Source organism: Nelumbo lutea, chromosome 1 (genome assembly GCF_056320005.1).
Source record: "Nelumbo lutea isolate HS-2025 chromosome 1, American lotus-T2T, whole genome shotgun sequence".
In the NCBI taxonomy this organism is placed as follows: Eukaryota; Viridiplantae; Streptophyta; class Magnoliopsida; order Proteales; family Nelumbonaceae; genus Nelumbo; species Nelumbo lutea.
Window position 1 is genome coordinate 186,137,264 of NC_142684.1, and position 56,891 is coordinate 186,194,154.

Here is a 56,891-nt window from a genome sequence, read left to right on the forward strand (position 1 = left end):
TATGGGGTCATTTATGTAATTTCAATCGGGAGTTCATGCATTATTCTAAATAGCTTAGGGGTATTTAGGTCTTTTTGTCTTCTAACTCACTGTGAATTAACGTTGAGTACTAAATTGTAAGAAAATAAAAGTTCAAGTACTAGATTGTTGCATTTTAAAGTTCGGGTACTAAATTGTCACTTGAGCCAAAGTACAGGGTACCTATCAGGAATTTTCCCTTTATTTTATAATCTTGAGTTTGAAATATTAAAAAATGAAATAATGATGTGTATCTTGCACGCTTCTATTCGACGCCCTCAATGAATCGTCCATCTATCTAGAAAACCAATAGTTAGTGATGAGTCTGGCAAGCTTCGTTGGCAATACTTGCATGGCTATCCATATTGTAAGCGAAGGCCTCCACCTCAATAGTAGCCTTCCTTTCAACATCACCAACACAACAACAATGTGAGCGTCAAAAAACGGCTTACTTGAATTGGAAATGGAGTTGCCACCCATCAGATTAGGAAATGTTGGTGATGGAACCTCCGGGAATCGCATCAAAATTCATTTTAGTTCAACAGTGACTCCAGAGCCCAAGGCACTACTTAAACCAGTTCGGGTAAGACTCGGATGGGAAGGGAATGTGTCAAGCACCCCTCTCTCAGGTCTAATATGTGGGGCCCACATGGTGATCCCAAACAAGCATGAGCATAAGAAAACAACTAATAAGGCAAAAGAATAAGAAAGCAAATCACAAGAACAAGCCAAGAAAAAAATCCTTATTTTTATTTATCTAATTTTTTTATTATTTTTTTAAATATGTTTACATTTATTAACCTTTGTTAAATTATGTTTTTTTATTTTTCTTATTTAATTTTTCCCTTATTTCTTTTTTATTTTGTTTATTATTTGTTATTACTATTTTATTATTATTATTTTTTGTTTTCATCAAGTATTTATTGTTTTTAGTTATGATCTCATGAAACCTTATTTGTATGTATTTTATGGGACTGTTTTTTTTTTTCCTTTTCTTATTTTCTATTTTTTTAATCTTTTGTATTTTTATTTTTCATTTTTTCATTTTTTCTTTCCTTTCTATTTTTTTATTTTTTATTTTTTTATTATTATTTTTTTAATTTTAGTTACTATTCCCCCTCTTAGTAGCCTATTCCCTTTTTCATAATTTTAGTTACTAGTCATTTAGAACAAACCTATAAGATAATGGCAACACCTGAAGCAAAACTATGATGGGATTGAGTGAGAATACAGAGCTTACCGAAGCCAGTTTGGTGGAACCTCATCATCGGCTCTGTCGGCTTTCCCCCTCCTTACAGAAGCTTAATGGGTGTGGTTTGATCAGTTCAAATGTGTTAAGATCAAGGGAATGTAGGTTGTGGGTGTTTTAAGATAACAAAAGGAGTCGATATGGAATCTTTGTTTGAGAGGTCTTGAGTCTGATGGTGGTGTTTGATATGAGGGTAAAAGTGTAGATAGGGGTTCATCAGGGGCCATCGAATTGGTATCGGATGTGTTTAACAGTGGATTTAGAGGCTTTCGGGCTAAAAGTTGGGGTTTCTAGGTTTTTGGATATTTTGGAGAAATCGGGAGGGTCTGATCGGGTGTTTGGGGTAAATTGGAGCAGTGGACCGAGCAAAAATCTAGTGTTGACTGATAACTCTATAGTTTAATGCCTTAAGGGCATCACTTCAAGGGTATTTTAAGCCTTAGAATAGTCAAAATGTCTCATTTTCCCAGTTAAATTCAATATTGTGACCTTTGAGGATCTTTGTGCAAATCTTGGGGAAAAGTAGAAAAGTTTCAAGGCTGAAATGCAATTTTCGGGAAGCAGGTGTGAATTCCAGCAGAGATGGGGTATTTTTGTGAAAAATTGAGTACAAGAGGGTGCCTCCTATCTGCTAAACCCATAATGGTGCCCCTCCTACTATATTAGCATACTCCCATCTCCCTAACAATCCGTAGCTACACCTAATTGCTAAATCCTTACCTTCCATCCCTTCTTAACATCTAATCTCCACCCTCCATTCTAGGGCACCCTATTTTGGGTGCATTCTAACACTAGGGCACCACCTAACTACTAATCCTCATCATTCGGCATTTAGCCACTAGATCTCAGCCCTCTATTTCACTCTCTATCTCGGCCATTCAACCTAGGATGCCACTAAATCTCCGCCATCCAATTATGGGTGCCAAAATCTCAGCCCTACATAATATTGGGCACCCTCTCCTTCTCTTCTCAGCCTTAGGATCACCTTAGAACAATCCTATACCTCCATTCTAAACCCTAGGGCACCCATATTTCTGCTAAAACCCAATTGTCGCCCCCCTCTTTCTCTCTAATTCTTGTTTTATCCACCCTTCTCTATAAAAAGGACCCAAGAGGTCCTATGAAGGAGTTGGATTCTGCCCCCAGGTAAAACAAAAGGCTATTTTTAAGAAATACAAGGGTAGAGGAAAAGGAGAACGCCCAAGCAAGAGGAGGGGTTCCTGCTTGCATTTTGCCAAGCCACTACTGCCACCTCTGGATTCGGATCCCAACCAAATTTCCATTAGTTTCAGATTTACTTTCCGCTCTTTAGTTCCCAATCCTTATTTTTATTTCTGCAATTTACATTTATCTAGTTTAATTTTTGTCTTCCTTTCTACAGATCTGAAATTCGGCCAGGTAAGACAGAAGGCCTAGCTCAAAGAGTTCGAGGGTCAAATGATTGATCTGGAGACTGCTACCTATGACCGAGTTGCAAATTTTCTATTTAGTTTTTTTATTTAATTATTTCTGTCATTTATTTATCTTTTTGCAAGTTTCACATTAAGCATTGTTAGAGTTTTATTTTAATGGATTCCAGATTAATTAATTAAATTTTGTGTTTCTACAATCTCCAACCGTGTTATTTTTGTCTCAATTGAAGTATGCAACGATTTTTCCCTCGCTTCCCAGTGGATGCGACCTTTATCACCACTAGCTAATTGTGTTTCATAGTTGTTTTGAGAATTGGTAAACTTATAAATATTGAAACAGGTGTTGTGGAGTGGTTAACAACACGCTTTCGGAGACACCAAGTTTTTTATTTGCTTTGTCCAGATCTGTTTCATTATTTTTTTTATTTTCGTTTGATTATTTGATTTGTAGTTTCATTTTAATTCTTATTTCTCTTTGATTTTGCATGACGTAATAGCAAAAGGTGGGTTAGCATTGCCAGACTGCAGAAGAAAAAGAGAAGAGAAGAGAAATTGGATTGCATTTCAGGTGTAGTCGTCCCATTTTATTTTTGTTTATATTTTTGAATTCTTTTTTTTCTTAGTAAAATAGTGATTTTCGAATTTTTAGTTAATTTTTTTTATATAGATCCGATTTATATTATTATTTTTCTTCCATTTTGTTCTTAGATCTATTTTTTTCTTTTAATTTATTGAGCGGATTTCTGTTTAGGATTATTGGGTTCTATTTTTTTTTTTCATATTAGAAACTCACTTCATTTATTTTATTTTATTCTCTTTTATTGCCACATATTCTTTTTTTTTTTCTGTCTAATCCCTTAAGTAGTGATTTTTCTTGTTAGAATTTATTTTTGTAGTTGTTAATAATTTTTAGCATAATTAATTCTTTTATTTTCTGTTTGCTATAATTTTTTGTTGCTTTATTTAATTTCCCTTTAATTAGTTAAGTAATTGAATAAAGGTTTTGGCGTAATGGGTATGCCTAAGTCATCTTGTTGGTTTGTGATGCAAGACTAGCTCGGTTAGACTAGGAGGGTGTTTGGTTCCATGGGCATTTATTCAATAAACACTGCCACATAGGCGCCATTTCAGTAGTTCCTCTCTCATTATTTTTCATATGCATCGAGAATGACAAAAGTGGACTTCTGTTTTTGTGCACGCCTACCGTTTGGGAAAGTTATTATTTAAAGCTTCCACAAACAATTAGGGGTTTTTTCACTGTTACGCTGATGCGGTGCCTAGTGGCACCTATTTGTCATAAACGGTTGTAATTATTACCTTTTTCAGTTTTACCAGTAAATAAAGTACAAACATTGATTGAAAAAAAAATGTAAAATGTACCAAACTAGTACTAGACGGGTTCTCAGCAAGAGTCCACCGCCATGAAAATGCATCTGTTGCAATTAGCTAATGATGCATGCCAAAACTTACACCTTTGTTTCATCTTATTGGGGATTGTGGTGATGAACGATGTTTTATCTTGAATGGTAGTTTTGTCATTTTTAAAAGTATTAAGCTGCATGTGATGTCACATGATACACAATGCTGACAACTAGTTAATGGTAGGTACTAACTTGGCACGTTTTGAAGTTCGGAGACCAAAGTGAAACTAGGCCTAAAGTACAAGGTACCAATCTACAATTTTCCCTATTATTTATTGCAATAAATCACTTGCAATTTCATTGATATCTATAATTAGCTGAACATGTGCTTTGGCTTCTCATAATCTGCCAAACCTTAACCGTTTCTCTTATTCTTTTTTTTTTGTAAGAAACTATAGCTTTATCTTTATTAATGAATGTGTTTATTTTATTTAAGAATAGTTGTATTAATGGTTTTTCTCTTGTTCTTTTTTTTTTGTAAGAAACTATAGCTTTATCTTTATTAATGAATATGTTTATTTTCTTAAAAAAAATAGTCATATTAATGATAAACTAGCGCGTAAGGCCCTGCTACACAAGGGGAGCATTCTATGAAAAATCACAACGAGAATAAGTAATCTTCCAAGAATAGGTAGTAGCTTGTGTGCATAAATAGTTAAGGTTGTTTTGATGAAAAATAAGAACTAGGGGTGGCAATTTTCCCCATCCCCGATGGGGACCCAAATTCTTCGACCCCATAGGGTCGAGGATGGGGATTGTTTTGGTGGGGCAAGGATGGGTTCGGGGATGGGGATTGAGGTCCCTGCCCCACCCTGACCCCGATTATATATATATATTAAATGTTATTTATATTTGATATATATTATTATATTATTTATATTATATATATATATATATATATATATATCAAAACATATTTAAAACATTATTTATAATTTAAATTTTTTATTTATTTTAAATAAATTTATTTTTCAAAAAAACACTATTATCTAAAAAAAATTGGGGATTCGGGTCCCCACAGGAAACCCATCCCATCGGGGATTAGGGATGGAGGATGGGGAATACGATCCCCGCCCCAAACCCGCCCAGTTGTCATTCCTAAGGTTGAGTTTGGAAGGAGTACAAATGCAAAATCTTTTCACCTTTCCAAACACAAACACATATGAGTGAATGAAGATTTGATGCTCACATAATTATTCTCAAACCATCTTCACGGCCTCTTGAGATGCATTGGAAACATCTCTATGCATGTGTGCTTTTATTCATGGGGAGATATTCTACACAACTACAATGCATTATCTGATGAACCACCAGGTTAGCACTCATGCTAGCCCACCTAAACACAAAAAAAAAAATTGAAAGTAGATTTGATGGTGTTAGAGTCGGCTATAGAAGGGTAGTATAGACCTTTTATATTAAGTTATATAGCTGATGTGGCTCTCACTTAAGTGAGAGCATAAGAGTAATTCTTATTTATTTGGAAAAGTATAAATAAAGACTGGCCAACTAGAGAAGATGAGTTTTTTCTCTAGTTTGACCGGAACTCATCTTCTTCTTCTTCTTCTTCTTCTTCTTCTTATCTGAAATCGTACAGACACTATATCTGAATTTTATCATGGCATCAAAGCCATGATAATTAGTTCAAATCAGTCTCCTTTTCTCTCTATTCTGTGCATTCTCTCTTAGGGCTTTGTAGAATTCTCACTACTAGCTAGGAGTTTCTCAAAAAGGAAAAAAAAAGGATTGGTCATTTTCTCCTTTTGGGGGTTTTCATGCCTCCAATGAGTGTCGTTGTTGTGGTTTTGTGTGGTTGGTAGAAAACTCTCTACTCGATAGTTCTAACAGGGCTGGTTTCATGATGGTGGCAGTGCAGATTTGGTGAAACAAGTACATGATCTCTGAATCAAATTGTGTTGTGTAGTAGAATTTTTTTTTTATATGTTGCAGAACTAAATGTCCTATTTGTGAGATGTATTGTGAGGGTTTATGGTGCTGACATTGGACGACAGCAGTGGTGTTGTTGCTAACAATGGTGAAGAATTGTGAGTGTTGTTGTTGAAACCTATGATAGTAGGAACCCTAGTAGTATTCAGTTGTTAGTGTATAGTGTGGTGACTAATTAGTGTAGTAGAGTGACAACCTAGTGGTAGAATTTCTCCCTTTTTCCTTGTGCAGTCATGGGAGACAGCAATGAATGCAAATCAAGTGTGATGGTCCCTTTTGATTATTTGAATGTGCAGATGACTTCTATAAAACTGAATGGTGAGAATTATGTGCCTTGGGTTAAATCTATTGAAGTTTTTCTGAAAGCAAAAAGAAAGTGAAGCATGTGAGGGAAGATAAACCCCCAATTGATTCTCAGGGATATGATGAGTGGGAGCAAGAGGATGCTCAAATTATGACATGGCTATGGAATAGTATGGAATTCAAAATCAGTGTGAACATCATGTTTTTAAATGCAACCAAGGAGGTCTGGGATCATGCAAGGAAGCTTTGTTTTGGACAAGATAACTCTACTAGGGTTTACCAATTGTATCAAGAGTATTTCAATTTGCAACAGGGGGATCAGAGTCTTGAGGACTATTATGCAAGTATGAGAAATCTACAAAATGAGTTGAATGTGTATCACCCTCATACTCCTGATGTCAAAATTCAGCAACAATAGAAAGAGCAGTTGGATGTGACCAGATTTTTAGTAGGGTTGAAGTCTGAATGTGAACCGATAAGGGCACAAATACTAGGTGGGTTTGCTCTTCCCTCTCTTGAGGAAGTGTTTGCTCGTCTTCGGAGGATCTCAGTTGAACCCACGGAGAATTCCATTATATTAGATAGGTCTGCATTTGCAATTACGAGAAGGGGAGGCTGTGGTGGTAGAGGGGGTCAACCTGGTCGTGGTAGTGATGGTGGACTCATGTATGGTCGTGGTGGTGGTCGTGTTGGAGGTCAAGACTCACGGGGAGCCCGTGGTAGAGGACGTGGTAATACTCAGAGGAGGTGTACACATTGTGGTATGGAGGGACAAACTATCAACTTTTGTTATGATTTCTATGGCCCACCTTCAACGTGGGCAAATCATGCAACCATAAATGGTGGTGGTTCGAGACAAGAATCTCAACATACTGATCAGATACCCTCCACATCTACAGATGCCTCCAAAAAGGAGATGTTGAGTGTTCTACTAGATGAGTATGAGCGATTCATTAAGGGTACATCTCAATAGAATACAGCTACCCTTGCACACTCAGGTACTGCTTGTCTGGCATCCAAACTTTCCCATTGGATTATAGATTATGGAGTTTCTGATCATATGACTGGGACTCCAGGTGTGTTTTCATTACATCATCCACATCACAACCTGTTACTCTTGCCAATGACTCTACATCTGCCATATGTGATGTTGGTAATGTTGACACAGACCCATTATCCCTATCCTCAGTTTTACATGTTCCCAAGTTTCCCTTTAACCTAATGTCTATTAGTAAATTGACCAAGTCTCTTAATTACTTTATAACGTTTTACCCTTCCTCTTGTTTGCTTTAGGATCTCAAGACAGGGATGAAGATTGGTTGAGTGCATGAAGCTAGTGAATTGTATTATCTTGATGGAAGTGGTTCAACAACAGCCCTTCAGACATCTCTTTCTCCTCATTAGTGGCATTGAAGTCTTGGTCTTCAGTCTCATGTACCTACACCCCTCAACAAAATGGGGTGGCTGAGAAAAGAATCGTCACCTTTTGAAAATTGCTTGGTCCCTTTTACATTATATGAATGTTCCGAAACCCTTTTGGAGTGATGTTGTACATACATCCTATTTCCTTATTGACCACATGCCCATGTCTATCCTTGAAGGTCAGTCTCCATTCTCTGTTTTGTTTCCCATGTTGTCTCATTTTCCACTTACTCCCATAGTTTTTGGATGTGTGTATTTTGTTCATAATCTTGGGCCTGGAATGGACAAGTTAGATGCTAGATCCACTAAGTGTATCTTCCTTGGATATTTCAGGACTCAAAAAGGGTATAAGTGTTATAATCCTAGTTCTCGGCGTTCTTTTGTGTGTCTTAATGTTACATTCTTTGAGTATATTTCTTTTTTCATCGGGGCGGATGTTTCTTCTCTTATGTTGCTATCATCTCCTCTTCCAGTTTCAATTGAGGACCCTGTTCCCCTAGCTCTAGTTGTGACCAAGTCTTTTCCTCTAGTGCAACTACCAGTGGAACGACCACCCATTTGGTAAGTGTATACACATCGTCAGGCACCAGCTCCTCCTCCAGCTTCATCACTGTTGATAGATCCGACAGTTGTTACCACCCCAACCCCACCCCCCATTTTCTGACCTTGATCTCCCTATTGCTTTGCAGAAAGGTAAATGCAGTTGCACTCTTCACCCCATTTCCAATTATGTTTCTGTATCTCACCTTTCGGCTTCCCATCACCAATTTGTTTCTATGTTATCCTCTGTCTCTATTCCCAAGGATGTCCAAGAAGCTCTCACTTCTCTAGGGTGACACCAAGCAATAGAAGAAAAACTCTCGGCCCTGACTCGCACTCATACATGGAACCTCACCACTCTTTTACCTGGTAAGCATGTTGTAGACTGTAAGTGGGTGTACACGATTAAATACTTACTTGATGGGGGTGTTGAATGGTTGAAAGCTCAGTTAGTTGCTAAAGGTTATTCACCGCTATATGGTATCGATTACACAAACACATTCTCTCCACTTGCCAAAATGAGTCAGTTCGTGTTCTGATTTCTCTTGTTGTTATGTTTAATTGGTCATTGTTTCGTCTTGATATTAAGAATGCTTTTTTACATGGTGATCTCTTTGAGGAAGTGTACATGGAGCAACCACCAGGGTTTGCTGCTCAGGGGGAGGGTGACAAGGTATGTAAACTTAAGAAGGCTATTTATGGACTTAAACAATCTCCCTGTGCATGGTTTGGGAGATTTAGTGAAGTGGTGAAGGAATTTGGAATGAAACAGTGTCAGGATGACCATTCCATATTCAGTTATGAATCCAATGCTGGGAAGATCCTATTGGTGGTATATGTAGATGATATTGTTATCACAGGCAGTGACAGACTAGGGATTGATAGGTTGAAGATTTACTTGCATGATCACTTCCAGACAAAGGATCTTGGCAAATTAAGATACTTCCTAGGGAAAGATGTAGCGAGGTCCAAGAATGGAATAAATCTGTGTCGGAGGAAATATGTCCTTGATCTTCTAGAAGAAATAGGGTTGTTAGGTGCTAGACCAGCTAAAACACCCATGGAACCGAATGTTAAGTTGAGTAGTGATGCAAATGAGGAGTTTGAGGATTCAGGAAGGTACAAAAGGTTGGTGGGTAAGCTAAATTACCTAACCATCACTTGACTTGATATCTCATTTGCAAGCAGTGTATGTAGAATCCTTAAATTCCACATTAGGAGGTGGTCCTAAGGATTGTGTAGTATTTGTAGGGAACTCCAGGTCGTGGTTTGTTATATAAGAGTGGAGGAAATCTTTAAAGGTATACACGGATGCTGGTTGGGCCAGTTCCATATCTGATAAAAGGTCCACTACAGAATATTGCACTTTTCTTGGTGGGAACTTAGTGACATGGAAAAGTAAGAAGCAGACAGTGGTAGTAAGAAGCAGTGCAGAGGCTGAATATAGAGCCATGGCACACAAAGCATGTGAACTAGTGTGGTTGAAGCATCTCCTAGAGGAGATGGGATACTCGATTGACACTCCTATGAAACTATATTGTGATAATCAAACTGTAGTTCAATATATGTGAACATAGGAAATCAATGGACTACATATGTAACAAAGTAGGACTATATGACATATACTCACCAACTTGAGGGGGAGCGTTAGAGTCGACTATAGAAAGGTAGTATAGACCTTTTATATTAAGTTATATGTTAATTGTTTAGCTATGTGACTCTCACTTAAGTGAGGGAATAAGAGTAATTCTTATTTATTTAGAAAAGTATAAATAAAGATTAGCCAACTAGAGAAGATGAGTTTTCTCTCTAGTTCGATTGGAACTATTCTTCTTCTCCTTCTTATCAGAAATCATACAGACACTATATCTGAATTTTATCAAATGGCATTAATAAACTCTTAAAAATCTAATTTACAATCAACAACGAGACACCACAACTTATAGCTTTGGCTACATTTCTTCTTTTTCTTTTTTTTTTTAAGGGAAAATTCCCGATAAGTACCCTGTACTTTATTACGAGTGCCAATTTAGTACCCAAACTTTAAAATGTGATAATCTAGTACCCCAACTTTTGAAATGCGACAATCGAGTACCTACCATTAATGGACCGTCAGTTATGTATATCACGTGACCTCATGTGCGATTTAAGAATTTTGAAAATGTCAAAATTACCCTTGGAAATAAAATACATTGTTCATCATCTTCTTTCTCAAGAAACTGAAATAGAGTCCAAAGGGCTCGCCGTTGGCCACCACCATGGCCAGTGGAAGGGCTGGTGTTCTCAATTTGCCATCGTAACCGCCACCATGGCCCATGCTTGACGCTCAGGCCATTTTGTGCATGGATTTGTGTGGTTGTTGAGGAAATATTGGCATTCATCGGCGAAGGTTGCCTACCGTAACCACAATCGGTGAAGGAAATACTAGCACTGTAACCATGCGCAAACACTATTTCCCAAAGGACGATAGATTGTGGTGTTTGCTAAATGGGTGGATGAATGCCAATATTTCCTTCACCAGTGAGTGGCCAAAGCAATATTCCCTCAACATCCTCAATGAAGGTTGCCCACCATAACCGCCACCATGTTAGGGTGGCCATTCATCCACCCATTTTGCACATGGATAACAAGCACTCAGTCCACTCCTTGGCTCTCACTTTCAGGCCTTTTTGCGCTTAGATTCCACCCCCAAGGCAATGGTTATGTGGTTGCAGTTTGGTTGGTTGGTAAACTGGCAAATACAGTAGTGTGGACAGCCAACATAGATGATCCACCAGTCTCCCCAAATGCTTCTTTGCAGTTAACAACAAATGTTGAGCTGCTTCTTCTAACTAGGCAAGGTAAAGAGAGACACATTTCTAATGTATCGGACTCTATTTCCTTTGCAGCCATGCTCGACTCTAGAAATTTTGTGCTCTATGCCAACTTCACTATCCTCTGGGAAAGTTTTAGGTTTCCGACATTGGGAGGACAATATCTTTCCAATGGTGAGTCACTTGTTGTCTAGTGTTTCAGACACAGATTACTCGACTGGAATGTTTCATCTTGAGATGTAGAACGATGGGAACCTTGTTCTTAAACCTAAAGACAACGACAATCCTTATTGGGCTTCCAGAACCAACGGAGAACAAGGTTCTAACAGCTCGTTCTATCCATCGGAAACTATTAGGATCACCTATTAACAAAAGGTTGATAAAGAAAATTAGATGACACTTAAAGGGTATTTATGTTTTTTCCCATGGCACTTAACAGTGAGTTAACGTCAAGTACTAAATCATCGCAAAATGAAAGCTCGAGGTACTAGATTATCACATTTTAAAGTTTCGGACTAAATAGACACTCGGCCTAAAGTACAGGGTACCTATCGAGATTTTTTCCTTTTTTTATTACTATTGTCATAATCCAACACATGAACTATAACCAATGCCTTTATTTGGTTTAAGATTATTTACTTTTGTGGGTTTTTAATATGATACTACTCTTTAAAACATTAAAGTTGCATTTGTTTGTAGTGTAAAAGCCAATTTGGTGAAGTTTTACACTCTAGCCCACTATTTGCATTCGTTTGGATGAAACGTAAAACAACAATGATAATTGATGTAAATGAGTGTCAGTACCCGATTTATGCTTGGTCCCTTCTTTGACCCATCTCCTACACTCCAGACATCCGATCGGACCACATCAATCTCTTAAAAACATGCCAAAACCATAAGAAAACAAATTTTAGCCCCAAATGCCCATAAACTCACCATTAAATCTTCATGATTCCCTTTTGATGATCTTGATTGTGCCACATCACCATACTCGGTCCCCGATCAAAGTTCATAACGTGAAACAAAATTCTTAAACAACCAATCACACAAAATTTCAGCCCTAAATTCCTTGATTTAGCCAATTGTCCATTAGAGGTTCCATTTCGATGTGTTTGATACTGCGACGCTTCTCAAGCCTAAACCCTATAATTTGTATACATACACGAAAAAATCTTTAGTGTTTTTTATAATTTTCAATTTTTTTATAATTTATGTTTTTTACATTTTTCTATTTTCTACAATCTATAAAATTTCCTATATTTTTTGTTATTTATTTGCAATTTTTGGTGTTTTATACAATTTTATTTTCTGATTTTGTTTTTAAATTTCTATAGTTTTATAATTTGAAAACAATTTTTTATTATGTTTGCATTTTCTGTAATTTTTATATTTTTTTTGTAATTTCTATGTTTTATGCATTTTATATTTGAAAATATTTTTTGAACTTTTCCTTTTTTTATGTCTAAATATTAAAATGGTAATATATTAATACCCGTTAATTTATTTTGTATATATTTTATATTTTTCTATGAAGGTTAAAATGGTAATATAATAACACCCGTTAGTCTTAAAGTCAAATTAGTGACAATGTGAGTTTTAGACATTTTGAGAAGTTGTAGTAAGTTTAAGAGAAATGCTAAAAACTCATGGTGAGTTTTAGACAATTTCCTATTATTTATTAGTTGTTGATGAATGTTTGTCATTTATGTGGAATTAGGGCCTAATTGAACGGAAAACCGAACTAAACCGAACCGAATTCGATTAAGATCATTTCGGTTCTAAACTCTAGTTTAATTCGGTTCGATTAGAAAAATGGTCAAACCGAATAGTCAGTTACGTCTTCGGATCTAAACAAACCGAACCGAACTGATCGATTTTACACCCCTATGGACGACCGTTTCGGCAGACAACTGAAACGACAAACAGTTTCCTCTTTGACCAGAAATGGCAATACCTCTCGCACAGTATGGCAGCAGACCTCCCTCCTCTCCTCTCTCTAATTTTCTCCCTCTTTGGTTCTCCCTCTCTCCTTTCTTTTTTTCTTCGAACTCACGACACCACCGTTGTAACTCAACCCAACAGTGGGATCACTCCGAACCCTCCCCTCTCTCATTCTTCTCTTCAGTATTTCTCTCCTCTCTCATCCAACCCTATCATTCTCATATCTTCCCTCCTCCCCCACAAAATCCACCCAAAATGGCACCATTCCTTTTTCCATTTCTTTATTCGATGCAGCGGCGAGAACAAAAAGCTCCTAGCGACATCTCTCTCCCATCCTCACTCGATTCCAGTGGATATCTCACTATATATATATATATATATATATATATATATTTTTTTTTTTTTTTTTTTTTTTTTTTTTTTTCAATTTATCTCTCTTTTCTCACTACTTCTCTTCCCTTCTTCAACATCTTTGGGTTTTCCCTCAAGTACATGCAAAATCCCATATTCTTAATTATTGTTCTCTGGACCTATTGTAATAATCGTCGCCTGAAAGCATATATTTCTAAGATTCCAACGAGAATCATATCAAAAAGTCGATCATCCCTCATTCGGGCGCGAAATCCTCCCCCTATATTGTAGCATCTACTTCAGATCAGAACCGTCTGGAGCTTGCCCCATTAATCTATCATCCTCATGCCCATGGATTCTTTTCTTCTGTGCTTTGTATTGAAAAAAAGTTAAAAAAATAAAGGATGAGAGAGATGAGATGAGAGAGACGGATTCGTACCGTGTATCTATTGGAACGGTCATCAGCGCTAGAGATGAGAGAATATGCAGGAACGGGGGAGGGAGAATGCATGTGGGAAGACACTTGGCAGGCTTCCATTATGTGTAACGTTTTTTGGGCACCAGGTTGTGGGGCGCATATTTGAACTTTGGTTGGAGCCTATGTAGGCCTATGTGGCACCAGGTTGTGTCAGATCCTGTAACTCGCACTGACCTGTGGGCCGTACTGTACCCACTTTATACCTTTACTCAAGTCTCAATACGATACGTTACTTCATAAGTCATGCCTTTGGCACTGTTACCGTTAAACGATGTGCGAAAGACTAGCCCTTTTGAGACAGCTGTCCAAGTGTTTAACGTATACAACTACATATTAGACTCGAATTATCACAGTTCTAATCTTTACAATCTATTTGGTTAATAGCCCCTCCGGAATGAGAATCTTATTTCAGTTTATTCATATTTTTATATAACCATCTGAAAGCAAACAAGCAAATAGATGGGGAATAGACCATTCGGATTTCGATTTCGATTCCAATTTCAAGTGTGAATAAATGAACCCTTATTTATATAAACAAAACCAGAGTTAGGGACGTAAAGTTTCAATCTATAGGATAAAAGATTCTAATCAGACGTTTTAGATGCAAGGAGGACCTTATAGCTGTTCTTAGGGTGGGAGTCTACCACTACCGCGCGTTGACAAACTTCTGGCGGCTCCAGAGTCCAGAGTGCAGACCCGCAGTAGGAACGGTGCCATTGGTATTGGTGTGAGCAGGAAAAACAGTACAGCGTCGTTGGCTGCAAAGAAATAAGAATGTGAATGCGGAGATGTGTGTAGCTAAACATTGATTAACTCGACTCTCCAACTCAAAATTTAATTAAAATTTTCAAAAAAATAGGTCTTCTTCCCTGCTGAATGACCAGTCATCCATGTCAAGCAGATCAGTGAAGAAGAGGCCTAGGCGGTCGAGCTCACAGCCCTCCTCGCCCATGGCGTCTCCCGTTTCTCCAACCTTTTGGAAAAAAGGATCCGTTCTTCTTCCACTTTTTATGGTCTTATGCGTTCTCATGCTATTTTTCGTTACGCCGAATACTTCGAGGAAATCTATGTTTGAGGTCTCTTCGACCCGAATTTACTCAATTGAAGTAGTCAACGAGTTCCCTCACGATCCCAATGCTTTCACGCAGGTATCCATTTAGTTTTTTTAATATTGATTCTATTTCGCTATTTAAACAAAGCTAGATTTTTCGTTCATATAATTATATGTGCATTTGGAATTGTTTCAATCAAGACTGTAATGTCAGTTCTTCATAAAATTTAAGTAGGAAAGTTGCCAAAAAAAATTCAATTGGTTAAGTATTGGTAAAATAATACTGGATACTGGATAGAATGCTAGATAGAATCTGGGAGATTGGAAGAATATGTTATGGACTTCAATTGGGTGATGTTGGAAATAGGTCTTTTCCCTGAATCTTGCACATGATGGTAGAGTATAGTTAGGAGAATTTTTGGACTTTTGGTTATCTTTGGATCCGTATGTGTTGAAAGGTGATCCATGGAGATAGTTGATTCCTATGGGAAGATTAACGCATTTAGTTTTGAGTATCGCAGTTATTACCAGTCTTAATGCGAAATTATTTGGGTTCTATATGTTGAGCAAAAGGAATATCTGCTCGTTATATATATATAATAATATATATATATATATATAGACCAGATTTAATCAGATTTATTTAACACTTTCAAGTTGGTTCAGATATCCATTTAGCCATAACCATATCGATTGAATTGGATTTGAAAATATGAACTGTTTATAATCTGCTTAAATGCAGATATTGCTTGATCCAATCCGGTGGGATTGATTAAGTGGGTTTTGGAGTTTAGGTAGACCTATTTTGTCTATTTATTATACAGTTTGTTTTTTAAATTTAATTTCCTAGGTTTATGCTAGTCTTGTATGGATTTACTGAATTTCAAATAAAATCATATTTGAACTGGATATCTGGATATATAAATGAATTGAATTCAAATCTATGTTTCACATATCATTCATATCTCTAGTTGAACTTGGATTTTGTGGATACTTATAAGATCAGATTCATACATACCCCTATCCAAATTTGATTTGATGATCTGTTTGCCGCCCTACTTATATATTCAGGCCAACAGTACTTAACCAACTAAAAATGAAAGAAAAAAGAGAAAATAAGTGGTTATAATGCTTTTGTTTGCACTGCTAAGTTTGTTAGTGAAGGGTACACAATGGAGACTGGGTGAGGTACTCCCAATATGTTGCTAGGAAACCATTCTATCGTTAAATGCCACTCAAAAATTTTGTTGAAGTGATTTGTATAGTTGGAATGTTGCATTACACCTATATTTTATCCAAGCCATTAACTGAATCACAGTACTGTTCCATTTTCAGGGGCTCCTGTATGGAGGAAATGACACCCTATTTGAGTCAACTGGTCTGTATCACCAGGTGGTTAATTGCTTATTCATTCATCCATTCTTTTGGGTTAATAGAGCCATTTTTTTATGAATTATTTGGATTTCCTTTTTGGTAAACATGAGTTATTTAGATGAGTCTATGGAGTTACATTTATTGTGCTGAGTTGTTCTAATGCTTTCAGTTCATGGAAGTCTGATCAACAAAAATGATCTACTACTTTTTCTTGTACTCCTTTTTGATAATTACTATGCTTTTTGATACTTCCTTTCTTTGTTTGTATCAATAGGAGGAGATTTTATTGATAATGTGAAAGCTAAGGTAAGAACCTCTGCTAAAAGATGGACCAGTCAGGACAGAAGTGAAACATATATAAAGTACAAAATGGCCAAGCCTGACAAAACAAAATAGAACAAAGTTAAAAAAAAAAGAAGTACAATTGTTGTTCTACCACTGGGTCTAATGTCCACAATCAAGATTCTGTTTGTAAATTTCTCTCCTTGCAAGTCCATCTGCAATAGAGTTAGCTGATTTGTCTACCCACTTGGATGAGCTTTTTTTAAGGAGTCTATCTCATCTATTACTTGCTATCCTGAATTAGTTGTAGGTTGTTCTATCTGGTTATTGTTTGTTACCTCAGTTGCCTACAAGGCATAAGTTACAATGCTAGGATCAAACATGAGATGTTATAGGACTTATCATGTGCAGTTTGCAGAAACCGTCACAACTATTGGCCATTTTTTCATAATTTGGAAAGAGCTTTAGCTTGTAGCTACCATAATTTCTGTTATTACATAAACACTGTAAGTACATGTGGTTTACTATGTCTGTGATAGTGATGAAGGCATCAAACCAGAATGACAGAAATGCCTATGACAACACGGAAGCCACCGAGGGCCTGTGATGAGCCCATAACCCATCACAGGTTTGCGATGAGCTCCAAGCCATCGTGGACCTGCGGTGGACTAAAAGACCGCCGCGCAACTGCAACAAATCAAGGCACTCACAACAGGACTCCAAGCAAAACTAAGCGAAACACGTCAGATCAGCTCTGATATTATCCGTGCCACGTCGATACAAGAGACCCGTGAGGGGAAGTAGCACACATGTACCATGAGAATCCTTGGACGAAAGAAAAGTTCGTCCTAGGAAGATCTCACGCGACACGTGGCGAACCCCCAAAAATGTCCTCCTGACAACTGACATCGAATCGAAGATCCCCTTTCCTAATAGGAATCAAACCCCTTTTAGATCCTTCCCTTTAGGGCCTCAGGGTCTCCCCTTATTAAAAGAGGAATAAACCGTGATTACACTCGACTCTATCAATTCTGAGACCTCTATTTACCTCTGCTACCTCTGGCCTTTCTTCGTCCTTCAAGGAGACCACCACAGTTAGCCTTACCACACCATTTACAAACACCTTATGGCGTTTTAAGGTATGGCTTAAACCCTTCACTATGAGAATCTAAGTTCATTTTGTGCTTTTCCAGTTCTTCCCTATTGCATTTATTTCCAAATCATGCATCCCATTTGTAGTTCATTTTACTCACAACTTATCTATTCCTTTTTTTCTTGATTTCTATCTCTGGACAACAAAATTTAAAAGGGGTTTCATGTTATATCAGCTTTGTTGTACATTAGGCCTCAAAGCTAATGATGGAAATACATCAACTACATGAGTTTGGATTTCCTCTTTGTTGGCGTAAGGGGTATTTCTGTCTTTATACTTATGTTAAGGTTGCTGATCTATAATATTATGTTAGAACCAGTGCTCCTTACTTTAATAAGGGCACATATGTCTTTTCCATTTATTTTAATAATAAAAGCACATGTCTGGCCGAATGGGAGTTAGGTTTTTTGACTTCCAGTTCGAACCAGACTTTGTCCTTTTCTCTCTCTCTCTCTCTCATTCTTCCACCTTTTCTACCTCTCTCTACGTGACTGATCTCAGACAAATAGAACTCCAAGGCAGGCCGAATCATAACATGGTATCAGAGTCACTCGAATATGCCTAGATTTCTGTCTACCTAGATTTCTATTCTTTGCGCACCCAATCTAGGGTTTCTCTTGATTTTCCTGCATTCAACTGGAGATAAGGGAAAGGGCTGAAAATGAGTGATCGCCCTCTCCCCTTGGAGGTTTCTATGCCTCCAATCGTGTCTTGTGTGGTCGGTTGCTGTGGTTTTTAAGAAGCCCTCCCCTAATCGGTGAAGAGAAGAGGGCCAATCTGTGTGGTGCAATGGCTGTCTTGTGTGGACTGATTTTTTGCCCGTGTGGTTGTTCCTTCAGTGATAAGGTAAGAGATTTCTATGCATGATTTCTGTTATGAATCAAATAGGAAGTATGTTTCAGATCAAATGCTGGGGTTTCAGACAGTAGTGTGCTAGGGTTTATGCTGTTTTTGTGTATTTCAAAGGAAGAATTGTGATCATATAGTGGTGAGATTTCAGGTAACCGTAGGAGTAGGGTTTGTGGTGTAAAGAGTACAATTTTCAACAACAACAAGTGCTGAAATTAGTGTGACGAGTGTGATCTAGTCGTGTGCAGTGTGCAGAATTCAATGATAATAGAATTCAGCAAGTGTGCAGAATCGGTGATAACAGAATGGGAGATAACAGTGATTGTAAATCTAATGTGATGGTGCCTATAGACTACCTAAATGTTCAGATGACCTCCATTAAACTAAATGGAGAGAATTATGTGCCTTGGGCTAAATCCGTCGAAGTCTTTTTGAAGGCAAAGAAGAAAGTAAAACACATAAGAGAGGAGAAACCCTCCGCCGACTCTCACGAGTATGAAGACTAGGAGCAAGAGAATGCTCAGATCATCACATGGTTATGGAATAGTATGGAACCCAGGATTAGTGTAAATTTCATGTTTTTTGACACTGCCAAAGATGTGTGGGACCATGCGAAGAAATTGTATTCGGGTCAGGGCAATACAACTAAAGTGTATCAGCTGTATCAGGAGTACTTTAATCTACAACAAGGTAATCAGAGTCTTGAGGAGTACTATGCCAGTAAGAGAAACATACGTAATGAGCTGAATGTCTATCACTCTCTCACTTCTGATGTCAAAATTCACCAACAACAGAGATAACAACTTGATGTGACGATTTTTTGTGGGACTGAAATCTGAATATGAACCAGTACGGGCTTAGATACTAGGAGGATCAGCTCTCCCTTCTTTAGAAGAGGTATTTGCTCGACTTTGCAGGGCTTCTATCGGATCTACTGAGAACTCTAATATCTTAGATAGATCTGGGTTTGCTGTGTCGAGAGGTCGTGGTGCTGGAGGTGGAGCTCGGGGAGCTCAGTTTGGCCGTGGTGGTAGTAGTGGTCCGGTGTATGGCCGAAGTGGCAATGGTGGGCCTACTTATAATCGTGGTGGTGGTCGTACTGGGGGCAGAGATTCAGGGGGAGCCCGTGGTAGAGGACGTGGCTCAGGCCTGAGGAGATGCAATCATTGTGGTATGGATGGACATACCATTAACTATTGTTATGATCTACATGGTCCACCTCTCAACCTAGGCCAATCATGTTGTGACTAGTGACACCAGTTCCAGCTTTAGACAGGAGAATCGTTCATCTGATCAGATACCTCCTACATCCACAGATGGTCTCGTGAAGGAGATGGTGAGTGTTCCCCATGATGAATATGAGAGGTTTATCTAATCCACATCATAGCAGAACATGACTACTTTCGCTCACTCAGGTATGGCTTGTTTGGCATCCACACCCAATCCCTAGATCATTGACTCTAGAGCCTCCGATCACATGACTGGAACTCCAGGTGTGTTTTCTTTCCTATTTCATTGCTCAACATCACAATCTATCACCCTTGCTAATGGTTTCACATCCTCAATTTGTGGTGTTGGTAATGTTGACCTAGACCCTATATCCCTATCATCAGTTTTGTATGTTCCGAAATTGCCTTCTAGTCTTATGTCTGTTAGTAAACTGACCAAATCACTTAATTGCTCCATTACTTTTTATCCTTCTATGTGTGTTTTTCAGGATCTCAAGACAGGGATGAAGATTGGTGGAGGGCATGAAGCTGGTGGACTGTATTACCTTGACGGTGGTGGAAAAACTTCAACAGCTCTCCAGTCATCCCTTTCTCCTCTCTAATGGCACTGTCGATTTGGTCATCCGTCGCTGAAAGTTTTGAAGTCTTTGGTTTCGTCTTTGAGTCAACTTTTTGTTTTGGATTGTGAGTCGTGTTAGTTTGGGAAACACCATCATGTTCCCTTTAGTTCTAGGGTTGATAACCGTGTGTTGAGTCCTTTTTCTTTGATTCACTCCGATGTTTGGGGTCCTTATAAAGTGATGTCATATAATGGGTATAGATATTTTGTCATTTTTGTAGATGGTTTTTCAAGGATGACGCGGCTCTATCTAATGAAAGAAAGAAGTGAATTGTTTACCATTTTTCAGAAATTTTATGCTGAAATCCGTAATCAATTTGGTATTCACATTAAAGTTTTCCGTTCCGATAATGGCCTTGAATATTTATCCTCATCATTTCAAGAATACCTGGACCAACACGGCGTTATACATCAAACCTCATGTACCTACACCCCACAACAAAATGGGGTGGCTGAGAGAAAGAATCGCCATCTCTTGGAAACAGCACGATCCCTCATGCATCACATGAATGTTCCCAAACCCTTTTGGAGTGATGCGGTGCTTACCTCTTGCTTTTTAATTAATCGGATGCCCACGTCCATCATTGATGGTCATTCTCCGTTTACAATCCTGTTTCCCGCCTTGTCTCCGTTTCCTTTTACTCCTAAGGTATTTGGGTGTGTCTGGTTCGTCCATAATCTGGGTCCCGAGAATGACAAGTTCGATGCCCGTTCTCTCAAGTGCATCTTCCTTGGCTATTCTCGGACCCAGAAAGGGTATAAGTGTTACCATCTTAGTTCTCGACGGTCTTTTGTGTGTGATGATGTCACCTTCTTTGAGTCTACTCCATTCTTTTTGGGGTTCGGTGATACTTTTTCCTCCTCGTCACCTCCTCCTCTTCCACTTCCCGTTGCCGACCTTCTTCCCCTTGTTCCAACCGTGACCAAATCCTTGCCTCTAGTGCCACCACCTGTTGAACACCCATCTATCCGTCAAGTGTATACACATCACCCATGCAAACCAGCTACTACTCCTCCGGCTACAGACCCGAACCCAGCATCTGATCTTGATCTTCCCATTGCCTTGCGGAAAGGTAAACACACTTGCACCCTTCATCCTAATTCAAATTATGTTTCACTTACCTTTCCGCCTCCCATCGCCAGTTTGTCACCTTGTTATCATCAGTTGTTATCCCTAAGGGTGTCCAGGAAGCCCTTGCCTCTCCAGGGTGGTGCCATGCGATGGAAGAAGAACCTTCAGCCCTTCATCATAATCATACTTGGGACCTCACCGTTCTTCCTCCTGGGAAGCAAGTTGTTGGTTGTAAATGGGTTTATACAGTTAAGTATCTGCTTGATGGTAGTGTTGAACGCCTGAAAGCACGATTGGTTGCAAAAGGGTACTCCCAAACCTATGGTATTGACTACACAGAGACCTTCTCACCAGTTGCTAAGATAGGGTCAGTTCGTATTGCGATCTCTCTTGCAGCTATGTATGATTGGCCGCTATATCAGCTTGATATCAAGAATGCCTTTTTGCATGGTGACTTACTCGAGGTGGTCTACATGGAGCAACCTCCAGGGTTTGTTGCTCAGGGGGAGGATGGTAAGGTATGTAGACTAAGGAAGGCTATATATGGGCTTAAACAGTCTCATCGAGCATGGTTTGGTAGGTTCAGTGAGGTGGTAAAGAAGTTTAGTATGAAACAATGCCAAGTTGATCATTTTGTATTCAGTCATGACTCTCCGGGAGGAAAAATACTGTTGGTGGTGTATGTAGATGATATTGTTATTACCGGGAATGGTAACATGGGTATTGATAGGCTGAAGACTTATCTACAGGATCATTTTCAGACAAAGGATCTTGGTAAACTGAAATATTTCTTGGGGATAGATGTAGTGAGATCTAAGTATGGTATTAATTTGTGCCAGAGGAAATATGTGCTTGATTTGCTGGAAGAAACATGCTTGTTGGGTGCTAAACCAATTGAAACACCTATGGACACAAATACTAGGCTAAACAGTGATATGGGTGAAGTGTTTGAAGACCCTGGCAGATACCGACAACTTGTAGGTAAACTGAACTACCTAACCATTACTAGGCCAGACATCTCATATGCGATTAGTGTGGTAAGTCAATTCATGCAGAAACCTCTGATTTCTCATTGGAATGTAGTTCTGAGAATTGTGAGGTATTTAAAAGGAGCTCCGGGTCGCGGTTTAATATACAAAAGTGGCGGAAAACTTGAAATAGAAGGGTATTTTGATGCTGACTGGGTCGGTTCTATGTTTGATAGGTGGTCTACCACAGGCTATTGCACTTTCCTGAGGGGTAACCTGGTGACATGGAAAAGTAAGAAGCAGACAGTCATGGCAAGAAGTGGTGCAGAAGCAGAATATAGGGTTATGGCGCATACTGCCTGTGAATTAGTGTGGCTAAGGAACCTTCTACAGGAAGTAGGGTACAACATCAATACTCCAATGAAACTCTATTGTGACAATCAGGCTGCAGTTCATATTCCTTCTAATCCGGTGTTTCATGAAAGAACCAAGCACATTGAGGTTGACTGTCACTTTGTGAGGGAGAAGGTGCTGAATGGAGAGCTAGACACTGCATACGTTAATACAGGAAACCAGTGGGCAGACTTATTTACAAAAGGGTTGAGTTGGGGAAGAGTGGACTACATATGTAACAAGCTGGGATTATATGATATATACTCACCAGCTTGAGGGGGAGTGTTAGTGTAAGGGGTATTTCTGTCTTTATACTTATGTTAAGGTTGCTGATCTGTAATATTATGTTAGAACCAATGCTCCTTCCTTAAATAAGGGCATATATGTCTTTTCCATTTATTTTAATAATAAAAGCACATGTCTGGCCGAATGGGAGTTAGGTTTTTTGAATTCCAGTAAACCAGACTTTCTCCTTTTCTCTCTCTCTCTCTCTCTCTCTTTCTTCCACCTTTTCTACCTCTCTCTATGTGACTGATCTCAGACAAATAGAACTCCAAGGCAGGCCAAATCATAACACTCCTTATAAAATTGGTCCTCAGATCCACCTCACAGCCTCACATTGCAAACATCTCCATACTTGTATGTTTAATCATGGGAAGATGTTCCCAATGCACGGATGCAAGGGCTGTGAGGTGGGTGTGAGGACTGATTTTTTGAGGAGGAAATCTGATTTCCAACTACATTACTGGGATAGTTCCAATTGGTCATGCTATTGTGTCAGATACCTCAGTTTTTAGTTTAAATCACATATCCATGCCCATTTCAAGCTGCAATGTTTCCATGTCCAGGAAGCGCTAGCATGTAAACTTGTAAAATTCATGGAAGTGATTGAAATTTTCCAAAATAATCACAGTGAATCTAAATGTACATGTATCAGTCATTGTGACTTTATAAAGTACAGACAACTATTGGAAACAGAGTTACCCTTTTGGGTGTAAAGGGTGCTACTTTGTAAAGTCTTTTCTCTTGCCTGGGTCCCTTTTTGTATATATTTACATTATGCATTAATAATATCGTTTGGATTACTCATAAAGAAGTGTTCCATGCAACCCATGCTGCTACATCTAAAATTGTATTTGTATCCATTTCCCTGTAATTTATGCACTGACCATTCAATTACTTTTGTTTTATTTCAGTCCTCAGTCAGAAAGGTTGTTCTCCAGACTGGGAAGGTAATAACTCTATAATGCCAAAATCTTATTTGGTCCTCTTAATGCATACAGAGAGTATTGGTCCTATTGTTTCTTTTTAGGATGTAATAGTATCATATATTATTGCCCAACCTTGATTTTCAGAAATATATAACTAATGAAAATGAACCATAAACTACAAATACATTTCCTAAATCAAAACTATGAAAATGAAATGATGATTATATGGTTGATGGGTTGGTTGATAGCATGACCAGAATTTCAGATCGACTTTTGTATGCATTTCATGGCCAGGGCCCACAATAATTGACTTATTCCTTTATTACATTAGATATGACACTGGAAAATGGGAGTAATTAAATTCTTGAAAGATTTATTGTTGGAAGATTCATTATTGAAAGCTTTCTTGAGAACACACTCCTTATCAAACCTTAAGAACCAGTCTTTTGCTTCCTTTGTGAACCTTGATGCACATCCCTATCTTGGAAGTTGGAACTTTGGCCTTTGTAGGGGACTTAAGAAATCTGAAATTGAAGAATCCATGTAGCTTATTTATTTGTTGGAAGAGGTCTTTCTGGACCCTAATCAAAATGACCTCACAGCGTGAAATGGTGGCAACATTGGCAAATTCTCTTCTGTCTCGTTCTTTAATGCAATCCTACCTGTGGATAAATCCCCCAGAGAAATGTAAGGATTTTCAAGATAAATACCAGACTAGAGAAGATCTAATCAAATTAATTCACATAAGAATTGTTCATTGGGTAAAATCTTCTGGAGCTTTCTCTTGCTTCACTTCAGAGGATATCCAGTCCATGGTGGCAGCATCATCTATGGCATACAACCACCCTACAATGAATTGGAGCCCCCACTGATAAACAAATTAACAATGAACTATGATTGATGCAGTATGGGCAACCTAGGAAGATTTGGCATTGCTAAAGTTTTCAGAAGCCATTCAGGTGATATTTTTGTGGCTTTTCTTTTGGACCAATTGGATCGGCAAACTCTATAACAGCAGAATTGCAAGTGGTACTACAAGGGCTGAAGATGGCTAAAGCTGCAAAATTTTCATGGCATGATTGTAGAAGGGTACTCTAAAGCTATTATAAGCTGGTTAACCTTAGAAGCAAAATAGTGGAAGCAAGGATCCTTCTTGCCAATGTTCCGAGGAATATTGTTTCTTTGCATTGTCATTGATTTTTTTTTTCATAGTAGATAAATTTATTAACAAAAAGAAAAAAAGAAAGATATACAACTGGTGTATCTTTTTTTTAATTGTTTGATTAATAACATATTGACAAGGCTTATTAAATAAAATTGCAGAGAATAGATACAAGAAAAGCAAATTAGCTAGGATGAGACCACACCATTGGCCAACATAATCCATAGATACAGGGGAAAAATCTCTAGCCTACCCCCAGCCAAAGTGGGGGAGGCCCCCAAGTTATCTCTTCATTTTGTATTTCTTTTTTCCCCTTTTCAGTCAAATTTGGTTGCCAATAGAACTATAATATAAGTTATTGTACTTAGTACAAAGAATAATGTTAAATAATATTCTTCCTAAAGATATGAAATCTGTGCATTACACGATAATGGCTAGGATGGTTCCATGTATATTATTCAAGTTGTTTACTGAAGGCCTTTGTTTCCAATTTTCAGGTTGAGATTCTTCATAAGATGGATTCCTCTTATTTTGGGGAAGGCCTTACTCTTCTTGGCGAAAGGTTTGTAAATACCTCTTTTAGTTTGCAATTTCTCTTGCAAGTTAAAGAAAATAAAAAGATCTGTGGTAACAGAATTTTTGCTTTGTTGTTTTATTTTTGGTTTATTATCGTGGACAAAAAAATCTACTGTTGAAGATGTCTGCTTGTTAAATTGGTAAAGTCTAGTTGTTGTGATGGTACAGTTTTAGGTTAAAAATATGTGCTCATTTGCCAGTCTATTAATCAGCGACTTTGTCTATGTCATCATTAAATAGTATCTGTTATCCAAATAATAATTTGATCTGGTTGAGGGTAATCTGAATTTGATCTGTTTACAATTGGACCGAATATGTATCCAATGATCCATCTCTGTCCGACCTGATATGATCCAATCCAGTTCAACTTATATACATGTATAAAATTCAAATTGATCCATTTGTAAAATTGCTTTAATGTTGTGTAGAGAACACTGATGTGGGCCCCACAGCTACGGTCCCACTATGTTCGTAGGGTAGAAGATGTTCTAGTCTGCCTAGGGTTAGCTATTGGTCATTTAGTTGTTTCAGTTATTTATTTCAGTCTTATTTTTTGCTCTATTTGTTATGTAAAGACTAAGGGCAGATCTGTCCTTTCAATGTAATGAGCATAACCTATAAATATTAATTAAAGTGGCGGCAGCAGAACATTAAGCTTCTGCTCCTCCTTTCAACTCTTGTGTTCTACTGTTTCTCCTCCCTCTTCCTCTTCTTACCTCTTACCTTTTTTCTTATTTTCGATCCTGAAATCCATTAGGGTTCAAGACTGATAACAGTCTTGAACTTCTACTTGGTATCAGAGCTAGGGTTTCTCATGTGAGTCTAGTCCAGCCGACCACATGAGAACCATCTAAGGCTGGAAGCTGAGAAAGCAGAGTTCGTTGACTGGTTCTTGGAGATCTCCAGAGGATTAGCAGCTGTTTGAAGAAGTGCCACAGTTGCAGCGAGTTGGTGATCAAGAAGAATCAGAGAAGGCTAGGGTTCGGGTAACCTTGGTAGGCAGCGAATTGCATCCTATTATAAGTCTTTTATTTTCTAAGAGAAGTAATATCAGAGAAGATAGGTTGGACCTATCCAGCAAAGGTGGCTGAACCACTCTAGGGTTTTATCTCTCTATTCTCTTGGGTTTTGTCTTATCCCTGCGGCAAACCCTAGTATTGGACTGAACCTTGTGATCTTATCCCTGCGGCAAACCCTAATAGTTCTCCTCAACATTGATCAGTTTTAGGGCTTCATATTAACCCTAATACAAACCTTATCCGTACGGTACGGTCCGGAGTGTACGGCTTTTAGGACTGATTAAAACCTCAAATTGGCTTCAGCATATCAGATTGCTCTTCAAACTGTTTTTTTTTTTCAGTTTTCTTTTGGGGTTTTGAACACTTCTAAAGGGGTGAAAACAGTTCGGACTATTGCTGTTGTGTGTGGCTATTGATTTCAGATCAGTTTTATACATGTTTCATGCACATCTACTGTGAGTACAGATTGGTTCTATACTGATTTTGTGATTGTGGTTGGTAGTCCTAGTGCTGGTTTTGACTGTAGTAACCCTAATTTTGAGACTTCTGGTTCTTGATCGAAATGGAGTTTAAGAATCTGACAGAAGGCAGTTTTGGGAACAGCAGTTATGGTGGTGGTTCTGAGACAGGTTTTCAGATTACAACCGTAAAGTTTGATGGATCAAACTATTTGGAATGGGCCCAATCAGCCATGATGGCTATTGGGGGAAGGGACAAAGTAGGGTATATCTTGGGAGATGTGGTAGAACCTTCCAAGGGCGACCCTATGTATACCAAGTGGGTCCAAGAAAACTACTTGGTTATGACATGGCTCTGTAATTCTATGCATCCTCATATCAGCCGAAATTACTTATGGGCAAAAACAATCAAGGAGATATGGAATGTGATGAAAGAGACTTACTCCCAACCCCTTAATGTTGCCAGAGCATATGAATTGAAATGTGAGGTGAATTCCCTTAAACATGGAGAGAAACCGGTGTCGGTCTACTTCTCTACCTTGAAGTCCCTGTGGCATGAGATTGATCTCGTAGAGACTCTTGAGTGGGAGAGTCCCAAAGATGCTCAGATACATAGAAAGCACATCGAGACAAACAGAGTGTTTGAGTTCCTCGCAGGACTGAATTCAGAATATGATATTGTGAGGCAGCAGATTTTGACCAGAGATAGTGTGACCCTCTCTCAGGCATACTCCTTAGTGCACAGTGAAGAGACCAGGAGGAAAGTCATGATGCAACCCCAGCCGCTTACACCTGCCTTGGTAGCTGTCAAACCCAAAACAGAGAGTGATTCAGAGAGGGACAGAAAGAAGGAAGATAAAAGGGATGTGGTGTGTGAGCATTGCAAGAAACCTAAACACGCAAAAGAAACATGTTGGAAGCTGCATCCACATTTGGTTCCGGCAAAGTTGAGAAATAAAAAGGGTAATGCTCATGTGGCTATGACTACTGATTCAACATCCTCATCTGGCACAAGAGGCACACCATTAGAGACCTTAGTTGCAATTCGGGCTGCTCTAATACAATTGGAGAAGGAAGTTGGCAGTTCAGCTCAGTTATCGCAGTCATCGTCAGCCCCGGCCACATCAGCCTTTGCACACTCAAGTACTCGAGCCTCAGCCTACCATGCCTCCGCTCCAGGTACTATTGAACCTTGTTGGGTAATAGATTCAGGTGCATCCGACCATATGACTAGCTTTGCCCTCTTTGTTTACTACTTATTACTTATCTTCTGGTAGGGATAAAGTATCTATAGCTGATGGCTCTCTTGTCCCTATTTCTGGCAAGGGTAACATCAAACTGTCGGATACTATATCCTTGTCCTCTGTCTTGCATGTTTCTGGCAAGGGTAACATCAAACTGTCGGATACTATATCCTTGTCCCTATTTCTGGCAAGGGTAACATCAAACTGCTCAGTAACTTTCTTTCCTGACCGATGTGTTTTTCAGGACCTGGAGACGAAGAAGGTGATTGGGACTGGCCGTGAGACGAATGGGATCTATCTGCTCGGGGAGAGTTCTCGTCGGGAAGAGTCAGTGGATAAGAAGTTACTTGTTTCTCAGGTTGTGAGTCCGGTTATGCTTTGGCATAACCGATTGGATCATTTATCTTTTCGGTCCTTGAAGAGTCTGTTTCCTACTTTGTTTGAGTCTGTTGAGTCATCTCAGTTGAAGTGTGAAAGTTGTGAGTTTGCTAAACATTGTAGAAACTCTTATTCATTGAGTAATAAAAGGAGTAATAGTTCTTTTGATATTGTGCATACTGATGTTTGGTGGCCATATCACATTCCTTCTATGGGTGGGTACATGTATTTTTTGTTATTTGTTGATGACCACACCCGGTTTTCTTGGGTTTATCTTATGCGTTCACGAGATGAGGTGCCTGCCTTGACCCAAAACTTCCACCAAATGATCCTAACCCAGTTTGGTGCCAGGATCAAAATGCTTAGATCTGATAATGCAAAGGAATACTTTGCTAAGCCATTGGCATCGTACCTCCTTAATCATGGGGTTATCCACCAGAGCACTTGCCCTCATACACCTCAACAAAATGGGGTTGCAGAAAGGAAGAATAGGCACATCTTGGAGGTGGTTAGAAGTATTATGTTTATCTCCAATGTCCCTATTCGCTTCTGGGGTGATGCTATCCTTACGGCGGTATATCTTATTAATCGGATTCCTTCCCGAATTTTTGATATGAAACCTCCTTTTTCCCTTCTATACCCCAATGAGGAGTTGTTCACTATTCCCCTCAAGACATTTGGTTGTACCTGTTTTGTTCAGCTTCTCAGTCCCCATCACTCCAAGTTTGAACCCAAGGCCTCCAAATGCATCTTTCTTGGTTATGCACAAACTCAAAAGGGTTATTGTTGTTATGATCCTGTCTCAGGGAAGAAGTTTGTATCCATGGATGTCACTTTCTTTGAGGAGACACCCTACTATTCTCGGGTCTCTCCTCAGGGGGAGAGTAGTGAGCGTGGAGATTTGGGTCCTTTTCTTTAGGGGGAGTGCAGTGAGGACAGAGTTAATACTTTTGAGGTTGTTCCCTTACCTATTCCAGTTGGTGATGAGGGCTGCAGTAGCGAGGGTGGTTAGAGGGATCGGGAGTTGAAAGTCTATCACAGGCGATGCAGGCAGGTTGATCCCAGTCATCAGTAGTCCCAGCCAGATCCAACCTCTTCTGCGGCTCCAAGTCCAGATATTACAGTCACAGGGCCCACAGAGACTCCTTCCATTGTTGCTACCTCACCCTCTGTAGATGACCTTGACCTTCCCATTGCCCTCCGTAAAGGAAAACGGCATTGCACCACATCTACAGCCCACTGCATCTCCCAGTTTTTGTCCTATGATTGCCTATCTCCCTCTTATAGGTCCTATCTCACCTCCGTTGCTGATGTCCCTATTCCGAGAACAGTGCAAGAAGCCCTATCAGTCCCGGAGTGGAGAGGTGCAATGCAAGTTGAAATGGATGCCCTGTTGAAAAATAATACCTGGGAGCTAGTTGACTTGCCCAAAGGAAAGAAACCAGTTGGATGCAGGTGGGTATTTACTGTGAAGCACAATGCGGATGGTTCCATTGAAAGGTACAAAGCTCGGCTAGTTGCAAAAGGGTTCACTCAGACTTATGGTATAGAGTACTTGGAGACATTTGCCCCGGTAGCCAAGATGACCACCATTCGGGTTCTATTATCTCTTGCAGCAAGCTACACTTGGCCTTTGTACCAAATGGATGTTAAGAATGCCTTCCTGAATGGGGACTTGCAAGAAGAGGTTTACATGCAGTTGCCTCCTGGATTCTATGATACAGAGGCAGGTAAGAAGGTCCGCCGACTCAATAAGGCATTGTATGGTTTGAAGCAGTCACCTAGAGCTTGGTTCGACAGATTCAGACTAGCCCTTGGGAAGTTCGGTTATGTACAGGCCCAGTCAGATCATACACTGTTCATCAAGAGGGTGGAGTCCTCATTGACACTACTTGCAGTATATGTTGATGATATTGTGGTGACAGGAAATGACAACCATGAGATTGAGTCCCTCAAACAACTCCTTCATCAAGAGTTTGAGGTGAAAGATCTGGGTACACTACGGTATTTTTTGGTATTGAGGTTGCTAGATCTAAACAGGGGATCTTTGTCTCTCAGAGGAAATATGTTTTAGATCTCTTGGCTGAAACTGGAAAGCTGGGTGTCAAACCTGCAGATACATCCATTGAACAGAACTGCAAGATTAGTGCAGAGAGTGGGGAGCTGCTTGAAGACAAAGTTATATTCCAGCGGTTAGTGGGAAAGCTCCTATATCTATGCCTCACCCGGCCAGATATCAATTATGCCATTAGTGTTGTCAGTCAGTACATGCATTCTCCTAGAACCACGCACCTTCTAGCAGCAGAAAGAATACTAGCATACTTGAAGATATGCCCGGGTAGAGGTATACTGTTCAAGAACAATGACCACATGAAGATGGAAGTCTATACAAATGCCGATTGGGCTGGGAGTGTTGATGACAGAAGGTTTACCTCTGGATATTGTGCTCTTGTAGGAGGTAACCTGGTCTCTTGGAGGAGTAAGAAACAGAGTGTTGTCTCCCGATCCAGTGCTGAAGCTGAGTACAGGTCAATGGCTAATGGAGTGGCTGAAATTCTTTGGCTGAGATCACTACTTGAGGAGTTGGGTATTGAGTATGAGAAGCCCCTGATGCTATATTGTGATAATCAAGCGGCTATTAATATAGCACACAACCCAATGCAGCATGACAAGACTAAACATATTGAAGTTGATCGACACTTTGTACGAGAGAGGGTCTCATCACAAGAAGTGTGTCTCCCATACATCACCTCCAACATGCAACTGGCAGATATCCTCACCAAAGCTGTACCACGGAAGAAGCTAGAGGCAGATCTATCCAAGTTGGAATGATAAACATTTATTCCCAACTTGAGGGGGAGTGTAGAGAACATTGATGTGGGCCCCACAGCTACGGTCCCACTGTGTTCGTAGGGTAGAAGATGTTCTAACCTGCCTAGGGTTAGCTATTGGTCATTTAGTTGTTTCAGTTGTTATTTATTTCAGTCTTATTTTTTGCTCTATTTGTTATGTAAAGACTAAGGGCAGATCTGTCCTTTCCATGTAATGAGCATAACCTATAAATATTAATTAAAGTGGCGGCGGCAGAACATTAAGCTTCTGCTCCTCCTTTCAACTCTTGTGTTCTACTGCTTCTCGTCCCTCTTCCTCTTCTTTCCTCTTACCTTTCTTCTTATTTTCGATCCTGAAATCCATTAGGGTTCAAGACTGATAACAGTCCTGAACTTCTACTTGTTGAAATTCATTTATTCAAGTTTCATACAAATTATTTTCAACTCATTTTGTTTATGATTTTCAGTATTCAATGTTATTTTTAGTGTTCATTTTGTTAATTAAATAATATTTGGATAATTTTATATTTTTTTAGTTTAATTTATTAATATTATTCAATATCTGTTTGCAATCCGAATTTGGTTTAGATCCTATATAAATCTGACAAGATTTGATTTGAATTCACATTTTTTTGAGAGGGAATAACAGAATTTCATTAGAATAAGGAGCAATGCATGAGAATAACATAATTCACATATTAATGAATCAAATTTTGATCTAGGTAAATCCAACTTGAACTGATCCATTTGCCACCCTAAACATGGTAGATATATAAGTAGTTAATTGATATAACACCATTTTTATGAATTGGAATGGGGTATTGATGGTGGATCAATTGATATGCAGTGGAATATGTTGATGGATAATAATGAAGGATGAAATACAGTTGGTTAGACTGTATGTTTGTGTTTCTGAATAAATATTCAGCAATAAGGAATTCAAATAAAGCTTGCTGTATTTTTTTTTTTTTTTTGATAAGTGAGAGTAGTTTTATTAATTCAAATAAAGAAAATACAATCAGCCTAGGAAGAGGCATGAGATGTTGCCTCCCCCGAGGACTGAATCATATACACTAAACATGCCCAAGCCTGAAACACAAATTACAAATAGCCCAAAACAGATCTCCCCTTGACACCCCTTGCTTGGCCAGAGAATCATCCATTGCATTTGCTGATCTGCTCACCCACTGAAACCTGACAGTCATATTTCTTGTCATCCATTTAACATTCTTTAACAGGTCCCTGTAGCCCCACCAAGCTGTATCTGGGCTATTCAGCCAGCCCACTACTACCTTGGGAATCCCCTTCTACTAATAAATTGTTCACTCCAATTTGACTAGCCATCTGTATACCTTGTACCACTGCTAGTAACTCTGCCCTTACAGAATCACCTTCACCCACTGGTCCTGAAAAAAGAGACAACATATTGCTGTCTTTGTCTCTCAGAATCCCTCCAATTCCGGATGGCCCTGGGTTACCTTGGCAGCTGCCATCAAAATTCAATTTTACCACTCCATTTGGTGGGGGTTTCCATTCAACTTGTGATTTGTTCTTGGTGGATACTGTAGAAGCCATTGCTTCCCAGTTTCTCCTTAAGTCATCAAAGGAGAAATCTGCCAACAATTGTGAAGATTTCAACCATGAGATTGTCCTTGTCAATAAAGATTGCTGTATTAGAGAGAAACAAAAAACTAATAAAGAAAAAGAGAAGAAAAGATAGAGAATTATTAAAGAGATAAAGGGATACCTGGCCACAACTAGAATAGTTTGTGGAGAAGGGTAATTGAAGCTAAATATGGGATCAGTAACAGAAATTGGGATTCAAATGTGGTTAGGGATTCATATGGATGTTCTGTGTGGTAAGGAATTCAGAAAATATATCTGAAGTTTATGAAGGGTATTAGATATGAAATGGGTAATGGGCAGAGGTTGCTGTCTTGGAAGGACCAGTAGTGTGAGGAGGGATTGTTGATGATTCAATATCCAAAGCTATTTGATATAGCTTTAAATAATAATGCAACAATGGCTGAATACATACAAATGCAGAATGGAAGTAGAATATGGAACCCCCTATTTCCCAGAAATCTGAATGAGTGGGAAATATCATCCCTCATTGATCTGTTGCAGATCATCATCTTATCCCACCCAACTATATGGGGTTGGCTACATGAATCCTGTTTAGCCAATCCATTTTATTTAAAGTCATATCCATTGTTAAATTATTTGTGCTTAAATCATTTCTTGCTACTTCTACCCATATCCTTTTTGGTCTACCCCGAGTTCTTCTAGCCCCTTCAATGTGTAACAAATCACTTCTTCTAACTAGTGCAGTTGGTGGTCTTCTATGCATGTGCTGAAACCATCTTAGTATACCTTCTCTCATTTTATCACCTGTTGGTGCTACTCCTAGGTTCCTACAGATAACTTTATTCCTAATTTTGCCCTTTCTAGTTTTTCCACTCATATATCTTAACATTTGCATTTCTGCCACATTCATTTTCTTGACTACCTACCCAACACTCTGCTCCATCCAACATGGCTGGCCTTACAATTATTTTATCGAAATCTCCTTTTAACATAAGTGGTATTTGCCTATAACTTAAAAGCATTGTTGTCAAGGCGACACCTAGGCGACAAGGCACCCTTGGAAGCTCACCTCACCCAATCACCAAGTAGTTTTGTGCACTATGTTCTAAAATACTTTTATATTTTTAATTTTTTGACATTGTAATTATAAAATAGGCATTATTAAACTAGAATATTCATTTTATGTGTTTATGTACTAATTTCTTTTTATTATTTTCTTATTTGTTAGGGTTTAATCAACACAAATATTGCTAACTGCTGTATTGAACCCATGGTTCAAAGTATCGATACACCTCTGTGTATCAGCAGAGGTGTATCAGTACTTATAACGATACTCCCCCTAATTTTTTCATTTATTTGGTTTTCAATTTCATTTCTAAATATATATATATATATATATATTATTTTAAAAAATGGGTTCCCGTAAACACCTGTAAACATGTGTATTGGGGCGCCAAAGATACAACACAATACACCCGATACAGGGCGTATCATATCAAAGTTTTGATCCTTGATTGAATCCATTGTTAACTTCTTGTTTCTAAAGCATTTATCTTTTTTTTTTGATAAATAAATATCACATACCATTAACTCAAAGATTGGTCATTGATCTGTTGCAGATGCTGTATAATAAAAGGCTGAGTGGGGAAAGGGAGTATAAGAGGATGTGGAATATGGAGTAGTCTGGCCAATTTACTTTTAAATCTTTTTATAGCAATTTAGCAGGAGATGAAGCTTCTAAATTTCCAAGTACAAGAGTTTGGAACAGAAATATCCCTTCCAAATTATCTTTCTTTGTTTAGATGACAGCTTTGAACAAAATTTTAACTAAAGATGATTTGAATAGAGAGGGGTATTGAAGTGGATGATAGAAGGTGTGTAATGTGCTGCAGATTTGGAGAGGCTTAGACTGCCACAGCAACCAACCACTTGTCAGAATTAGTTATCTCTGTTGGTTGTGTAATCGGTCAAGGGCCTGAGCTACAAATAGCCTTGTAAATAGTTGGCATGACCGAATTAATTGAATTTCCTCTCTCTCTCTCTCTCTCTCTCTCTCTCTCTCTCTCTCTCTTCTCTTCTCTTCTCTTCTCTTCTTCCCTCTCAATTTCTAAAGGAGGTTGTGCTCCCTCAAAGTAGCACTGGTTCTAACACAGTGAACAAGGAGTTATTTAGAAGTTATAATACAGGTGCTTGTGTGTGGTTCTCATTCCAAATTTAAGGATTATTAGTAAATCGGATGTTAACTTATTAATGAACTTCTTTGCACCATTAGTTAGACACCCCTCTAATTCTAGGAAAGATAAATGGATCTGGAGGACAGACTGAAAGAGGTTTTTCTTCTAATTAAAAATTTCTTTTTTTTTCCTCAGGGTGGTGGGAAAGACTCATTTCAATCTGGAATATTTGGTTAGTTGTGGTTAAGATTATAAACAAATTGAGCTGAGCTGAGCTTTGCCAGCTTTGCCAGCTTTGCCCAGGCTTGCCATGTCAGAGTCTGGCTCAAGCTTGGCTTGTCATGTTAGAAACTCAGAGTGTGCTTGACTCAGGCTTGTTTAGCTAAATGATCTCAATATGATGCTCAGGCTTTGCTCAGACAGGCTGATCTCATGAATGAGCAAGCTAGTTCAACTCATTTACAGCCATAGTTGCAGTTCATCAATTTAAATAAACCTAATCTTGGCATATATTTATCTTTATTTGAAGTAACAACACATTTCTTTTGCATGAGTTCTGGTTCCTTTGGAATCCTCAACTGTTTATTCCTTCATTTGTATTATTATTTGTACTACACTTTATTGGAATCTATTGGAAGCCCTGATTTGTGTAAATTTTTATGTCCTGTAGGTTGTTTCAAGTGACTTGGTTGAAGAAAACTGGTTTCATATATGACAGATATAATCTAAGCAAAGTATTTCATTGATCTTGTTTTTTTCTTTTATGCTTTGGTTTATTTCTTTTGGTTTGATGAATCATGGAGTGCACTTGAAAAGTTAGAGCTAAGTTTGACATGATGAATAATAGAAATAGTCAAGCATATCTTGTTGACTGATTGGCCATTTTAGCACCTCTTGTGTAGGTGACTGCCCAATTTGGTTATCAATCTTGTTTTTTATTTTCATAAGATGTCCTATTCTTGCAATTTAGTTTTCAGATCTTGTTTTTTCTGTAAATTTAAAAAGTTACAATTGCCATGATATGTAGTTCCTACTTTCTAGTTTGTTTTCAGACTAGATTCATGGCATTTATTTCTATTCATATATTTTTGCTTTCATGCAGCGTGGGACATTTACTCATCAGATGCAGGATGGCTGGGGACTGACAACAGATGGGAAAATCTTATTTGGGAGTGATGGATCTTCAACACTCTATCAACTTGACCCTAAAACATTTAAAGGTCTCTCAAGCATATGGTAGTTAGTGCCATTTCCTTGTCTTTTTATGGGGTGGTCTTTGTACTTAATTATCTGTATTTTGTATAAGCCACTTCAACTTTCAGATCACGTGGTGCTAAGATTTGGTTAAGTTCCTCTTGCCATTTATATTTTGATAATTTTGTGCCATTATCAAGTTTTAACCTAAACATCTTTGTTTAACACAGTGATAGGAAAAGCAGATGTGAAATACAAAGGTCATGATGTTTATAATATCAATGAGTTGGAATTTATAAATGGTGAAGTATGGGCTAATATCTGGCAGGTGATTTCCTATCTCCAGTAGCATGCGCCACGCATTTTATGACATAATTGGCTTATAATCACCTTCTCTTGAATGTATACAATTTATGGACTGGGATTGTTCATTGTTTTGTTTCTAAACCTAGCCTGACTGGGGTTGGATGCTTTCAACAGGTGTCTGAGTCGGGAAAAATTGAAAGTTTTGTATTGTCTGAGTCTGATTTTTTTGATTGATTAATAGATCTGATCTTTCATTTTTGTAACTGTTGTTTTTAAAAAGCATTAGGACTTGATTCTTGTTTCATCAATCCTAAAGTAATTATCCTCCTCTGAAACTTTGGATGATTTCCAGCACTATAATCTAGTAATCTTTTTCCTCATCCAATGACTTTCATGGATCATTTCATGTAGATGCCCCAATTATTTTCCTGAACTAATGTATTTTCATGGTTCAGACTGACTGCATAGCCAGAATTTCACATAAAGATGGGACTGTTCTTGGATGGATTCTCCTTAACGAGTTGAGGTTTGCTTCTTTGCCTTGTGGTTACAACTTTCTATTTCCATCCAACCATTGGTTTTTCTTAGTTTTACATGACTTATTATTATTATTACATAGATAAGTTCTCTGTGCAGTTCCTTGAAAGTTTTATGACAGATGCTCATGTTTTTTCTTCTTTAATAATTTTTATAGGGAAAAATTAATTGCAGCTGGGAATATTGTAAGTATTAGAACCTTTAAAAAAAAACTTTTATGTCAGAGATATATTACCTTTCCTGTGAAAATTTGTTCACAACTGATTATGTGTTTTTTTCCTGCTGAATTGTGCTGATGTTGAGAATTTCAATATTTTCCAGCAAACTGATGTTTTGAATGGAATTGCTTGGGATAGAGAGAATAACCGTTTATTTGGTAAGCTGAAATGTCTTATGTACCTTTCCTAGTCCTCTTGTTTGAATAATTATAGAATTAGTAAAGTACAATATTTGCTAATTGCAAACTGATTGAGAAGGGGCAATTTCAAGTTTCAAAATAAAATGATTTTAAAGGAAGCCAACATAGTCAAAGTAAGGCACTGAGTGATATAGATATTAGAATGACTAGAGGGCATTACTGAATAATAACCTTGTATCTTTTGTAAGTCAAATCTACCTATGCAATTTTTAATATCTCAGGAATGATCTGCAGATAAACCTCTTCTTTTTTCTCATCCTTTAAAATTTGTCATTATTGATCATATTTATGAAGCATTGTCATTCTCCTGTTGAAACTTCGCCAGCTGACCCACACTCAGATGCCAACTGGTGTGGGAGGCAGTTATTGATCCAAGACACCAAACTCCCTTTTTCTCCTTTCTTCTTTTCTTTTCTTAAATGTTTTCAGTTTGCTAATCTGATCAGGTTAAGTCTAGTAGGCCATTTCTCATCTCTGTATAAGAACCTGCAAACTGACCCACTACTTGGTATTTACCAGATTGACTAATCTCAGACCTTGTTAAGCTGGGTTTTTCCTTTTTAATTCGACCATTTCTGGCTCACAAAATCTTTCTGTCACCCCAAAATACATGCATACAGGATGGAAAGGTCTAGCTCTCATAGGAGTACTACTGAAGGATGGTTCCTAACCCAGTCCTCATTGGCTTACTGCTAACACCAAGAAATAGCAAGTTAGGCAGGTTATTCAATTAATTTACTAGGTTGGTCAAGTAAGGTCAAACTGGTTTAGGTTATGTATACATCAAGCCGCATCCATATCATTAATTGCCTTGGAACATTGAGACCTGAACTTGGGAAATAAAGGGAACAATTGGAGCTAGTGGTGTCTTTGGATGTTTTGGGACAAAGGCTGCCACTTTTATCCCCAACTACAATTGACACTGTTGTTTTGCCAATATTACTTTTACTCACTTCTATCCTAGTATCTTACCCACGTTCATTTGATAGTTACAGGAAAACTATGGCCAAAGCTTTATGAGATCAAATTGCATCCATCATCTGGTCCATCTCAAGGGACCATAGAGCAACTTTGCCTGCGAAAACCATTCCGTTTTGTTTAGCTATAGAGCATTTTGCTTGTGAAGGAGCTGACATGGTACAAGGTGAAAAACTCCCCAAAGAACCTCATTTTGTCGCTGCTGTACACACTCAGCCAACATTTTGATGCAATGTTTAAATGCACTTGCCTCCTGAGGTTTGAGTCCCAAGTTTCTAAAAGAACTATTACCAGTTTTACGATGACATTAGCAAAGAATACTGGAAAAGAGTCGACTCAGCAATGTGTGTGTGTGTGAGAGAGAGAGACTGTATTGGTTAAATTGGATTTCACCAAACCAAATTCCAATTTCATGTTATGTGTCGTAATTCTTGGATAAGTGTACTTTTGTTGATCAAATGAGGCCGAGCTTGCAATTTGTGAGATGTAATCGATGCCCTGGGATTACATACAATGTATGTATACCGGCTCATGATTACTTATGCAGCAAACCAAAAAAACAAAAAGCAAAAGAAACAAAAAAAAAACGATGCCAGTTAGTTTATCCTAAAAATAATAAACTATGTTTTGAAAATTAGACAGAAACAGTGGATGGCCGACCGGGTTGAACAGAGACCGCCACTATTTTGGTTTGGCCCAATTATCAAACAGACATGATAATGAGAGAAAAGCTATAGGCTGCATTGGTTAATCGTTAAAAAGGTTTTGACTATGATACCGGAAAGACCTGATACCATAAAACCCCTTTACCAATCAATAGGTAAGTGGTAACCAATCAAGTTGCCTTGAAGGGTGTTATGGGTTTGGTTAATACTTCGGCCCTATTCGTTCGTTTGGTGCTAAGATATTTAGTTGGGTAAATGCATTTATTCGAATAAGTATTACCTGACTCGTGTTCTTTTGTCAGGTGGGCATATGAACAGATAGGATTTTTTGTTTTTTTTTTTTTTTTTTTTTTTTTTTTGGGGGGGGGGGGGGGGGGGGGCAGGAACATTTTAATCTTACACAGCTTAGTCAATTTCTCCCCTCTATGGATAAATAACTTATCCACCTAGGTGGATAAAATTTTTCAGGTAAGTTGTCAAAAACTTATATATGCAAATGTTTCCATGAGACCCACACTTCACTATTAAAAGAACATGAAAAAGTTTATCAACTTATACTCTCAAACAAATAAATCTCTATTGGTTGCAAGTTTTTTTGAGCAAGGATTTAGATTTTAGAGTAGGTCTGTTTGGGTATTGGAGTTGTTTCTTTGTTTTGTTAGTTTGTTTGTGTTGTCTCCTGTTGTTTGTGTTTGTTTGTATAAATAAAAGTTTACATTTATAAAAAAAAAGGTAAATTACAAAGACCCCCCTATACTTCGTTTTGCGACAAAGACCCCCCTTTACCATGACTGTGAGACAAAGACTCCCTTCTGTTAGCCTTCCATCCAAAAAGGCTGTTGCAATATTTTTCAATCATCATATTATCTTCCAATGAGAAAAATACTGTTCATCTTCCTCGACCTCACAATACACTAACAGCGATGATAATCTCCTCTACCTCAAATTCCTTCACAGTTAGCTCTCTCTCCCTCTCTTCTCTCTCTCTCTCTCTCTCTCCCTCTCTTATGATATCTCTTCTTCCCCTTCCCCTTGACAGCATCGGGATTGAACCCATTTTCATGATATTCTTTGCTCTCGGACAGAACAGGTGCATAAACGATGGCAATGCCCCTAAAACCCCTATTGCCATTTTGTTGTCATCGTCAAGCGCCAAGCTGAAGAGGGCACCAACTACATGTTCTTGCGCCTCGGCAAATCCACCTTTTAGTACATTGATCAATGGTGGTACAACCCCTGTATGACCTTATGATCTTCACCTTGTTGATCTTCTCCAAGGATAGATTCACCAATGTTGCCATCGCGTTTATCTGAATAGTAGAATATCATGATACCAAGTGAGGTCGCAGGGCTGATAGTAATCGATGCGTACAGAGGGTAGCCCTAATTTCTTCTTGAGTTCTCGTTACCTTCCTCAAAGAGATCACGACTTCCTCTACTCGAATACTTGAGATCTCTTGAGCTTAAAAACGAATTTGTCCTCTTCAAACAAATTGGGGTTTAGATTTTCATCGTCTGCAATAATCTTGGACAAGGACGAAGAAGAGTAACAAGAGGATCGAGTGGAAAGAGGTAGAGGCGTTTACAAAGCGGCTGTTGTTACTTCGCTGAAGCATAATCGCCATGGATTTCATGCATTCCGTCTTTGATAACATTTGAATCAATGATTCATCAAATCATGGGAGTTGGTGCAAAACACCCAGAGCTTCCTCGCAAGCTTGGAATGCCATGAAATCAGAGTTGTCGACTAGAATCTGGACAATAATGTGACTAAGCACATCGATCCCTCCTGATTGAACAAAATCACCCATCATGGCGTCGTCATTGAATGGCGTGCACTCCATTGTGGTGAGTAGAGATACCAACTCTGTGTGCTTGGCAGAGATGGAAGAGGACGATAAATGAGACTAGACCTGTTCATGGGCCAGGTGGCCCGACGGGCCGGCCCGACCTATAATTAAACCTAAAAACTCTAGTCGAATACCCCTCTTTTTTTCAGCTCTTTCCCTTATTTTTCTAGTCGAACCCTTCTTCTCCACATCCTTTTCCCTTCTTTATATTCTTTTTTTAATGTAAATAAATTTTGAATTTATATTATTTTTTTAATGTAAATAAATTCTAATTTATATTGATTATTGAATAGGGAAATTTTCTAATTTTTTTATTAGGTCGGGCTTTGGGCTTTTTATTAGGGCTGGGCTCGGGCCCAAGTTGTAGGCCCATTGGTTGGGTCGGGCTCGGGCTTGAGCCTAACATATTTCCATTAATGAAGAGTAAAAGCCCGGCGCGAGCCCGAGCCCGACCCATGAACAAGTCTAGATGAGACTGAGACTCTCGATGAAGTCAAATGAGTTGCAGTGCCAAAAATGCAAATAGAAAGTCTAGAAGATGGGTGCTACATCTTTAGTAATCCTGCACAAATGGGGTTGAAGTTACCGTAGATTAAAGTTTTCGCGGGAGTTGGGAAAGAAGAGAGAAATGTGAATGAATCTGAGGTAGAGGAGATTACCACCGCCGTTGTTAGTGTATCATGAGGTCAGGGAAGATGAACTGTGTTTTTCTTGTTTGAGGGTAATATGGGGATTAAAAAATATTGCGACGGCCTTTTTGGATGGAAGGCTAACAGAAGGCAGTCTTTGTCTCACGGTCATAGTACAAGGGGGGTCTTTGCCGCAAAACAAAGCATAAGGGGGCCTTTGTCACAGACCCCATAGTACAAGGGGGTCTTTGTAATTTACCCTAAAAAAATCAGGCAGTATGTATCAAAATTCATGGGAGGGTTTTGATTGGTCAAAGCTCTTTTGGTATCCTGTCTTTCCAGTATCATAGATTTTCCCCATTAAAAAATGTGGACCACCTGTCCAACACTGATTAAAATGTTATAGAAAAATGCTTATTTAATTTTTAACATGATAAGTTTGTCTACCATGTCACCAATTCCATAAAAAAAATCTAGAGTTCAATTAAGGTGCATAGTGTATTCATTAATATTGGCTGCACTTTGGATCTATTACCCACAATCTGTTCCCACATCTCTATCCATAGTACTTTATAGTTGTGCATTGAGAATATCTCTCTTGTCATTTATGAAAGATGTTCCCAATACATGACAGTGGCGTTATGTGTGTAGAAATGTAGGAATACTTTGTGGGTAGAAGATCCAATCCACTATCAATCACGTTAAAGTCTGCTTACTTTTGAATAGTTAATGACACATGAAGTATGCCTTTATGTTTAATAAGGTGTAATTATCATTGTGTTCGATCAATCATGTCTATTGTTGTACAATGCAATGTATGCACCCAAGGTTCAAAGTATCGACGCGTATCATCCCGTATCGGTCGATACATATCATTTTGGGACCCCTCCGATATGTCCCCTACAGTGGGTGTATTGGGTGTCTGACCAGTTTAGGGGGTGGAGGAGCCCTAAACTACCCCCCTGAACCGGTTTCAAAAAAATAAAAATAAAAAATGCTATCGCTTCGCCCAAAGGGCGTATCGAGCATATCGATATTTTGAACCTTGGATGCACCATAGGTTTTGCCAAAAAATCTATGCTGTAAGAAAGAAAATTCATCAAAACTGAAATTGAAAAACACAAGTAGCAACAACCAAAAAGAAAAAACAAGAACCAACTAACAACCACTAAGACTAAAGATAACAAGCCCATCCGAGTGATCATCCTCGAAAAAGATAGCTACGTATATACCACTCTAGCGGGTTATGTGGTTATGTGCAACATAGTTCCCTGGACTCGACTGTACCCCGTTTTGTTGTCTAGTGTGCAGCACAGTTTGCATCCCTGGCTCACCTACTTATAAAAGAGAATTTCAAATTTTAGTTCGACTATATTTCTTTAATAACAAAAAGACACTCACTAGGGCATTGAGGGTGCTAGTCATCCGCTCACAGTCAACTCTCCACAATTGAAGTTAGGTATTGGATGAACCTGGCTATAATTCTGGTACACGTAGCCCTATTATGAAACATATTACATATCTAGATGACTTTTGGGCCATGAGAAAGCCCAATAAGGAAAATAAGATGCAATTTGGATTGGATTTCTTGAATACCTTATGAGAGAGAGATAGAGATGCATTTGTACATTTTTGGATAATTAATAATTAAGCACATACGTTGTACATGAGAATTTCTTTCTTCATATTAATTACTTGAATTTTAGATATATCATAGTTAAGACACAAATTGAAAATTAACAAAAGTAACAACATAATTAAAAATAAACTTAAATGCTTGTAGCAAATAACGATTATTATTATTATTACTATTATTATTATTATGTTGTTGTTGTTGTTGTTGTATTTCATTTCTATCATAAATAAAAAATAACTTTTATTTTAACAAATATTTTTATTTAATATGATGAATATATAACATTAGAAATGTTCTCATATGTTTTTGACAAAATTATGTACATTTTCATTTTTTTGTGTTTTATATATATATATATATATATATATATATATATATATATATATATATATATACATATTTATTTATTATTCAATTATGATAGCATGGGTTTTTTTTGAAAAGTTCATTGACCCACCTTCTAGATAAGAAAATAGCTTTACTTTTGGATTAGTTTTAAATTAGGGAAAGATATAGTCAGAGATGGTTGTACATTTAAAATTAGGCTACAGATGGTCCAGAAACCTACAAAACTCTGACAATCGACTCTACATTTCAAATGATAAAAAACCCTGCCATGTCATTGGAAGTTTATGTGGTTGTTGCCAACATGAGACTCTTAATCCATGTTGGACACAACAAAAAGCTTATATTGAAATTGCCCTTTACTATTGGGTGATTGGAAAAAAAGGTTTTTAGTCTCTCTCTCTCTCTCTCTCTCTCTCTCTCTCTTAATCTCCCTTCCACTCTTTCACTCTCTTAGTTCAATGATTGTGTGATTTGAAAATGAATAAAAATGGTTTTTAGTTTCTATATTTATGTTTTTTCCATCAATTTTTTATTCTCTCTCTACCTATCATTATTCCTCAACCTCTCTCATTCTCTTTCTTGGTTGATCTCTTGTTCTCCCTTAATTTTTATCGTTCTTCCTTAGTTTTTCTTGCACTCCCTTTCTCGTTCTTTTTTTTTTCTTACACACTTATATGGTAAGTCATACCATATAAAAGATCATGTGACCAACTTGGTATGGTTCAAAAATTATTTCAACAATTTGATAAAAATTCACAATGAACTCTTGATTATGAAATTTACACCAACTTGATAGAAATTTATAACTTGATTTTACAAGTGGTTGATCCCTTTAGTTCTTTTATATGATCTGTTTAATATTGTAAAAGATTGTAAGAAAAAATAAAAAAAAAAACAAGAAAGGGAATGAGAGAAAGACTGAGGGAGACCAATAGAGATTAAGGGAGAAGGAGATATTGACCGAAAGGGAGAATGTGGGAGAAGAATGAGAAAGATTGAGGGAGAAAGAAAGATAGGTAGATAGATATATATATATATAGAGAGAGAGAGAGAGAGGGAGAGAAACAAAGGTTTTGATTTCGCTATGGACCGAAACTAAGAGAGTGGGAAAGATAAAGGAAGTAGGAGATAGAGAGATGATTGTGAGAGTGAGATAAAAGGGAAGGAGATCTAGAGACAAAGGGAGTGGGAGAGAAACTAAACACCTATTTTCAATATAGGCTTTTTGTTGTGTCCAACATGGATTAAGAGTCCCATGTTGCTAATAACCACATAAGCCTTTGATAACATGATGGAGTTTTTTATAATTTGAAATGTAGAGCCAGTTGTTAGAGTTTTGTTGGTTTCTGGACCAATCCGCAACCTAATTTTAAATGTATAACCGGCTTTGACTATAATTTTTCCTTTAAATTATATAAATAATTTTTACTTATCATATTTAATTTTTGTTTGTCTATGAAATCATTTGACCCAAACCACTAACCCACCACCCAAAAAGAAAAATAGTTTGATTTCTAAGTTGAGATTAAAATTTTTCATTACATTTTTGTCATTGATAAAATTATTCCTTATGTATAATACTTATTTTTGTTCAATACAATGAATGCATAATATTAGGGTTGTACCAAATATTTCATTTTATATAAATATATAACATTAGATACGTGGCCAAAATTTTATTTATTTTATTTATTTTTGTGATTCTTTGTATTTTCTATTTATAAAAATTTTATTATTTGATTGTGACATCATTTCATTTCTAGGTAGATTTTAAATTTGACATTCCATTTTCATCGTTAATAAAAATACTTTTTGATGGTGCGCGATCCGGCTGGTCCTAGCTATCAAAGACCATGCCTCTGATAGGAGCAACAGGTACCTGAAACGGAGAAGGTGAGGAATCTCTGGGGAGGAACCCGGTGAGATTACTCCGAAGCTCAAGTTAGTATTTTCTCAAAGGCAAGATAAAACCAAATGGCGCAAAGTTCACATACCATGTTCTTGGGGGGTAGGGAGCCTTTTATAACCACTTCGCGCACCCACTCCTAAGCTTCTGCCAGGTCGGGTATGATTATCTCTACACTCCCGCTAGTTCGGGTGTCATCACCTCTGCTGGGGCAGAACCGCCACTACTCTCTTTGTCAAAGCTGTCTCTGTAACTGGAGATGGCGGTGGCAAGTGGCTGTTGAAGTGCGGCCGTCAAGCGTCAGATCCCCAGTCAGTCAGGTGCACCGCCCCTGGATACAGACTCCTTCGATGTCAGGCACGGTACGGTTGTTCAATTCTGCATCCCGGAGGCGAAGTACTGGAGTGGTGAGCGAGGTGAAGTCTTGAGTTCGAATAGAGGTGTGTCCCGAACTGCCATGGGGCAGGCCAGTTCGGGCTGTTGCCCCTTGTGTCCGTAAGGCTCGGGGCCTAAGGGAGAGCTTGGACTCCTTGCGGGGAGTTCGGGCTCCTTGTAGGGAGTTCGGACCACTGGTTCCTCTTTTCGGAGCTCACACATTGGGCGTTTTGTTGTGCCGAACTGTTGCTTTTGCCATGTGTTGAGCGATTACGAGGTCGGGCCAAATCTTCCTTCATTAATTGCCCCCCACTCCTCGCACTAAGGGACTTGCCCTAGCGCAGGGAGTTCGCGAGGTGGCGGGTGGATTTGTCCCGTACTTCGAACTGTTTGACTGATAGTGCGACGTGCGCATTCGTCAGGATTTTTTCGGGTTTCTCGAGCGCCACAAAGACGGGAAATGCACCAATTTGTCTATGAATGCTGACAGACGTGACGGCGCATGTTTATTTCAAAATTCAAAAAGTGCGCCGTTGGGAGACGTGACAGCGGGCGTCTTTTCAAAATTTGGAAGAACGTGCCGCTGCTACCTTTAATGTGAGGAGACGTGCGCTGGCACTTTTTTAGTTTCAGAAAGACGTGCGGCCAATCACGTCCCGGTCTCAGGAGACGTGCAGTCAGCGCGACTGCGGGCCGTTGGATTGTCTTTGATCTAAGCCCTTGATTCTCAGTTACTGTGGATATAAATAGTGGGGGACCCCAGTCGCTGTCACTATTCTGTACTTTGCTTCTTGAGCTCGCATCCTAGTTTCAGCTCGCATCCAAGCTTCTAGCTCGCATTCACGTTCCCGTAGTCCGTTTGCTTTTTTCCGGGTGAGTACTTTCCTATAATCCTTGTTCTCCTTCCAATGTCTAGCTCGAATAGCTCAGACTGTTCTTCAAGGGAGTCGGATGCAGGTTCTACGAATCGAGTTGCATCCCCCAACAGTCCTAGTGAACCTGAGGTAGAACTCGAGGAAGAGTTCGAACCCGTAGGCCGAGTCGCCTTGGGTAGTTTGGCATCCTCCTCTCATCGAGGTCAAACGTTGGACAAGTTTGGGCCTTCGACCATGACGCTTGAGGGGCTTCACTCCCTTATTACCCAGTTCAACTTGCCTAGGGAGTACACCTACTTCATACCCTCGGGTAGTTTCCCTTGGGAACACGGTCCTGGTGAGATCAAGATATTCCAGGAGCAGCTCATTGCTGGGTTGCGCCTTCCATTCCACCCCCTCATTGTCAAGGTAATGAACCACTTCGGTGTTACAATCGGCCAGCTTCACCCGAACTCTATTCGTAACTTGGTGGGGACAATCTCCCTATTTTGCGAACAGGTCTTGCCTTTAGACCTAAAGATCTTCTCCTCAATTTTAATGCTTAAGAAGCAAGTGGGTCCCCTTCCCGAGCGTAGGTGGGCATATTACCTGTCTCCTCGTCCGGGTTTTAAGCTTCTACACGAACTTCCCAACAAGGTCCCGGCGTGGAAACAAGACTACTTTGGGGTGCGAAGTGCATTGGGGTGGCCGTTCCAAACCGGGTGGGGGATGGCTGCCCCTGACGCCGGTCTTACGCTTGATAAGGAGACAGTGAAGGGCCTCCGGCAATGAGCACGGCTTTGGCTAAAATGCCATCATTATCTGACGGAGGCCAAGCTCATTGCGACCGGTCTGAGTTCAAGTAGGTTCCTTACTTAGAGGTTTTTGGTTTCGTTCCGTTCTTTTCATTTTTTCTAATGCCGAGCTCCTTTTGCATGTGTGATGGACTCAGAAAGGACTTCTGGTGGGCACCTATTTCACGGCATGAAGAGGAGGAAGCGAGTCACCAAACAAACTCGTGTCGAGCTGCCCCGAGAAGCGGAGCCTGAGGTACCAGACTACCCGTCAGAGGATCCGCCTAGGGAGCCCGAGATGGCCCCTCTAGTACATGAAGTGGTAGGGGCCCCTTATGCCAAGGCTACTTACACGGGGGCTCTCGCCTACTCTAAGCCTGCTTATACGCGAGCTGGGCCCTTAGGCTCGGGAGCCCAAGGCGAATTTAGGAGCGTGTGTCTCCGAACCACGCTCTTCAGAAGAGTAGGGAGGCCATCTATCCTGAGGAGGTCGCGGCATGGACCGAGCTTCCTTTGAACCAGGTAGCTTGCAGTGTTGCCACTCATGCCATGGTGGTAAGTCATATGTCTTGTCGGGCTCTTTGCTTTTATCTTTATTGTTGTCGTTCTCTTTAATCATTTGTTCTTTCCTTTTGGTAGGTGAATTCTTCTATTCATGCCTTGGCGGCCCAAGTGGAAAGGAGCTCGAGGCAGGCGCGAGCTGACGAAGAGGCTTTCCATGCTGCCGAGGTGGCTTTCCGAGCCGCTAAAGCAGCTTCTCGCGCTGCACAGGCCAGGCATGCGAGGTCTCAGAGAGATGTCGAGGCCATGGGAGTTGTAGTGAAGCACATGGCGGACCTGAGGTTGGATTTGCAGCATCAGTTTGAATACCTTCAGGAGGATATTAGGGAGAGGACACAGATCTTTTCTCAAGGCATTGAAGATGACAAGAAGAAAGTCGTCAATGAATACATCGCCTCGTCGCGCTTTGATGACCTGATGGTGGACTCGTACAGAAAGGGATTTAAACTAAGTCGGTGGATGATTCAGAATACGTACCCCAAGCTCGACATTAGTGCCATATCCACTTCGCGCATTACTCAGGAGATGGCCAACGCTGCTGATGGTGAGCCGGATTCGAGGGCGAGGCAAGACCTTCGAGTATCGTTGAAGTGCCTTCTGATGATGAAGAAGTAGCTCCAGGCCTGTGAAATGTTTTTTTTTTTGAAATGTACATAGTATTTTGCGATGAAATGATTTTCTTTTGATTAAGTGTTGGTCGCTCTTTCCTCCGAACTGACCATATTGTCGAACTGACCATATGTCGATGCCCCTATTAATTCATTGTTGGCGCTTTGCCTGAGCTTTTAGTTTGCATCTTTTCCCTTTGTTAGTCCATGCCGAGGTCCTTGTTAGTTCGGCGTCCTAGCCCCTTGGCTCTGGTAGTGACTTAATCCACTTCGCTTGGTGATTTATAGGTAGTATCATCTCAAGTTAATGACGTTCCAAGCTCAGGGTACTCGTTTGCCCTCTAAAGTTTCGAGCTCGTATGCCCCCCCGAGCGCTCTCTTTACTCGATAGGGACCTTCCCAATTCGGTCCAATTTTGCCCACGCCGGGCTCGGGTGCCATGATCTTACGGAGAACCAAGTCGTCGACGTAGAAGTTCCGCTTTTTTACTCTGGCGTTGTAGTACCGAGCTACCTTTTGTTGGTAAGCTGTGGTCCGGATGTACGTGAGGTCTCTTACCTCATCCAGTAGGTCGAGGTTGGTGCGTAACTCACTTCTGTTTGTTTGATCGTCGTATGCTTCTAGTCGCAGTGTAGGTATTTCGATCTCCCCGGGATTACCGCTTCAATGCCGTAGGTGAGGTTAAATGGGGTTTCCCCTGTGGCAGTTTTTTCCGTGGTTCGGTGAGCCCATAGAACACTTGGTAGCTTGTCCGCCCACAACCCTTTAGCTCGGTCTAGTCGTGCTTTCAGTCCGCGGAGGATAGCTCTGTTTGTTACTTTTGTCTGACCGTTTGCCTACGGGTGTGCGACCGATGTGAAGTTCTGCCGAATTCTCATATCTTGGCACCATTCCTGAAACTTGATATCCTCGAACTGCTTGCCATTGTCGGAGATCAGTACCCGAGGTAACCCGAAGCAGCATACTATGTTCTTCCAAAAGAAGTTCTGCATGTTTCGGGCTGTAACTGTTGCCAGAGGTTCATCTTCTATCCACTTTGTGAAATAATCTACCGCTACCACTAGGAACTTCCTCCCACTTGTTGCTGGCGGGAATGGCCCCAGGAGGTCGATGCCCCATTGCGCAAAGGCCCATGGACTGGTGAGGTACTTGAGGTCGGCAACGGGCTGATGGTGGATATTGGCATGCTTTTGACATTTGTCACATTTTCTGACGAGCTCAATGGCCTCTGCCTTCATCGTTGGCCAGTAGTACCCTTGTCGAAGTGTCTTTTGGGCGAGGGCTCTGCCCCCCAAGTGTCCACCGCACAGACCTTCATGAGTGTCGCGGAGTACGAGCTCGGCTTCGGCAGGTCACAAGCAACGCAGGTAGGGGAGCGTGTAGGACCGTCGGTACAGCCGTTCGTCTATTATGAAGTATTTGGCTGCCTGGCACTACACCCTTCTGGCTGCAGTGTGGTCCGCAGGGAGGGTTCCATCTAGCAAGAAGCTCATGAGTGGGTCGATCCAACTCGGCCCTGCTTCAAGGATGGGAGCAACCTCCTCTGCCCCACCGAGAATGCTAGGCCGAGGTAAGTCCTCTATGTACATGGTTCTCACGGTGTTGTGACTCGTGCTGGCTAACCGGGACAAGGTGTCGGCCTCAGTGTTCTTTGACATCGGGATTTGCTTGATGAAGTGTGACTAGAAGTTGAGCAGAGCCTCCTTTACTTTTGCCAAGTATGCGATCATAGTGAGCTCGCGTGCTTCGTATTCGCCCGTAACCTGGTTGACCACGAGCTAGGAATCGCTGCAGATAACTATGTGTTTTGCTTTTACCTTTTGCGCTAGGTTCAGCCCGGCTATCAGTGCCTCATACTCCGCCTCGTTGTTGGATGCCGCGAACTCAAAGCGTAGTGCGTATTCCAATTTCGTGTCATCCGAGTCGCATAGCACTATTTCAGCCCTGTTGGTTCGAGGAGCCATCTACATGAAGGATCCAGGGCTCCTCATCCCAGTTTGTGTTTGGCCTAACTAGGAGAGATGCCACACTGGCCGCTACTTCACGGGGTTCAGACTCCATTGGCTTGGGAGCTTCGGTCTCACCCGAACTGGGGATCTCAGGCTCAACCGGCCTAGGGACTTTGAGGTTGAACGTGCACTCGGCGATAAAATCTGCTAAGGCTTGGGCCTTAATAGCAGTTCGTCGCTTATACTGGAGGTCGTACTCGTTGAGCTCGATGGCCCACTTCGTTAGCCGACCGGAAACCTCGGGCTTAAGTAAGACTTGCCTCAGATGTTTGTTAGTCAAGACGATGACAGTGTGGGCCTGGAAATATGGGCGGAGTTTCCGAGCTGCAATTACCAGTGTGTATGCTAGCTTGTCTATCTGCGTATCTTGTCTCTACTCCCTGCAGAATTTTACTAACATAATAGATGGGCCGCTGGACCCGATCTACTTCTTTTACTAGTACCAAATTGACCACCTCGTCGCTTGCCGAGAGGTACAGTTCTAAGACCTCGCCCTCCTTGGACCTGGTTAAGACTGGCACACTAGCGAGGTAGCTTTTTAGCTCGTCGAACGCAAACTGGCAGTCTCGGGTCCATTCGAACCCTTTTCCTTTGATTGCCTTAAAGAAAGGCAGACAGCAGTTTGTCGATTTGGACATGAAGCGGCTCAGAGCGGCTATGCGGCTGTTTAGCCTCTGAACCTCTTTTACTTTTCGGGGTGGTCTCATATCTAGGATGGCCTTTATCTTGTCTGAGTTGGCCTCAATACCGTGTCGGTTGACAATGTACCCTAGGAATTTACCCGAGGTGACACCGAAGACACATTTGTTTGGGTTCAGTTTCATGCTAAATTAATGCAGAATTTGGAAGATAGAATCTAAGTCTTGTATTAATTCTTGTGAAAACCACGTCTTGACGACCATGTCGTCTACATAACATTCTATTTTCGTGCCAATTAAGGGCCAAAACAGTTTATTCACAAGTCTTTGGAAGGTCGTCCCAGCATTCTTCAGTCCGAAGGGCATGACCTTGTAGTAGTACAGGCCGAATTTGGTAATGAAGTTGGTTTTTTCCTCATCGGACTGGTCCATCCTGATTTGGTTGTAACCTGAGTAGGTGTCCAAGAAGCTTAGCAGCTCATGTCCTGAGGTCACGTCCACTAGGCGGTCAATTCTAGGGAGGGGGAAGCAGTCTTTTGGGCAAGCTCAGTTCAGGTCGGTGTAGTCGACGCACATGCACCACTTGTCGTTTGCCTTTTTCACCAGCACTGGGTTGGCTACCCAGCTCGGGTAATGAACTTCCCTTATGAAGTCCGCTGCAATGAGCTTTTCGACCTCCTCGTCGACCGCCCTCCAGCGCTCCGGGGCTAAGTTGTGTTTCTTCTGTCTAATGGGTCTGACTACAGGGTCAATATTAAGTTTGTGAGTCATAACGCTAGGGTCAATACCGGGCATATCGGTCGCAGACCATGCAAAAATATCTAAATTTTGAAGTAAAATACTCACTAGTTCGGTTCGTAGAGGCTCCTTGACGGAAGCATCGATCTGTAGCGTTTAAGATGGGTCCGTAGCCGAAGTCAAGATTGGGACCGTTTCCTCTGTGGGCGAAGCTTGTTCATCGCCCCGCTTCGTAGGCCGCTCTAGCTCGAGGTCGTCGGCCGCCTTGGTTTTTCCCTTCAGGGTGGCAACATAACACTTGTGGGACTCAAGTTGGTTGCCCCGCGCTACCCCCACACCGAAGTCTGTAGGGAACTTCATTGCCAAATAGTAGGTGGAGACCACTGCCCGTAGGACATGAGTAATTGGCCACCCTATTATGGCATTGTATGGGGAGGGGGTCGCGACCACTAGGAAACCGTGGTTGAGTCTCACTGCACAAGGACATGTGCCGACTTCCACAGGTATTGTTACTTTCCCAAGGGGCCTGACCTCCTCTCCGTTGAAGCCCACCAGAGGAGTGTTCGCAGGCTTCAACTCGCTTCTCTACAATCGAAGCTGGTCAAATGCCGACTTGAAGAGGATGTTTGCCGAGGTATCTGAATCCACAAGTACGCGCCTGACTTCGAAGTCGTTAATCCTTAGTTTTATGACAAGTGCGTCATCATGGGGGTAGTGGACACCTCGCGCATCATCTTCTGTGAAGAAGATTGGTTCTTCCGTCTTCGGCCTCTTTGGAGGGTTCTGTTCTTCTAGGGCTGCTTCACAAACTGACGTCCGGGCTACCGCCGAAGTACAACCTGCTACCACCAAACCTCCCACTATTACGTGGATGGTTCCCCGAACTAGCCTCTCTTCTGGAGGCTGTCTTTGCGATGGTTCGGCTGGCCTGTTGCTGGATTCGGGAGCATCCTTACTTTGCTCCCCTTGCCGGCCTGTCTTATTATTATTATTATTATTATTATTATTATTATTATTATTATTATTATTATTATTATTATTATTATTATTATTATTATTATTATTATTATTATTATTATTATGCTGTACAAAATTTCTCAAGTACCCGCGATGGATAAGTCCCTTTATCTCGTCCCGGAGATTATTACACTGTTCAGTACTATGACCTTGATCTCCATGGAAACTACAGTACAAATTTTTATTTCTCTCGTTTTGGTTCCCCTTCAGGCGAGATGGCCATTTTACGTATGGGGCGTCTTTGATCGTCATCAAGATCTCAGTCTGCCTTGTGTTTAAGGGTGTGTAGTCCATCCAAGCTGCTAAGGGAGCTCGGGATGGCTGGCTTGGCTTCGCCTCTCGGGCCGGGTTTTTTCTGTCACCTGGGTTGGAGGGCTCGCCTTCTCTTTTCCTTTTCTCGACTCCGCCTTCGGTCCTTTGGTTGATCTCTTCCTCTGTTCTCATAAACTTACCCGCGAGCTTGAGGAATTCGGCCACAGTCGCAGGCTGGCTGGCTACCATGTACCATTTGAACTCCTTGTGTGTTACTCCTCTCTTGGCCGCCGAGAGCTGTACCGTGGGGTCCAGTCGCGGTATTTGCAAGCACGCGTCATTGAACCGCTTGATGTAGCCCCAGATGGACTCTCATTCCCTCTGAACCACTCTGAAGATGCTTTCCTCGGTTTTGGGGCACCACCTGCTGGTAACGAAGTGTGCGGTGAAGACCTACACGAACTGGGTCTAGCTTCTTATTGACCCGGGGGCCAGGTTCTTGTACCAGGTGCGGGCCACCCCCTTGAAAGTGGTGGTGAAGGCCATGCACATGCACGACTCACTGGCCCTTGCTAGGTGCATTTGGGATTGGAAGGCATCGACGTGGTCGCTGGGGGCGAAGGACCCATCATACTTGTCTAAAGGGGGGAGTTTGAAGTCTTTGGGCATGGAGACTACAAGGAGTTCTGATGAAAGGGGGGAAGGAACTAAGAGAATAGGGGCAGCTTTTACCTCATCCGATCTTGTCTCTTCTTTACCTCTGAGCTCGGGTAGGACACGGGTGGCAGTTCGGCAACTTCGCCGGCGCCTTCATTGCTGAGTGGGCCTGGTACTGGCGCTGTTGGCCTCTGTGTTGTCGAGCTCGATGGGCCCAGAATGTTGGTAGTTCGCTGTTAGGGCACTGAATTGGTTCTCTGTGAGCGAGAACTTAGGCTTGGAGCGCCGAGGTGCTGACTTTGCAGGCGAGGTTCCCGACCCGCTTGCGAGCTGCGAGGCGGGGGTGATTTTTCTTTCCCTTTAGTCCGGGGATGAGGCCTGACTGTTAGGGGGGTTCTGAAGTTGGGAGGTTTCTCCTCGGTGATGGCGTCCACCCTGAGGGAAGCCTTAACTGGCTTTGGAGTAGGGTGCCGAGGTGGAAGCTGCGGTTGGTTCATAGGCAGTTGGGGGAACTGCTGTTGATAGTGATATTGAGAGAGGTGGTGTAGTACTTGGTGCTGCTGGAACTGCTGCATTTGGGCTTGCATTGCCCGCATGCATTGCATCAGGTCGTCAAACTGGCTCTGGCTAGTCGCCAGGGGGACAGCAATTGGTTCAGTAAAGGTTGTTTCGATAGGGAGTGGAAAGGGGAAATTCATGGCGGGAAGGTTTACGGGTGCCACTGTTCGTGGCGCATTCAGGCTGGGGATCCCATCCACCGGAAGGGGGATGGTGAACTGTCCGATGCATACCATGGGGACTTGAAGTTGTTCCCCGGTGGTGTTCATCTCCGTGCCACGTCCGGCGTTGCTAGAAGAAGCCATGAGTGTTGGGGTTTTTTGGAAAAAAGGTGGTTATGAGAGTTTGAAAGGGAGGCTTTTAGAAGCGTTCCCACATATGGCGCCAATTGATGGTGCGCGATCCGGCCGGTCCTAACTGTCAACGACCTTGCCTCTGATAGGAGCAACAGGTGCCTGAAACGGAGAAGGTGAGGAATCTCCGGGGAGGAACCCGGTGAGATTGCTCTGAAGCTCAAGTTAGTATTTTCTCAAATGCAAGATAAAACCAAAAGGCGCAAAGTTCACATACCATGTTCTTGGGGGGTAGGGAGCCTTTTATAACCACTTCGCGCACTCACTCCTAAGCTTCTGTCAGGTCGGGTATGATTATCTCTGCGCTCCTACCAGTTCGGGTGTCATCACCTCTGCTGGGGCAGAACCGCCACTACTCTCTTTGTCGGAGCCGTCTCTATAACTGGAGATGGCGGTGGCAAGTGGCGTTGGCAGGTGCCCGTTGAAGTGCGGCTATCAAACGTCAGATCCCTAGTCAGTCAGGCGCGCCGCCCCTGGGTACGGACTCCTTCGGTGTTAGGCACGATATGGTTGTTCAGTTCTGCGTCTTGGAGGCGAAATATTGGAGTGGTGAGCGAGGTGAAGTCTTGAGTTCGGATAGAGGTGTGTCCCGAATTGCCATGGGGCAGGCCAGTTCGGATTGTTGCCCCTTGTGTTCGTAAGGCTCGGGGCCTAAGGGAGAGCTCAGGCTCCTTGCGGGGAGTTCGGGCTCCTTGTAGGGAGTTCGGACCGTTGGTTCTTCCTTTCGGAGCTCGCACCTTGGGCGTGCTGTTGTGCCGAACTGTTGCTTTTGCCATGTGTTGAGCAATTGCAAGGTCGGGCCAAATCTTCCTTCATCACTTTTTATATTTTATACTTATTTATTTTAACTTTTTATTATTTAGTTATGATATTATTTATTAATCAATTTGACCCTAAATGGTTGAATTGCTTACCCACCACCGAGAGGGAAGAAAGTGGTTTTGTTTTCAAATTACTTTTCAAAATATCTATTTTTATACTATTAAAATTAATATTATGGTTTTGATTACAAGAATTTAATGATGAGAAAAAATATACCTTAAATATAGGATTTAATGAGAGAATATAGGAAAATATTTTTATTTTCAATTGGTTTTAAATTTTACATCCCATTTCCATCATTAATAAAAACATTTATTTTTTATCATACTTGTTATTATTTAATATGTATGTTAAAAATGTTTCCATTTTTTTAATTTCTATTTTTTTCATTTTATTATTTAATCGTGACAACATGGATTGACCCATTTGACCCAAAATGGTTTATTTTCTTACTACCACCTAGATGAAAACACTAATTTTTAGGTAAATTTTAAAAATATAAGCTTTTATGTTATTAGAATTATTAATTTATTAAGTATGGCTTTAATCAATAGAAATTAATGGTGAAAACAAAAAAAAAAAAAGACTTAAATATATGATTCAATGAACATGGATGCAAGTTAATAACTTAAATGTTGGATTTAAAGAGAGGGAATTGAATGCATT

General features: G+C 40.2%; 2 protein-coding genes across 4 annotated transcripts; both read left to right on the plus strand.

Moving 5' to 3' along the window:
* Positions 1-14,497: 14,497 nt before the first annotated feature.
* On the plus strand, positions 14,498-39,414 carry QC (glutaminyl cyclase). 3 transcript variants are annotated; one of them, XM_088961535.1, is made up of 12 exons: positions 14,498-14,682; positions 14,794-15,040; positions 16,279-16,335; positions 24,079-24,114; positions 25,753-25,817; positions 36,193-36,256; positions 36,625-36,742; positions 36,947-37,044; positions 37,478-37,548; positions 37,717-37,744; positions 37,881-37,935; positions 38,967-39,414. In XM_088961535.1, the coding sequence occupies exons 2-12, from the start codon at positions 14,843-14,845 to the stop codon at positions 39,077-39,079; spliced, it is 903 nt and encodes a 300-aa protein (XP_088817661.1). In that variant the 5' UTR covers positions 14,498-14,682; positions 14,794-14,842; the 3' UTR covers positions 39,080-39,414. The 3 variants fall into 3 exon arrangements, with proteins under 3 accessions (XP_088817661.1, XP_088817660.1, XP_088817659.1); XM_088961534.1 differs by having other exon boundaries at positions 14,659-15,040; positions 38,973-39,414; XM_088961533.1 differs by having other exon boundaries at positions 14,660-15,040.
* LOC148879826 (uncharacterized) lies at positions 26,589-28,923 on the plus strand. The gene is made up of 2 exons (XM_088961532.1): positions 26,589-28,487; positions 28,797-28,923. The coding sequence occupies exons 1-2, from the start codon at positions 27,413-27,415 to the stop codon at positions 28,832-28,834; spliced, it is 1,113 nt and encodes a 370-aa protein (XP_088817658.1). The 5' UTR covers positions 26,589-27,412; the 3' UTR covers positions 28,835-28,923.
* Positions 39,415-56,891: the final 17,477 nt, after the last annotated feature.

Bases quoted from the DNA above. Each gene is read 5' to 3' on its own strand.
- LOC148879826 (XM_088961532.1), top strand. From the start codon at position 27,413: ATGGAGTTTAAGAATCTGACAGAAGGCAGTTTTGGGAACAGCAGTTAT. The intron at 28,488-28,796 runs GTACTATTGAAC...TGTGTTTTTCAG, and splicing joins CTACCATGCCTCCGCTCCAG to GACCTGGAGACGAAGAAGGT.
- QC (XM_088961533.1), top strand. From the start codon at position 14,783: ATGTCAAGCAGATCAGTGAAGAAGAGGCCTAGGCGGTCGAGCTCACAG. The intron at 15,041-16,278 runs GTATCCATTTAG...TTCCATTTTCAG, and splicing joins ATCCCAATGCTTTCACGCAG to GGGCTCCTGTATGGAGGAAA. The intron at 37,549-37,716 runs GTTTGCTTCTTT...TAATTTTTATAG, and splicing joins ATTCTCCTTAACGAGTTGAG to GGAAAAATTAATTGCAGCTG.